Source organism: Plectropomus leopardus, chromosome 20, assembly GCF_008729295.1.
Source record: "Plectropomus leopardus isolate mb chromosome 20, YSFRI_Pleo_2.0, whole genome shotgun sequence".
In the NCBI taxonomy this organism is placed as follows: domain Eukaryota; kingdom Metazoa; phylum Chordata; class Actinopteri; order Perciformes; family Serranidae; genus Plectropomus; species Plectropomus leopardus.
This window is the reverse complement of record NC_056482.1, coordinates 2,734,651-2,798,784: the sequence shown is the minus strand read 5'-3', so window position 1 is coordinate 2,798,784 and position 64,134 is coordinate 2,734,651. Positions and strand designations below refer to the sequence as shown.

General features: G+C 39.7%; 1 protein-coding gene across 2 annotated transcripts; it reads right to left on the bottom strand.

The window, feature by feature from the left end:
• Positions 1-9,704: 9,704 nt before the first annotated feature.
• mapkap1 (MAPK associated protein 1) lies at positions 9,705-59,618 on the bottom strand. 2 transcript variants are annotated; one of them, XR_006106919.1, is made up of 13 exons: positions 59,483-59,618; positions 51,590-52,076; positions 45,637-45,726; positions 44,250-44,398; positions 42,209-42,381; positions 41,927-42,103; positions 38,117-38,226; positions 34,084-34,191; positions 28,511-28,651; positions 23,429-23,566; positions 19,201-19,298; positions 16,771-16,937; positions 10,253-10,332 (listed from the first exon to the last, which is right to left on the bottom strand). XR_006106919.1 is itself a non-coding variant. In XM_042508834.1 (12 exons), exons 2-12 carry the CDS (start codon positions 51,870-51,872, stop codon positions 10,210-10,212), a joined length of 1,590 nt encoding a protein of 529 aa, XP_042364768.1. In that variant the 5' UTR covers positions 51,873-52,076; positions 59,483-59,618; the 3' UTR covers positions 9,705-10,209. The 2 variants fall into 2 exon arrangements, 1 of the variants encoding a protein (XP_042364768.1); XM_042508834.1 differs by lacking the exon at positions 16,771-16,937 and having other exon boundaries at positions 9,705-10,332.
• Between the last annotated feature and the right edge of the window lie 4,516 nt (positions 59,619-64,134).

The following is a 64,134-nucleotide window of genomic DNA, read 5'->3' as shown; positions in this document are numbered from 1 at the left end:
CTCTCCCCCCTCTCCCCCCCTCTCTTTCTCTTTCCTTTTTTGCCATGTTTGTATTTCACTTGCTATTTACGACATCTATTGCTCGTCTGTCCGTCCTGGAAGAGGGATCCCTCACTATCCTCTACCGCTCTTCCTGAGGTTTCTTCCTCTTTTTTTTCCCCGTTACAGGGGTTCTTTTTGGGGAGTTTTTCCTTGGGTGATGTGAGGGTCTAAGGGCAGAGGGATGTCGTACACTGTAAAGCCCTCTGAGGCAAACCATGTTTTGTGATAATGGGCTATATAAATAAAACTGACTTGACTTGACTTGAATTGTAAACAAATACTAGAAAATAGCACTGTGAGGCTAAACCCAACAGACGCGCGTCACGCTGCCAGTGTAGCGCGATAAGGCTTGTTTTAAGCATTTAAACGTGTCCAGTGCCTTGCGGCCAAACTACGCGGCCGTAGTCTGCCCTGGTCTGAGGTCCCAAAGCTGAAGCTGATTTCATTCCCGTAGTTTACTTTTAAAAGTTTTGAATTTCCCACTGTGAATCGGCGTCCGCTGACACATTGATTTGATGAGCCTCCTCATCACTCACATTGTTTTGGTTTTTTTTGGTTTTTTTTAATACAAATTATAACACAGTTATATACAGAAAACCACATTTTCTATCTATTAATCCATGTTCTCGTTTCTGGCATATAAATGTGTTTCTAACTGATTCTGGGCAAGTCACTCAAAATCCAGTTTTTGAGCTGAAAGACATGACATTGTTCAAAATACACATTTTGCAGGAGTGAAAATCTACTTATAATGCAAAATGTATCACAGTTAAATACAGAAAATCACATTTCCCATCATATTAATCCATTATCACATTTCTGGTAGAGAATTGTGTTTCTGAGTGTCTCCTTGCAAATCAGACAACTTTCGATAAAAACCCACTCAACATCCACTTTTTGTGCTGAAAGACACCTGGCTGATCAAAGTACACGTTTTGCACCAAAAGACAATGTAAGTTAAAGAATACAAAATTTGTCAGCATTATATTACTCAAAACCATGTTTTCCATCATATTAATCCATTTACACATGTTTTTTTGGCATACAAATGTGTTTCTAACTGATTCTGGGCAAATAGGACAGCTTTCAGTAAAAAGTCAGTTAAAATCCTGTTTTTGCACTGAAAGACACCATAGCTGCTTCAAAAACACCTTTTGCAGCAAAAGACTTGTAAAGTGAAAATCTGCTCATAATAAAAAATGTATTACAGTTATATACTTAAAACCAGGTTTTCCATTATATTTATGAATTTTTACATGTTCCTGGCAATACAAATGTGTTTCTAACTGATTCTGCAAAAATTGGACAGCTTTCAGTAAAAAGCCAGTTGAAATCCATTTTATGCACTGAAAGACACCTGACCCTGATCCAAGTGCACCTTTTGCAGCAAAAGACATGTAAAGTGAATATCTGCCCATAATAAAAAATGTGTCAGTGTTATATACTCAAAACCAGGTTTTTCATCATATTAATCCATTTCACATGTTTCTGGCATACAAATGTTTTTCTAACTGATTCTGGGCAAATAGGACAGCTTTTGTTAAAAAGCCACTCAAAATCCATTTTTTGTGCTGAAAGACACCTGACACTGATCCAAATACACGTTTTGCAGCAAAAGACATGTAAAGTGAATATCTGCCCATAATAAAAAATGTGTCAGTGTTATATACTCAAAACCAGGTTTTTCATCATATTAATCCATTTCACATGTTTCTGGCATACAAATGTTTTTCTAACTGATTCTGGGCAAATAGGACAGCTTTTGTTAAAAAGCCACTCAAAATCCATTTTTTGTGCTGAAAGACACCTGACACTGATCCAAATACACGTTTTGCAGCAAAAGACATCTACACGTTTTCATTAAAAAGTTACTTAAAATCAACTTTTTGCATTGAATGACAACCTTACAGATCCAAATACATCTTTTGCAATAATGATACTTTTAACAAAGTATCAACAACAAAAAGAAGTCACTTTTACTAAAAACTCACGTTTTTCGTCAAATGCAGCCTAAACCAGCTCTAAGTAAATAGCAACTCAAAATCCACTGTTTGCAGCAGATCCCAGTCAAACTGACCCAAATCCACATCTTACAGCAAATGGTACTGAAAGTGAAAGTCTACTCATTATGGTGAAGTTATCAAAGAAAACTGCATGTCATCATGCTTTCATGAAGCAAGAGCACTCAAACTCAGAATCTGTTTTTTGTATATTTTTTTTTTCAAGAGAAATCCATCCAAACATTGCTGTTTGGGGTGCCCCTTGGCCTACCTGGTGAAGCACAAAAATCACGGTTTGGTACGCAATGTGGTTTTGAAATAACAGTATGGTTCAGTTCTCAGTTAAGAGGGAAAATGCAAAAAACTGCTCATCATTAATTTGGAACATTAGTTTATTCAGTTAAACAATAACATTTAACAGTTGTCAGCTGTGACACAGAAGTGTTAACTGGATGAGGATGGTTTCCCGCAGGAATCTTCCCATCCAGCCATCCGGCTTCTGTTAACCCACTAATACAGAAAACCTAAATCATTCCCCATTCATTCTCTTTGTACTGTATTCATCTATAGCTTATTTTTTATTTAATTATTCTTATTATCCTGTTATCCTGTGGTGTGTCTTGTGTTTAAAGGAATTTACAAATTTCCTGCAATTCTGCACCAGCAATTCTGCACCATCCCCTGCACTATATCAATTACATTGAGGGTGTAGAAAACAGCATAACTTCTTCTACACCTGCCAACAGCCCACCATCATTCTCAGTTAAAAAATTTATGAAATCAAAACAAGGCATTTAGGCTGCAGTGACATCTACTGGAGATGTGAAAAAGAGGCTGGTGCACACGTTATTTTTTGGTGAAAAAAATGTGTTTTTACAGAATGAGGTTATTGCCTTCTTGAATGAAGTGTTTAACTTAAGGTTGATTAAATCTCCAGCTCTCTGCATCTTGAGTTTCTTACCAGATAATGTTGTTATGAGTAAATGAAAGAGACTGGGTCTGCCTGGCTGCAACATTAGGATATAGAACAGTATTAATGATGACAAAAAATGGCCACATTTGAATGTGTTACATACAGAATCATGAAGAGAGAAGAGATTTTATATCAAATTTGGAGATGTTTTTGGCCTTAATAGATTGCCTGACTAATGTGGTAATGACACCTTCTTTGATGCATTGGTAGATTCTGAAGAGAGTCATACTGTGCACTTTTTTTTTGGTTGCCTGTGTGTTGTATTCTTTTGTCTGGGTTTTTTTTTTTTTTTGTATATCTGTCTTTACTGGAGTTGTGATTTGTGTTTGGGACTGTAAACATTTGTGTTGATTATTTGCTACAATGGTTTGGTTTGATGTCCTTACCAAAAAATATCAATTTATAAAAAAGAAAAAAGAAAAAGAAAAAATAAGTATGTAAGTAAGTTAATACTTACTTATAGTATGTCATTAAATACAAAACAATTAAAAGTCTTTGTAAAGAGTCAAAAAATGAAAATGAAAAACATAGTACATAAGAACATAAACATAAGAATCTAAAAAAAAAGTGGCATGATTAGTCATAAAAATGCAAAGAAAAAGTTATAATTTAACATGTCAACATAAGTATGTCATTTTTTTCTTTTTGTGAGAAAAACATTTTTTTTTTGGTGAGATTTTTTTTTTCCATGTGTGGAACCCAGTGAAAAAAGAAAAAATCAGGAGGAAAATAGGGCTGATTTTTGTGTGTTTTCATTTTGTTATTAAAAATTATCATTTTGACCACAAGAAGCTGAAGCGCACCACCAGGGGTGTTCTCGTTTCTCTCTGCACTCTAAACACAACATGCATCTCTTATTATTTGAATGCTGATATATGAGCACTTTCATGTCACATAGAAGGTTATTGTCATAGGGGTGCATTTGTGTTTTCTCATGTTTTATCTTCAAAATGCAAAATGCAAAATCTAACATCAACACCAGCAGCCTCCAGTACTTTCAAAAGTTTTCATGCATGGGTAAATTAATGAATTTTATACTGTATAAGAAAGAAAATAATAAAACGGAATAAAATTCCGTTTACACCTCTAGGATGAATTGTTGGACACACAAGTCAAATGTGGACCTCCCTGTGAAATATGAAACAATCAAAAATGAGCTGACAGGCCAGAGTGGTGATTTAGATTGATTGAATTAGATTTCAACTGTTAATAACCACCCAAAGCATAGTAAAATAATGAGTTTGCACATTAATAACAGCAGGAACACCACAATGCTTCATCATTTCTTTGTATGTTTTTGTTTGCTTGTTTGTTTGTCCTGTTTTGTCCTGCTTTGTCTGGTCTTGTCTACATTTCTGTCTCCCCCATCTACCCCCATGTATGCATTGCCTATCAATATCCTGTTTTTGTCATTGTTTTTTTTTTCTCTCTTTTCCTTGTACTGCACTTCTGCATTCACTAATAAATAAATTAAAAAACAAACCAAAAAGAACAGAAAACGAAAATGTGTGGGTTTGTGAGTATCTTAGCAATAAAAAAAAATGTAAATGGAGCTGAAGTGTGCGGACCTGCCTCTGTTCAAAGTTGTTGTAAATTTAAGGTGTGTTGATGGATTTCCATTGTCAGCTCATTTATTGAGTAAAATTACAAATAAACATTTCCCTAAAAGTTGCTGGCAGTCAACTCAGTGAATTAATTTTTTTTCAGTATCCAGCTGCTGCTAGAGCCTGCCAGACATCCTTTAATTTTCTAGTATGAAAAACTTGTCACGCATGAACAGTGATTAAAGCAGCCACAGCTCAGCTCTGAGCACAGAGTGTTGATTCTCTACTGACCAATCAACAGACTGCAGTGTTTGTAGCTCCACCTTTTAGTACTGGATCTGTGTGGCAACCAAAGCAGAAGGGTGACCAGAAATGGGGATGGTTCAGAATGTACCATCCACAACTTTTCACAATGGAAAAAATACATTGTTGTGAAGTACTGAGCATATGACTGGATAAATGAGACTTGAATGATACTGCGCAAGTTGTGTGAGATTGTAAACCAATTTTCTGATATAGTTTTGCTGTTGTTAAACATGGTCCCCAATTAATCAGTAAATCAATATATTCACCAATGACACATTTTACTTCACAAATTCAAGGTAACACAGCATGACTTATTGATAAACAAATGGTCATTTTGTGGGTGAAGTATTCCTTCAAAAACATCTTAAATCAAATGATCACTTCACGGCAAGTATGGAGAGAGGCAATAACAGCACAACTGACAACACAAGCCATACAAGGGTTAGAAAAAAAGGGGTGGCTGTGGCTCAGAGGTAGAGTGGGTCGTCCTCTAATCAGAAGGTCAGCAGTTTGATTCCTGGCTTCTCTGGATACTGACCCCAAATTGCTCCTGATGCCGTGTCACCGGAATGTGCAAATGTATGAATGGTTACTACCTAGTAGGTGGCACCTTGTACAGTAACTTCTCCTACCACTATGTGAATGTGTGTGTGAATGGGTGAATGTTACATGTCTTGGGAAAGCACTTTAAGTCCATTTACCAATTAACCCTTGAGGGTATATTTGTTATAAGTTATATCAACATTTAGCTTCTCACCAATGTGCATTGTATGAATGCTGTTGACATAAACAGACTCAAACAATGAAGATGTGACGAGATGTCATTCACTGAACTAAACCGTGGAAAATTAGATGGCTCAGAGGTCCCTAGTGATATGTTGTGGGGAAGTTGAGAGGTTCAGTCCATTCACCCCATTCTCTATATTGTTACTTAAATGAGCCCCTGGGGCGTGACTAAAAAAAGTCAAATAAACTACTCTGTGGTGTGCCAGTATGGTGGCAATATAAGAAAATAACTGGCCAATCTGAGCTGAATATATAAAAAAATTTGGTTCACACTTGCAAGCTCTTTATATATTAATGTTACTGTAACAAACATGTTAGAGAATTTACTCCTCTAAAAACATTCACAAAGCTGATTTATTGAGTATTTCCTTTACATGTTGAACTGACAAGAAGAGTTTTTCAATTGCCTTTTGCAGAAACACTGCTTCAATTTTGGTGTGATACTGCCACCAACTGTTGATGAGTGGAGTAGCCTGAAACCAGCCAGTATGTGCCAGCTGCCTTCTAACAGCTGCTCAGCACTATTAGTTGCAAAAACCTCCATAGGGTACCTTTAAGGCTTCATGAGACTTATGTCTGTGGGCATGTTGGCTTTACCGGCATGTTTCTCTGCTGTTTGGATTTTGCTAAACCAACCTTAGGTTTACCACAATGCCCAAATGTGTATTTTTTTTAGCTTCAGAATGGTGGTATGGTGTGAACTCTAACTCAGAGCTTCACAGTAACAATTTCTTCTTGCTGTTTCTGTCTGCTTGAAGCTTTCATATGAAGCGCAATTTTGTTTAAAATCCTAAAAATATGCTTTGGTCATACCCTTAAAAATCACAGTGAACACTGTTTATACACTCAATTGCCAGTTTATTAGGTCCACCAAGCTAAAACTAATGCAGTCTGATAAAGCAGTCCTTTCTCATGAAGGTTCTAATATTCAGTTGTTGTTTACTGTGAGGTATTGACTCATTTGAAGAGGCCTCTCTATTATTTTGTCCATTGCATTCATGTGAGCATTAAGGGTGTTTTCAATACAGTGGAAATACCAGAGAAATATCCTTGCTTTTTTTTCAATATTATTTTAATTCATTTATTTATTAACACTGACATCAGAAAGTATGATGTTTTTTGATTTCGAATGGTGGCTATACCTGAGTGACCCATTTCTTAGCCTATATAAAACCAAAACAGCTTCTTAAAAAATATAAATTGTAGTATTTTAGTCATAAACAAATATTGTCAAAAAAATGTCATCTCTTCTTAAAAAGGCCTGTAGGGTCCATGTACTTGGCAGCGACCAGATTTTTGTTTTGAAATTAGAAAACCAAAATCAGGAAACAAGCTGTTTTACCATTGACTACCATTTAGAAACAGGGAAACAATAAAAATAAGTCTGTGGAAATTAGTTTCTCAATTTTACATTGCTTTTCTTGTTGTGACCTGGTTCTACAGTGTTCATTAATACTCATTCATCCACATCATACAAGACAGTCAACTTTAATTGTTTTGCGATGAGGAAAATAGTACGTACGAGTGCAGTAAAGTGAACCTATCGGGGGCACAGATAACATTAGCAGGCTTTTTTATTTAGCATTAGGCTTTATGTATGGCTTAAATATACCTCAATGTGCTCACATTTTAGATGCATTCAGGTTGTATCATATGAAGCATTTACTCATGAGAATGTCACAAAAATAGCACTGAGATTTGTAAGCACCTAGCTGGCATCACTGTCCATTGACCCCATGGCTTAATGGTAATGCGGCTGTACTTAGAAGACTCTATGGATACATTTTAATGTTGACCTTTTCGAATGCGGAAGGGGGACTTTGTTCACGTCATGTCGCCAGACACCTAATGACATTTTCAGTATAAAGACGGCTGATATGTTCATGTATTATTGTCGAGAGGAATAAGGTAGTAAGGCAAACTCTGACCACCAGTTATCCTTACACACCGGCTCCAGATCAACCGCCTATCAGCACTCCTGACTTCCGGGTATAGCGGCATAACGATTTCTGGGTCATAACAAGAAAAGCAATTTAAAATTGAGAAACAAATATCCACACCCTTATTTTAATTACCAGTTTCTATTTATATATATGTCAAAGACATCAGATAACGGATTATTTTTGTCGTTTTCTGTTTTCAATGACCAAAACAAAAAACGGGGCTCAAACACATCAAACATGTTTGTACCTGTATTTTCCACCTTCCTCTACCAGTCGCCACAGTGATTTCTTTGCCCTTTCTGAATCAGTTAGGAATGGTTGCCTAAATGTTGTGGGGTATAATGTTAGCATGTTTGTGGTGCCCCTTGCATTCATCTAGTCCCACCGATTGACACACTTGGGTGAAGTTGGTGTAAATGAGTCAGCATGCTTGAGTTATTCCCACTGATGTAACCTACTGTTGTGTAGCAAAAGGGACATACTTTTGGTTTTTATTCACCGCTCTCTGGCCACAATCCTCATAATTCAAAGTGAAACTAAAGAGACTCCCAACAGAAGACCTAGGTTCTGGAGGATCTTCTATTTGGGTCTGAAAATGGTGTAACTAACCAACTTTCAGGAAGCTAGCTTAGCATTGTGTGCCTCTCAGCATCAGAGTGTTTTGGTTTTGCGTGGGAGGGGCAGTTAACAATTTATCTGTTGTATTTGCTGCCTTCAAGCTGCCTTGTTGAGAATAGTGGCTTTGAGAACAATATATTTTGCACAATTTAAGCTATATATATTATTTTCCAGAGATAATAGCATTAGTTCTAAGAATTGTTGGTTTGTAATATGTACCAAATTAAAAGCCTTATACTGAATGGTTTAATACAAATACGTATATTGTTAAACCCCAATACAGAAGGAAGGTGTAAAAACAAACACCTGAATGTATAACATTACACAATTTGACAAAAGGCTGAATCAGCACCTCTCTGACACACTAAAACATAATGAGAGGAAGAACTACTGCAGGGCTGTTGCATTAGTTTTAGCTAGGTCAGTCCAAGGGCTTGAGAACTGACAGTCACCGGTTCACGTCCTGCTTGCAGACCAAGTGTGGATCCACTACTGAAGACCTGCCAATTTACCTCCTGGGTACTGCTGAGGTGCCCTTGGGCAAGGCACCAAACCCTGAAATTGCTCCAGGGGTGCTGTTCATTGGCTCATCCTTCATTGCAGGTGTCTGATGTGTAAAAAGAAGGACACGTGGAAGCTACATTTTACCTGCCAATTTATCGGAAAACTGTGTGGATTGACAAAACAGAATAAAATTATAAAAAAAATTGTCATGTTTTATGTTACTTCTTTTAAAAATGAAGGTCAGAAGCAGACATTTAGCATGTAGCTTTGCTTTTTTTTTTTTTTAACCCACTCACTGAGGTTATACAAATCTATTTGGGTCTGAAAATGGTGTAACTAACCAACTTTCAGGAAGCTAGCTTAGCATTGTGTGCCTCTCAGCATCAGAGTGTTTTGGTTTTGCGTGGGAGGGGCAGTTAACAATTTATCTGTTGTATTTGCTGCCTTCAAGCTGCCTTGTTGAGAATAGTGGCTTTGAGAACAATATATTTTGCACAATTTAAGCTATATATATTATTTTCCAGAGATAATAGCATTAGTTCTAAGAATTGTTGGTTTGTAATATGTACCAAATTAAAAGCCTTATACTGAATGGTTTAATACAAATACGTATATTGTTAAACCCCAATACAGAAGGAAGGTGTAAAAACAAACACCTGAATGTATAACATTACACAATTTGACAAAAGGCTGAATCAGCACCTCTCTGACACACTAAAACATAATGAGAGGAAGAACTACTGCAGGGCTGTTGCATTAGTTTTAGCTAGGTCAGTCCAAGGGCTTGAGAACTGACAGTCACCGGTTCACGTCCTGCTTGCAGACCAAGTGTGGATCCACTACTGAAGACCTGCCAATTTACCTCCTGGGTACTGCTGAGGTGCCCTTGGGCAAGGCACCAAACCCTGAAATTGCTCCAGGGGTGCTGTTCATTGGCTCATCCTTCATTGCAGGTGTCTGATGTGTAAAAAGAAGGACACGTGGAAGCTACATTTTACCTGCCAATTTATCGGAAAACTGTGTGGATTGACAAAACAGAATAAAATTATAAAAAAAATTGTCATGTTTTATGTTACTTCTTTTAAAAATGAAGGTCAGAAGCAGACATTTAGCATGTAGCTTTGCTTTTTTTTTTTTTTAACCCACTCACTGAGGTTATACAAATCCATCCTAAAGAATGAAGCTATACTTCGAGGCAGTGAACAAACAAGAACTCACGGTGACATGGCAGTCAAAACTCTGTCCCACAATTCTTAAAAGACATTTTCTTTTGTAGAAAAAGGATGTTTAGGGTTTCTTTTTGCTCCTGGCCTTACATTGCCCATACAGTTTCAGAAACTTGTTCAGCAAGAGCAGACACACATCTTTGCTGTCTGTTTTCTGCCTGTCTCCTCAGACTTGACTCTCCTGTCTCCTCGTTGGTTCAGAGTAATGCTTTCTTTATATGAGTATGTTGATGGGTCAGTCTGTGCACATACAGGCAGATGGCCTGTCTACTGGCCCGTCTTCTTTTCCTTCTGAAAACTGAAGCTTGTCCGGCGACTCAGTTTCCGCTGCTTCTGGGCAAAGTAATCAGCCCGAGAGGTGCTGGCCCGGGACTCCAGGATATAGTTCACCTGAAAATTAACAGTGGCAGAAAACCTCTTTCAGTCATGATAGGTTTTAAAATTGCTGTGGAAACACACAAGTTTATCTGACATTCACTGCAGGTTAGTATGTATTTTAGGATTATGCATCCTTCACAGTTAGTTCAAGACTCTATGTCTACCTCAAGTAAAGAGCTACCCATATATAGTGAAGACTTAGTGCCTGTAAGTTGACCATAGATACCTGAGATGGACCAGTGCCAACAAATGTAGTAACAAACACATTCCTCACTTCTCAGAAGAACCTTAGTTCCTGACATGTTAGAATTTGATCCCAACCATCTGCACCATGACAACTGCATAAATACCACTGTCTTTTCTCTGTTATTGAACGGCCACACGGCTTCAATCTGTCTCAGTCAATCAGTCTCTGCTCCTAAATTCCACCACAGTATCACAATATCATCCTATCACTGCCCTTAACGGGCCTTATTCACCAGAAATTTCTTCTTAAATTACATTTGTGCATTTTTTAAGAAGATTCTGATATTCACCAATGTTTTCTTTTTGGGGATTTAAGAACAGAATCTACACATACTGAAGAGTACTCTTACACACATTTTATGCTGACATATCTGTGCAGAATAAAGGGTTTTTGGGTTTTCTTCAACTCTACAGTTGCATATTATAAGATTTATATTACAAGATTTTTTTTTTACAATATTTACATTTTTTAGAATTAGATTCATTATGTTGGGTTTATTTAAAAGACTAACACCTTGATTCTCACCAGTTAGTTTATAAGGAACTATGCCATCTAAAAATATGTGATTGATTGCTCTCAAAATCAAAATCACTTTTGACAAGTGGGTCAAAAAGTGACAAAGCAGCGTAAATGTGATTGCCGTTATTGCTGCAGTTATTGACTGCACTGAAACTAGGAATATTAAATATCCACCTGAAATTTGAATTTTTTTATTAATTTAAAAAACATACATTTGGATTAAAAAAAACTCAAACTAAAAAAACAAAATATGTCTTCATATTTTGAATTTACACTGGAAAATACACACTGTGCATTTATATATGAATTTATTACTGCTCCTTCAAGGCCGACCTCACCACAGCGCAGAACTTTCCATGTCATTGGTGATGTGACAGCATATGAGGTCTTTTAAACTGATCTTACACCTAACCAAATTGGCAATTGGCAATTCTCAATGGAAAAAGACCAGCCAAGATGATCCCCCCTGTGGAGTTGGATGTGTTTGCACACACACCATGGTGAAGAAAGCTAGTGTAAAACTTTCCACCCCTCTGTCTCGTCCCTCACCTGCTGGAGAGAGTGAGTCCAGAGCAGTTATTGGTCATTCTGATAGCCCCAGGTCACTGCTCTGCACTGTGGGATGCAGAAATGACTAAAATAGTGACATCTGAACCATCCCCCAGTTCTTGGAGGCTCTTTCTCAGGATGCTGGTACAATAGGCGCATTGCCCACTCTGGGTCAGTCTCTACAGGCTTGGCTCCTGAGAGGGATGGGCTAAGGGGGGCTTGATTGTCTGTGCAGGTTGTGCAGACCATCCAGGCAGCCATCCAGGCAGCCACCACTGCCTGTTGCAAGGCGAAGTAGCTGGAGTTTAAACGCTGGTGCAAGGAAAAGGTTACTATACTGACGGTGGTGCATAGCTGCAGCAGCCAGTAGCTCCTGAAATCTATGCTACTTTTTTTTATGTTTTTCCATGGCCCCTTCTGCTGAAGCACAAGCACAATTTTTCTACGATAAAGAAGCACATATTAACATCAGGAATGCAGCAGACCGTGAGAGGATCTCCACCAATTGCATACACTGAGTGACCAGTCAGACCAGAGGGGAGAAACAAAACCGAAAGCGCCAGAAGAGAGAGGGAGGAGCGCCTGCATCAGGACGAGGCCAACCCAACTTGGACCGAGAACTGCCCCTCTACCAAGCCGTCTTCTGGCAAATGTCTGCTCCACAGACTATAGAAATAATAATAGACTTAGCTACCATGAAGTCACCATTAAGTGGCTCATGGACTGCTATTTTGAAGCTTCGAGTTTGGCATTTTTGTTGCCATCTTGGTTTTTCAGAGCCAGGGGGTACCATTTTTAGGCAAGGGTGGAACTGTGGAGGAGTGAGGGGCGGATCTGAGTCACCCCTAATTTCCACCAGATCTGTGTGCAGTCCAGCTCTGCTCCATCACGGCAGGCGGAGCAAATAGATTACACTCTAGTCTATGTGTTCATTTCCACTGGCTCCGCTGCGTTGTGTATCGACTCCATCTCAGCTCTGGAAGTCCAGAGGCTTGCAGATCAGATATGCAAGCATCCTATTTTTGCAGTACCCCTGGATCACTTTGCATAATTTCAGCCGAATTTAACACAGAGCAGACAGGGAATCAGACAGCGATACAACATTAAAACATACGGTTTCTTTTCAGAATAAAACACTCATGTTTACGTCTGATAGTATTTCACTTAACATCAACAAAATGTCAAAATGAGCGCATCAAGGCCTGTATTAAACAGGTCAGAGGTTTTCAGAGATCACTACCGGCAACATGGACAAAAAGAAGCTAATGTGGGAGGTGGAAAACCACAAAATTATTTTTGACACCACACATCCTTTTATGAGGACAACCATAGAAAGTAAATGGCCTGGAGCAACTTATTGGGAGTTATGGGAGTGAATCGATATCACTACAATTAATCCATGGAGTGAATGGAGTTATTACTTCTTCCTCTGTACCAATATAATGCGCGATTCTGTAATTACTGCGGGAACTCCTCTGTCTTGCCACTCCAGCTGATCTGGCAATGCTGTGCCATGCCGGACTCAGACGCAACTGGTGGGGATTGACGGATGAGGGAGCACTAAGCAAAACTGCAGCAGAGCCGTAACACAATGCACATGCAAGTGGTGGAAATCCAGGGTTACACACTATAGCGACGCCTTGCAGACAGCCTGTCACTTAAGCAGCCCCTCCTATAAATATGTGTAACTTTGGGCCTTCATAAAAAGTAAACAGTGACTGATAAAAATATTTACCCCTAATACAGTTTGCATGAAACGAAATCATTATTGCACCAAGCTCTACAAGATTTTTTTCTGCTGTAAATTTGGGCATTTTAACATGGAGGTCTATGGGGATTTAGTTTTGGAGCCGGCTTCAAGTGGCCAGTTGATGAACGGCAGTTTTTGGCACGTCTATATTGGCTGCATTTTTCAGCCTCAGAGGTTGCTACTTGCTCTGCTCTCTAAGTTGAGTTCTACTTAAGTGAATCATGTGAATCAACCTGACCAAGGGAGGCACTGGACCCCTAATGATTGGTCACTTTCAACACCATCACACCCAAACTTGTACCTTAATTTATAGCTGTAGTAAGTAAAAGTAAGCATTAGCACCAAATATAGTTTAAGTACACAAAGTAGTAGTAGTTTTATGATTATATAGCCCATTTGAAAATAATGTTCAACCCCAATTCCAAAAAAATGGGACATTGTGTAAAGTGTGAATATAAACAGAATGCAAAGATTTGCATTAATGGAATACATTACAAATACAAAATATAAAATGTTGAAACTGAACCGTTAAACCTACTGCACACATTTAAACATTATAGTGAAGAACTACATTTAGTTCCGATACTGTCCCACAATGAACAATATTTGGCAAATGCTTGAGTTTTTGGATAAATCAAGGTGAAAGTAGCTTTGTTGATTGAATATTATCTGTGATAAATACCAACAGACGAGGTAATAATAACAGATAATAATAATAATAATTATTGTTGTTATTGTTATTGTTATTATTATTATTATTATTATTATTTCATGACATCTATTGCATGTCTTTCCGTCCTAGTCGCTCTTCCTGAGGTTTCTACCATTTTTCCCTGTTATAGGGTTTTTTGTGAGAGTTTTTCCTAAGTCGATGTGAGGGTCTAAGAACAGTGGGATGTCTTCTGCTGTAAAGCCTTTTGAGGAAAATTGTGATTTGTGATAATCGGCTTTATAAATAAAATTGACTTGACTAATCTATTAGCTGTAATAGTGGTGTAAACTTCAGCAAAGGAAAACTTTGCATATACATAATCCGGAAGGTAACATCATAGTGATTTGAAGGATTTATACCACATTTCATATGCAAATAAATGTCATCCTGACTTTTTGGAGGGGTCTTTAAGAGTAAGTGTTTGAACCCCAGTGAGTAAAGTAAGTGAGTGAACCCCAATGTGTCATTCAGTGGTTCAGTGAGAGCAAAGTTAAAAAAAACCAACAACATACAATTAGTGCTTCTTTAGCTGCACAGCTTTGTTCGGTGGCATTTCTGTGACGATACTGCTCAACATATTGGATAAATGCATCTATAATCTGTATCACTCATATACTGACACAGATTGTAGAGTGACACTACTTAATGGACCTGTGAAAGCAGTGGCATGTCCAGACTTTTTTCACTTGGGCGGTTCAAGTGGGTCACTGACTTATGCAGGGGTGGCATGAAGTATGAGCGCTGCTGAGGACGTAGCTTTAGGTTTTTAGGTTGGCATAGCTTTAATTTACCATTTGTGTCTCCACTACCCGTTCCTACTTTAATTACTGACATTGCAGTGTCTTACATTCCTACAAACAAACATTTGTTTGACATTTTTTTAACATGTTTTTAACCGATTTCAAGCCGAAACTTTGAGCATCTTGTCCAGACCAGGTTAGGTCTGCAACACAAGTTATTATGGTGATCTAGCCAGGTTAAAAGAGGGCCACCTTTTTAGGATGGAAAACACTGGCTTTAGACTGGGTGGCTGTCGCTCTGGAGGTAGAGTGGGTTGTTCATTAATTGGGTGATTGGCAGTTTTTTCCCTGGCTCCTCTAGTTAACATGTCAAAGTGATCCTTAGGTAAAATTCTGAACCTCAAATTGCTCCTGATTGCTGTTCCATTGGTGTGTGAGTGCATGTGATTGTTTCAAAACTGAACTTGAATAATAAATACATATGAGCACAGCTGCTCTCATTGTTGTCTAAGCTGTTTTTTTTTTCCAGCCTAGATATAATTGGCATAGACCTCAGGGTATTATATGCTGGGAGGGAGCACTATAGGCCCATATATATTTGCTAACTTATTTTCTTTCAGATCATTTAACATCCACTAAACCAAGAGTCAACTTTTTTTTTAAAAAAAACAGGGAGTCCAGTGGCTCAGTGGATAAAGCAGGCACCCCATGCATGAAGGCAGTGTTCTTGCTGCAGTGGCCGCAGGTTTGATTCCAGCTCTTGGCCCTTGGCCCATCGCCTTTCTCTCTCCCCCCTTCATGCAATCAATCTTCTGTCCTCTCTAGTAAAGGCAAAAATGCCAAAAAATCATCTTTAAAAAAATATCTAATTAAATAGAATTATTTTATCAAGCAAATGTTGGAAAATTTGTTTCTCAATTTAATATTTACACTCGTGTTTCATCAAGAGCCCCATTTATGCCATTTTACCCTGATCCACCAGCTTATATAGGCCTTGTATGATGGATTAGTCAGACAGTATACGTTTTAGCTAAGGCTAGCTCTAATATTAGCTTTGGCTATCCCACTAAGCTATTTAAATGAGGTGGAATGCAGTCATGATTATTAAGGAAGCCCAAAGAAGCCAATCAGTTATTTAAACTACAAGTGTGTCCTAAGGACATAAAGCCTGGATGAGCTGCAATATTCTGATGTTAAATTCAGACAAAACTGAAGTTATTGCACTTGGCCCAAAACACATCAGAAACTATTTTTCTAAGAATATAGACTCTCTAGATGGCATTGCTTTGGCCCTCAGCGTTACAGTAAGGGTCCCTTGAGTTATATTTGATCAAGATTTGTCTTTTTAATGTAAAACAAACTTCAAGGACTGCATTCTTTTACTTGCGTAATATTGCACAAATTAGGCATATCCTGTTTCAAACAGACACAGAAAAATTAGCCCACATGTTTGTTACTCCTTGGCCAGATTAGTGTACTTCCTTATTATCAGATTGCTCCAACACGTCGTTAAAGACTCCAACTGGTCCAGAATGCTGCGGCACATGTTAACAGGAACCAAGAGAAGAAATCATATTTCTCCTGTTTTAGCTTCTTTGCACTGACACCCTGTAAAATTCAGAATTCAATTTTAAATCTTTCTCCTTTCTTACAAAGCTCTGAATGGTCAGGCTCCGTCATATCTCTCAGAGCTCACAGTTTCCTATAATCCTACCAAGACACTGCTCTCTGAAAACGCAGGGTTATCTGTGGTTCCTAAAGTCTCCAAAAGTATGGGAGTATGGGAGGAGCCAGAGCCTTCAATTTCCATGCTCCTCTCAGTTTCATAGGTTTAGTCTACCAGGGGACCTCCTATGATACACTGAGCTCCTCTCTCCTCAACTCTCTCTCATCAGCTGCAAACACTCATGTCCTATTACTGCATAACACTTACTCTGCTTCTTCTCCTGAGCATTTGTGCTCCCTCATCTTGGTGATTCCTCAGATCACGGTTGCGCCTGGATCACGGTGATGGTTGTGCTGTGGTCCTGCCCGTGGTTGGACCTGGATCGTACACTGTGGTTGCACTGATGACATGATCCTTCTTGACGCCAACAACTACTGCCATTGTCATTAGTAATGCCTCCATTATTAATATACACATATGACTGTTACCGCCACATGCATGGACTGCAGTGGTTGCATTTAATGCTACATGCTATCATGGATTGCATTTGTTGGTTTTTGTGTCTATTACTATGGTTGTGTGTTCTGTGTTGTGTTAATGTTACTATCAGGTTTCAATAAGGTTTTCCCCCCTTTTGCAGGTTTTTTTTTTTCCTTGTCGATGTAAGGGTCTAAGGACAGTGGGCTGTCGTATGCCGTAAAGGCCCCTGAGGCAAATTGTGATTTGTGACAATTGACTTGACTTGACCTGATTAATGTTAATAAATACGCCTTTTTTCTGTTATAACAAGACAAAATGTCTTACATATGAAAAGGGTCAACGATAAAGACAGAAATGTCTTCTTCTGTGGTACTACCTCTAGGTTTCCATGAACGACAGCTGTCAGTCAAGGTAAAAGGACGTCGGTTTGGGTGTGATCCCATGGAAAGTAACCAATCTACCGCAATACCGCAGTTATGTGATGCCTACTGTGGGATTGAGCTCATTGCCGTCATCATCGCATTTTTAAAAAATAGTTTCTTCTTGCTGATGAAAGTTACAGGAATGCACATGGTGTGTGATATGAAATATAATCATAGTAATCTTGTGTGGTTATCATAATTAACTTTCTTCCATATGTTCAAGGGCATCTGAAAAAACAAAACTTTCCCACTGCTTTTTCCCTCTGCTTCCCCATGTGCAAGGGGCAGGGACAGTCCATCAGGCTAATGGGGGATTTCTTTCCCTTTTTCTTATGTGGTATCTATAAACAAAGAGAGAAACTCCCGCACACTTTCCCATTTACTGCTGGCATATTTATTGAATAAAGAAAAACAACATTTTGGTCTAACAGACCTTCATCAGGTAGGCTATATCTGATATACCTAATGACTGTTACTATCAGCAGTGAGCGGGACAGTGCACGGGAGTTTCTCTCTTTGTTTATAGATACCACATAAGACAAACAATCATACAAATAAAATGAAATGCACCCTCTGCAGACGCACCTGTCACACATTCAGGTGAGCAGAGATTCACATCATCTCATATGCGGTATACAAAATCACAAGACTCGATTGAGAAAAACTTCACCAAACGGCAGAGTTACTGCTTTTTTTACTGCTGCATCGATCAGCTGTGGTGGCTAGGGTTAGGGTTAACCCTAACCCTAACCCTAGGGTAAAACATGTTTTGCTGTGGCCCTGTCCACAGCAGGACGTTGCTTAGCTTTTGTGCCGGTGTTGTGGGACTGTACTTAATTTTTCAGAGGATGGGCTAGCTGGGATGTGACTTTTCTATTAAAATAAACATAAAATACTACCTTTTCATGTTGTATGTCCCTCACCTAAGACAAAATTAAAAATATAATTCCCTCCTCAGCGGTTAATGTTTTTAAAAATGCCTTATCTGTTTTTCAGCACCTCGTCTGCCCTCACAAATAACAGTCCCTATCTCTAACCACTGAGGGAGGCTGGCGTGGCAACACTCACTCGTTGATTCATCGATGAAGACCGGAACAACCAACATTTGATTTCAACACAGCAGGACGTACTAGAATCAGTGTGAGTTGCGGAGTTTACAGATGCACCATATTTCATTTCGGATATTGCTTTGAGTTTGACCTTGTTTCTTTTTCATTTCCACATATCCTGCATACGCAAGACTGGAAGATGGCTGTAAAATAACTGTTTCTTGTAGTCCCATGTGGGATGTGCCAAATGATTTACATGACACTAAAATTAAAATATAAATGACAATGAATGATGACAGCAATTTTTCATGAGACCTCCCTGCCTGGTGAACTGTCCTGTTTTTCAAACTCCACACCTCCAGTCTTAAACTTAGCATTTCTGTTAGAAATTTAAAGTCTCCAACCCTGATAACATTACCATGACATCTTCAAGGGGATTTTATCAGACCGAAGAGTACTGCAATGATATAAAACTATATACTCTATATACTCCAGGTAACAGTACATTTAAACTGTACTTAAGTACTATACTTAAGTGAATGTACTTTGCTTCTGCTTACTGCCACTCATCCTTTGTTATGTTAGACAGATGTCATTATGACATTTCTATTAGAAAAGAACTGACCCAAAGCTATTGAAACATCTCATAAAAAGCTAAAATATGAGTTTTGTATACCCTGACTAAACCTAAACTGTTAACAACAAATACAAACATGGCACAACAATGAAATCCAGCCAGAGCTCACCTTTAGAACTATTTCATTGACAGTAGCAGCATCAGACTCAAAGTAGAGAGGCTTGTAGTCATGATTGCTGAGATAGGTGAGTTTAAAAATTGCATGACCTGTAAAACACAGAGGAAAAACATATTAAATGAGAACAATAATGAATAAGAGAAATGATGCCCAGATCCACATGAATAAACATCTTCCTGTCTACACATGTTCAGCCATGGCTTTGCATTATCTGAGAACACGGGCACTGTCAGATGTCGTCAGAGTTGAGCAAGACGACTGGCTGTAGGATGCAAACAGGACAAAAAAAGCAAATTGCAAATGATCAAAAAATAAAACCATATGATTCTTCATGGGACAAATTTGTGATTCAGATAGTGGGACCAAGCTTACACTTTGCGCAAAGTGGCATCAGCCCAGCTCAACTGTCAATGCTACTTTCGAAAACCTGGTTTGAATTCAGTGTCACAGTATTTGCTGCCTTATATTCAGATAGTAAGATGCAACTACATAGGTGTGTTAACAATACATGTACACTCAATTTGTTACAGACACAAGGGCACACTGATGGATTACAGGTTTGAGAAATAATATAACCTAAATATGTCCATGGCAGACAACTCTGTTTCCTCTGTCAAATTTGCAATTAGTTTTTAGTTTTGCTGTTTAAATGTCCCACAATATTTGCTGCAGTGTTAAGCGCTGTTTATGAAGTTTGCATCTGTAGCTGCTAGCTGCTGACTCTGCCACCTCCATGTTGAGAACTGTTTCCAGACCACTCATGCAATCTGAATTTTGTCTCTGTAACATGACTAAATCTTTACATGACAAAAAAGTTATACTTCATATTCAAAGTCCCCTCCCTGAGCTACCACCATATCGTGGTGGAGGGGTTTGCGTGTCCCAGTGATCCTAGGACCTCAGTTGTCGGGGGCTTTATGCCCCTGGTAGGGTGGCAAACAGGTCCTAGGGGAGGGACCAGACAAAGTGTAGCTTACTGGACCCTTATGATGAAAAAGAAGAATGGTTCAGAGTTTCCCTCACCCGGATGCGGGTCACCGTGCCCCGCCCCGGAGCCAGGCCTGGGGGTGGGGCTTGATGGCGAGCGCCTGGTGGCCGGGCCTTTACCCATGGGGCCAGGCCTGGCACAGCCCGAAGAGGCAACGTGGAACCTCCTGCCCATGGGCTCACCACCCGTAGGAGTGGCCGTGTGAGTTGGGCGGTAGCCGAAGGCAGGGACCTTGGCGGTCTGATCCTCGGCTGCAGAAGTTAGCTCTGGGGACGTGGAATGTCACCTCTCAGGTGGGGAAGAGCCTGAGCTGGTGCGTGAGGTTGAGAAGTTCCGAATAGATATAGTCGGCCTCACCTCGCTGCACAGCATAGGCTCCGGAACCAGCCTTCTCGAGAGGGGATGGACTCTCTTCCACTCTAGAGTTGCCACTAGTGAGAGGCGCTGGGCAGGGGTGGCAATACTTATTGCCCCCCGGCTTGGTGCCGGTACGTTGGAGTTTACCCTGGTGAATGAGAGGGTAGCCTCCCTCCGCCTTCGGGTGGGGGGACGGATCCTGACTGTTGTTTGTGCCTATGGCCCAAACAGCAGTTCAGAGTATCCACCCTTTTTGGAGTCCTTAGAGGGGGTGCTGGATGTGTGATCGGGAGGAATGGCCCCCCGATCTGAACCTGAGTGGTGTTTTGTTATTGGACTTCTGTGCTCGCCACAGATTGTCCATAACGAACACCATGTTCAAGCATAAGGGTGTCCATATGCGCACTTGGCATCAGGACACCCTAGGCTGCAGTTTGATGATCGACTTTGAAGTCATATCGTCGGACTTGCGGCCGTATGTCTTGGACACTCGGGTGAAGAGAGGGGCAGAGCTGTCAACCGATCACCACCTGGTGGTGAGTTGGCTCCGATGGTGGGGGAGACCCAAATGCATTGTGAGGGTCTGCTGAGAACGTCTGGCAGAGTCTCCAGTCAGAAGGAGCTTCAACTCCCACCTCCGGGCGAGCTTCGACCATGTCCCGGGGGAGGCAGGGGACATTGAGTCCGAGTGGGCCATGTTCCGTGCCTCCATTGCTGAGGCGGCCGACCGGTGCTGTGGGCATACTGTGGTTGGTGCCTGTCGGGGCGGCAACACCCAAACCCACTGGTGGACACCAGCGATAAGGGATGCCGTCAAGCTGAAGAACGAGTCTTATCGGGCCTTCTTGGCCTGTGGGACTCCAGAGGCAGCAGACAGGTACTGTCAGGCCAAGCGAAGTGCGGCTACGGCGGTCGCCGTGGGAGGAGTTTGGTGAGGCCATGGAGAACGACTTCCGGACGGCTTCGAAGAGGTTCTGGACGACCATCCGGCGTCTCAGAAGGGGAAAGCAGTGCTCAACACTGTGTATCAACACTGTGTATGGTGGGGACGAGGCGCTGCTGACCTTGACTCGGGACGTTGTGGATTGGTGGATGGAATACTTCAAAGACCTCCTCAATCCCACCGACACACCAGTCGATCTTCATTCCTACCCTCACCTATGGTCATGAGCTTTGGGTAGTGACCAAAAGAACGAGATCGCGGGTACAAGCGGCCGAAATTAGCTTTCTCTGTAGGATGGCTGGGCTCTCCCTTAGAGATAGGGTGAGAAGCTCGGTCATCCGGGAGGGGCTCGGAGCAGAGCCGCTGCTCCTCCGCGTTTAGAAGAGCCAGATGAGGTGGCTTGGGCATCTAATTAGGATACTTAACACCTGTTGAGGTGTTCAGGGCACGTCCCACCATTTGGAGACCCTGGGGAAGACCGGGGACACGCTGGAGAGACTATGTCTCTCAGCTGGCCTGGGAACGCCTCGGGATCCCCTGGGAAGAGCTGGACGAAGTGGCCAGGGAGAGGGAAGTCTGGGCTTCCCTGCTTAGGCTGCTGCCCCCGCGACCCAACTCCGGATAAGCGGAAGAAAATGGATGGATGGATGGATGGACAATATTCAAAGTATGCGACTGTATTCATTCCTTCAGTGTCATGACACTGAACATGATCAAATATAATCTAATTACCTAAGTCAGAGCCTTCTGAACATGAATTCTTGACATGCAAAAAAAAATGTTAATGCAAATATTTAAGACAAGTTATTTTTGCTGTTAACAGTTCTTTCACTACTCAAAATGACAAATATCAGTGGCAGCAGATTATTTCAGGTGTAAATAATTTACATGAATTCTGGGAGCAGCTTGTTTGCGTGTCTTTACTCTCCAATTTTGTGAGGAAAGAAGCTCCACTTAACACGACAGGAATGCACATATTTTGTTGTTCCAACAGCTCCAACAGAGCAAAGCTGATTAAATTTAGGTGAATGCAAGTATCAAATCAAACTCAGTATCAACAGATACCTAGTATGGATATAGCTTGGGATAAGGCCAAAAATCTTGATTGGAACATCCCTTTTGTGTAATATGACTGACCTTAAAGTCTGTGTAAAGTCATAATTAAAATGTGTTCTGAGTTTGTCACATTACAGTCAGACATGTTACTAAACACCTGACAAATTTGAATGACCAAAAAAATTGCCAGTTATGTAAAAGAAGATGTCAAAATCATGAAAAAATGCATAGTATTCTCGGAACTGAAATGCTGGGGGCGTATTTGCTGGAGGAGCAGCGGCCATGGCCAATCGCTGGACTATGCTAGTGTTGCTTGTCATTTTTATACTGCCACATTGTCAGAGGCAGGGTAATGCTGGGTATAGCTCCATTGAGCTATGGTTTTTAAATCTTAAAACAAGAAAATGGTGAAAAAACAACTATCTAACTCCACAACTCAGCACATTATAGTAAAGGGTCTTTGTAACATGTTTTCAACAATCAGTTTCCAACATTTATAATAGGTTTTAAAACAAATCTCTGAATTCACTTTACACAGACTTTAACGGACTTGATGGTCTGTGAGGTAAGTTGAGGTAACATTTTTAAGTTCATTAGAACACAAAGTGTTAACTGTATTCATCTTAAAGCAGAATACTTTTTTGTGGTATGGGTGAAGGCTGGGGGTTGTGTTTTCATTTTATCTTTATTGTAGCATTTGTTCTTACCTGAAAAGCTATGTAAAACCAATCACATTTACACTTTTCTGAGCATATGTGTGGATGTGTGCAAATGTGTTGAGGAAGAAAATGTACAGTGTAGAGGACATGGCTTCTATTGTAAATATCATGTATACAACACTGGAAAATAAGACACTGTCTCCATGGTTCACTCACTGGGGCTTCTCTCCTCTACAAGGTCACAGGCACAAAGATGGTCCGAGTCGATAGAAATAGGTTTCTGCCGAATCCAAAACTTGGTACTAGCCTTCTGATTGGTGACAGGATCAATTTCCACTTTCTCTCCTGAAATGCCTGAAGAAAAAGTTGAATTAGTTCATGAACAGAAAAAACATTCAGATAGCCACTCACTGTTAGGACAACAGGTAAAAGCGCACCGGACTGTATAGTACTTAATTTAGAACTTTATAAATCTTACAAAAACAAATACAATCATCTCCTCTGAGCAGCCAAGAAAGGGTTCTACAGTGACCAGTACTAATGTAGAAAATAACATTTAGGCCACATGGAAAACTATTAATCAATTACATCAAAAACGACCTTCTTAAAATTTCCTTCAGTTTTCACAGATGGAAGTTCTTACTGATCCATTTGATATAGCGTAATGATTTCTTTTCAAGTGTTGGTGCATCTCTTACCAAAAAGATAGTCGATAGAAAATGTTAATGAACTGGATTATATGAAGGGCTCTATCCCTTTTTTCAATGATAATATTTTGGAACTCAAAAATTCAGTTTTGGGTAATGATAGTATTTCTTGTTCCAAAATGAGGGAAGTCAGGTCTGTTATCATTAAACCTTTGACATTCATTTTGAAAACTGAAATTATACCTTCTGACTTAAAAAATTAGTAGTTATTCCAGTATTTAAAACAGGTGGTCCAGGATCCTTTACAAAGTACCGGCCAATCTCAATGTTGCCATATTCTTTGAAGATTTTAGAAAAACGTGTGCATAAAATTATTATTGAAAACTTAAAAACATATAATATTCTGTACACTCATCAGTGTCATGGCTTCTTTTGAACCTCCAAACATAATATCTACAGACTTTGACAATAATAAGTTTGCAGTAAATATGTTCTTAGACCTTTAGTTGCAATATAATGAAATGTGGTGTACCCTAAAGATCTATATTAGGACCGTTGTTATTTCTAATCTATATTTATGTATCTAACTCCATATTCCCTCTGCTCTTTGCAGATGACACCAGCCTTTTTGTCTCTAACAGAGATTTGACAAGTCTCATTAAAAAAAAAACTACATCATAATCTTGTCAATTACTCTACATGGCCTCAAACAAATAGTTGTCACTGACAGTCAGAAAGTCCAACTTGAAACATGACAATTAGCACATTAAGCTCTATTTTCATAATCAAGAAAAGTTTTCTTAACATGTTTTCCAGGTATTACAATTGATGTCTAACTCTCCTAAGTGCCGATCTTGTTTGCAATAAGGTCATTAAATCTCTTGGGGCTCTTAGAAAAAGAGGTATGTATACAATACCTGTTTATAAGTTATATATTTTTGATTTATTCATATTTAAAGTGCAACTAAACCCCCAGACCACTTTTTTTCCAGTTGAAAAGCAATATATATGAGTATTAATTAGTGTTGTTGATTGAGTCAGGTCAATTAAAATTATAATTAAGCACAGAAAAGACTCTACTTCCAACTGAAACTTAGGAAGGCTAAATTCCAAAGCAAGATCCTGGTTAACTTCTATAGAGGTGCAATAGAGAGCATACTAACAGGAAACCTCAACAACTGGCATAGTTCGTGCATGGCCCAGGACAGGAAGGCTCTACAGCCAGTGATTAAAACTGCCCAGAATGTCAGTGACCTTGGTAAAGTGAGGTGTCTGCACAGAGCCTTAAAGATACTGAAAGCCAGCAGCCACCCCAGCCACAGCTGGTTCATCCTCCTGCCATCTGGAAAAGGATACAGAAGTATCCGCTGCCGAACCACCAGACTACAGAGCAGCTTCTTTCCCCAGGCTGTGAGATTCCTCAACTCCTGCTTCCACACCAAACAATGTAGCAAATTTAGGGTCAACTTTAATTTCATTTCTTCTTAAACCACATTGAAGAAAAATGACAATACTGCACTTGAATAATGCTATTTGCTGATTGGTTCCCAGTGAGCCTGTTTTCATTACCCCTGTCGCCCTCCTTTTTCAAACCGACAGCCCGCTGCCCTCATAATCTTTATCTTTCTTTGTATAGAACATCCCATAGTATATTTTCTAACAAATTTTGTGGAGTTGTTTAATGGAACAAAAATGTTCATTTACTGGATTCTTCTGTGTCATTGTCTTTGTAAAAAAGAAAAAAAAGACAAAATGCTCTGCTGTCAAAAATCAAACTGATCGGACCCGCGTGAGTCAATGCCCGTGCCCTGCCTGTCTGACATCATCGCAAAAAAATACTGATCCTGAGCATGACCGAGTCCAGAGTACTAGTCAGCTACAGCCAGACTGTGTGGCGGCGCGAAGCAAACCAGGTCGGTGGATCACCAACTGTCCGCACTGTACTGCCTTGACAGAGAACCTCCCTGCTTCAGCCAGAAGGAAGAACCGAGAGCACGGCACTGAGACTGGCTGCTTGCCCTCTCTCTCTCTCTCTCCCACCTTCAATGAGGAGAGGGAGCTGCTGTCTGGTGCAGAAGCAGGAGATTTGTCTGTCTGCCTGTCTGTCCGTCCTACCTGACCCCTAAATACTGTCTTGCACATTTATTGCTATGAATTACTTAATGTTCTTAAATGTCTTAAAAGTTACTTAAAGCTATGGCCGGCTGGCCCATGGGCTGTCATTTGACAATACTGCTTGTAGACTCTTGTTGACTATTTTACACAGCTTTTTTTAAATTTTATTGACTTATTTTTTTTATTTAGACACCAAACCTAAGCCTACAGTATGGCTTTTGTTCCATTTACTTGAATTTTTACATGTGCCACAAGTTTTTAAGTTCAGATGAGACCAAAGTTTAACTTTCTGAACAAAACCTTGTACATTTTGACTTCTGAGGGTAACTTTCTTCAGGACTGCTTGAATTAGGCAGACTATATACATTTTATAGAAGCACTTCTCTGATTGATTGTGCTCTGTCTCCTGTTAAATCTCACTGTGTGCCATTCTTGTGGTACCACAATATTTCTGCAAGTTAGTAAAAACTTTGGAAGGCTGCTTCATCACTTTCTGTCCCAACTGACCATAGTGTGGCTCAGAGGTAGAGTGGGTCATCCTGTAATCAGAAGGTCAGTGGTTCGATTGCCAGCTCCTCCAAGCAACACATCAAAGTATCCTTGGGCAAGATACTGAACCCCAAATTACTCCTGATGCTGCGTAATCGGAGTATGAGTGCGTCTGATTATTTAATGAGTAGTAGGTGGCAACATGTACGGTAGCCTCGGCCATCTGTGTGTGAATGTGTGTGTGAATGGGTGAATGTGACATGTAGTATGAAAGCGCTTTGAGTGGTCAAAAAGAACTATAGAAGCACAGTCCATTTACCATTTACCGTCACTGCGAGTGATATTTTCTGGCGTGATCAATCACTAAATATTAGACTGCATGGTTCCCATTAACATAACAGATTTGAACTTAGGTGTTACTGTTGTTTTAGTATTAAAAGAAAGGAATACATTTTGTAAAACAATTATTAAAAAGTATTATATATTATAAAACACCATTGTAGTATAAACTGTTTAATATAATACAACTGCAGAGTTTAAGAAAATACAATAACCCATTATGTCACACAGTTTATTCCTGCATCGACATATCCAAGTTCAGACTCCATCATGCAAAGCCAAAGTCATAAATCAACAACACCCAGAAACTGTGCCCACTTCCCTAGGCTCAACCTCATCTGAGATGGACTGACACAAAGTGGAGAAAGTGTAACATCGTGTCTTCTGGCCTACAGAGGAAAAGAAGCCTTCAGACTGACACCTGGGCAAAGTTTAAAGCCAGCATCTATGATGGTATGGGGGATGTGTTAGTGCCAATTGCATCATGGTAGTCTGTGAAGGCACCATTAATACTGAAAGGCACATACAGGTTTTGAAGCAACACATGCTGCCATCCAGATGACGTCTTTTTCAGGGACATCCCTCCTTATTCTAGCAAGACAAAGAGACACATTTTGCATGTGTTCCAACAGTGTAGCTTCGTAGTAAAACAATGACCTGCCTGCAGTCCAGACCTGTCTCCCATTGAAAATGTGTGGTGTCTTATGAAGAACAAATTTGACCACAGAGAACCCTAACTGTTGAGCAACTACAGTCGCATATCAAGCAAGAACAGAAACAAATTCCATTTCAAAACTTCAACAATTAGTGTCCTTAGGTCTGGAATGCTTACTGAGTGTTGTTAAAAGAAAACACACAGGTAAACCCTGTTCCAACTATTTTGGAATGTTTTTCAGCCATCAAATTCATAATAAGTATAAGTTTATTTAAAAAAATAAACAAAAATAAAGGACTTTTTTTGGGAGGAACAGAGCTAATGGAGGAAAGGGACACCTCTGCAGTAATGGTGTCAGTGTGACCACCAAAACCAAATGTAAACACAGGAATATGGATCATCCATACACCTCCTTCAATTTTTACCAGCAGAAGACAGGGCGTCTTACCCTAAAGGGGTAACCCTTGGCAATAGTGTAGAGTTTCCTGACCCTGTACCATGAAGCCAGTTCAACATACCCAGCACATATTTTCATTATCTGGCTTCACTAACCCTAACATTGGCTCCCTTGATAACTCATATCATGACACTGGTTATTAAGTAGCTCAGTCAACTCTGTTTTTCAATGAGCAACATCTAAGAACCATGAGAGAAGTAGCCTACATCATATGACATGAGATAACGGTAAAAGTTATGTCTGAAGATTGTCTTTTAATGGAAAACAAAAACATCTATTCATCACAGTTTTTCATCAGAGAAATTTAAGAGATATCCTGTAATCTTACAATAGAATATAAAAATAAACAAACAAATATTAAATATTGGCCAAAGCCTAATAACAATTTAGATATTATTATATATGAAATAAATAGTAGTAAGTATTTTTACCTTTTCTTTGGAAAATGACGAAACAACTCTGATGATGTCACATAAAAACACTTAAAATTAATGAGAGACTGTTTCTGCTTTCAATGTGAAGTATTTCCTACAAACATTTTTTAGAGCTGGAAAAAAATGATAACATGTCTGAATTCTATAGCCTGCAGTATGTACCTAGCTGGACATCTGTGGTGAAGCGTAGCTTGTGGATCATACTGATCTTGAAGGACTTATAGTGGTGACTGCTCAGCATATCTTGGACTGTGGTGATGTCAATAGGAGGATCTTCCTCTGAGCTCTCTTCGCCCCTGGAGCCTGGAGGAAGAGAGAAAATCGATCAGAAAATCGCAATGTAAAATTAAGTCTTGATTTTAACCCTTGATCTATCACGCAGGAGTAGGGCTGCAAAATTCTGCTATTTATAAGAGAGGGGCAGGTGATTAATGTAAATAAATCTATTACAGCACAGTAAAATGTGGCAAAATAAAACACTTCTTAAGAACAACAAAATATGTCAGAGTTGCAGAGATTCCGTGATGCTTAGCAAGACCAACTATACAGTATTAATGCCCTCAGTTCCACAGAAACACTGCTTGTGGAGCTTGATCAAACTATGATGACACTCAAAAGCAAAGATGGTACTTTGCAACCAAAACTAAAACCGCTACATCAACCGAAAACTATTTACTATCAATGATGACTTGGCTGAGGATTCTTGGAGATCACACAGAGCTGAAGCAGGCTGGGATTTGAAGGTAGAAATATTGTTTTACCAACACTGGATCAAACACTGCGAAAGAAAACTCCTTACATAACTGGACTGCCCAGTGATTTGGGACACAGGCTTCATCTGACTATGGTGAGCTGTGTATTAGTTACTATTTTCATTATCCTTCATAAACACTCACTTGCTCCTCCTACCAAGTAGACTCATTCTTATTTTGACAATGCAAAAGAGAGTGAAAAGATACGGAGGACCACAAAAAAGTTTACAATATTGTAACCCTATTGGACTCTTTGGGTACTACTCCTTTTAGCACGAGCACGCATTCGCACACTAAGAAAAGAAAAAATATAGCCGGCAACATTTGATTCTACATCTTCTACAGCTAGCGGCATAGGAGCAGCAGGTCGCCTAGGTAGAGTGCTCCTCCGGTGCTAACAGAACCAAAGTTACAACATTGTAACCTTCATTGGATTTCAGAGGCTCCACTCTCCATTGGACTCTTTAGATACAGTGAGTGAAGCCTGATAAATCAACACCCTTGTGACCTAACATCAAACCAGTTAAACTGATCCTGACCTGCTAAAGTTTAGTTGCTGTATCCTGCCTTCTTCTTTTTCAGAGATGTAGGGGGCTCCAGCCAAACAAGGTGGTGAGAAACCTCCTTGGGTGACCACGATGCTATGCACATACTGTATGTCCTCGACACTCAACCCACTGAACAAGGCAGCTGAGACTGTGTGAGTGGTCCACAGTGAGTGGGGCCCCACCTGCTTGTAGGTTTGGGAGAAGCACTCACAAAGCCATCTTGCAAGGTGTTTCTTGCATCAACAAAACACACAAACAGTTAAGTGCGTCCGATGAGGGCCATGCTTTAAACATGCCATTGCACAAACTGAGCAGAGCAGATGAAATTTTCCCTCCCTGTCCCCTTCATGGGGTAGAAGACAAAAAGCATCAAATTTTGATACTCAATTACTCTTTTTTATTGACCTGAACAAACACCTTACATTTTGTGGAACAAAATATGGATTTGGTCTCAGAGAGGCCCCATGGCAGTAACCACAAAGCAGCTAGCAACTGCAGAACACCAGTGGGGCAGTTAGTTCACATACTCTTTAAGCTGATGTCATCACCAGCAGGAAAGATGTCTAGAATGACAAGCTTTCAGAGGCCCAAAGGGATCTTCACCAAGGCTTGGAGTACCAATGATAGGTCCGGTGAGGAGGCATGCATAACTGGGCGTCTCCTGACCCCCTTCAAGAACCATCCCATGAAAGTATATATATATATATATATATATATATATATATATATATATATATATAATATAAATATATATATATATATATATATATATATATATATATATATATATATATATATATATATATATATATATATATATATATATATAATATAGGTCTGTCACCAAAACCCTCAGGGCAGGAAGAGATGGCTGCTATATAGACTTAATACTCTGTCCATCAAACATTGCAAAATGGAAAAATTAAATCCAACTGCACATGATAGAGGATTTGACCTTTTTTTTCATTGCACAAGCACTGGAACCCCAATCACTTTGCCTTGTAACAGGGCAATGAACCCTAGCACCTGCATGATGGTCAAAGCTGTCAGCATTCCACCAAGCTACAGTTTACAAAATGCTTGCTGCCAGGCTATCAGTCTGTGCTCTGACAGAGTGACCTGCAAGCTGATACACTGAGCACCACCCTCAGATACTCCACCCACTTTTGTGGTAGGGGGCTGCTCTTCTAGTTTATTTTGAACCCCAAATTGGTTAGGTAAAAGATCAACTTGGTGTTACGGAAAATATCCTGTTCCTTGAACGTGGCCATGCAGATGAGGTAAAAGAGATAAAGACAAAAAAGACCCTCATGCCACAGTCATGCAGTGGCTAAAGCGCCACATCCATACATTTGCTGAGGGTGTGAGGTACCAGGGAATAGCTGAACAGTAGTCCACTGTACACATGGTCTATCCCCTAGGAGATGAAACACAAAAATTCCCTGTGTTTCACAGGCACCTAAACATGAAAGTATGCTTCCATTAATGGTGGTAAGCAGCTTTATTGGTAAGCAGCAGCTGATATTGTGACATTTGCATTTAATCTCTCCCGTGTCTTTAGATATCAGTGAGGGAGACATTAGACTCATGTGTACACAACATAGAGAGGCTGTGGCAGACATATCTTGTTCACCACTACTCCTGTGTCTCTCTGTCAGCCCTTAGCTGTAGTTAGAGATTCCCTGCTCTCTGACCAACCAGCAGGCTGCAGAAGCAGGTGGGCCGCCAGCCGTCAGGGGAGGACATGCCAGGTTAAATTTCTCTGTGCAACCCTGCACCGAAATAATCCACCATATCCAAAGCCAGGGCTCTTGTGGAAGAAGGGGCGTGACAAAACCTGCATAAGTGGGGCAAACCGGATTGAAAGAGACATGCTGAAGAGCCCAATATGGCGGGTTAGGGTACTCCAGTGGGAATGACCTGAGGCGTTGGCGGAGTGTGGCAGTTGAAGCGGGTGTCTCAGCGTCATTAATTTCAAGCTCCTGCTCACTCTTGTGGTTGCGACGCATCACGTCAAAGTGTCAGAAGTGATCCCACTGGCATCTGAACTTAGGCAATGCCAGGCAGGCCTTGAAGGCTGGTGGCTGCTTAACACTGCTCCCTGCTTGGTCAGTGCTCAGGTACTGATGAGTTTCTTGAAGTAGTGAATCTAGCCATGGAGAAAGCTGCTCAGTGAGCAATTTGCCTTTGCTGAAGAGAAAAAGGATGTCTGATGGTGGGAGTCCGCCTCACTATATACTGTGGGGTCCGCATGTATTCGGGTAGGCACATCCTGGTTTTCCTGCTTCGTTTATACTTCCTCAGTGTGTGAATGCGTGCTAGTGGCTAGAGGAGTGTCCAGAAGAGGGTGGATGGTGTGTGAGATAGAACAGCCTCTCACCATTGGATGACACTCGGCCCTCTAAACTCACGCACCTGCTAAGCTCCAGTGAGGATGAGCCTGCTGCCCTTTCCACTTCAGGAGCCCAATCTATGAGCAGTTCCCTCTCTTTCTCCCAGCTCCACAACATCAACAAGAGGTACTCTCTCAATCGAGCCCTGGCCAACGTTTTCCTCTTCCCCCTTTTCTCCACCCCGGGCTCCAAGATGGCAGGATCTCACACCCAGTTTATAGAGAGGTTTATGCAGAAGTGTGTCAATTGCCTAGAACAGGGCAGTCATGGAGGCATCCTACAGATCATGCCCTTCACAGTGGCTTCTAAACTGGTAAAGCTGCCTGCTCTGGCCAAACCTAGAGTTGCCCTGGCTATTGCTTACCTGACTTCTGGGGAGGAGAGTAACTGTCAAAGCACTCTCTGCCTTGTAAACTATGGCTTTAAATTTACCTCAGTACAAAATCACCAGCAAAACCACCTCCAGATCAACATGGGGAAAACAAAGGATCTGGTGGTGGATTTCCGCAGGCACAGACAGTTTCCCTTTATACCAGGGAATGGACATTGAAATAGTAGATTCTTACAAGTACCTGAACAACAAACTGGACTGGAGAAATAACACCACATCACTTTACAAAAAAAGGTCAGAGCAGACTCTACCTGCTCAGGCGACTCAGGTCTTTTGGGGTACAGGGGGCACTCCTGAGGACCCTTTTTTACACTGCTGTGGCATCAGTTATGTTCTATGGAGTGGTCTGCCGGGCATCATGACTGCAGACAGGAGGAGACTCAACAAACTGATAAGAAAGACCAGCTCTGCCTAGGATGTCCTCTCGATTCAGTGCAGGTGGTGGGATAAAGGAAGATGATCACTAAACTGTCATCCATGCTGGAGAATGACTCTCACCCCATCCGTGATTGCACTGGAAAGCTCCTTCAGCAACAGACTGCTTCACCCAAAGTGTGTGAAGGAGCAATTCTACAGGTCCTTCCTTCCTGCTGCTGTCAGACTGTACAACCAGCGCTGCTCCCAGTAGACAACACACACTGAATGGACTATTTATCACAATGTGCACTTACTTTCCATGTGCAGTTGGTGTAACTATATATATATATATATATATATATATTTACAGTTGAGTTTTGCATCTTGTTTTTTACTATTTATATTGTTCTTTAGCTTTATGTATCTTGGACATGCTTTGCTGCTGTAATAATGCAAATTTCCCTGCTATGGGACAAATAAAGGATTATTTTATCTTAATCTTAATTTGCCCAGTGTCTCAGTGGGTGAAGTACAGCTGCAGATTACAAACCCAAACTTAATGTTTTAAATTATATTGCATGTAGCTCTGAAGTTGGCTGGATCATCCATTAAAAGTACTCTTTTGATAAAAAAATTTTAAAAAAGTGTAGATGAGTTTTCAGCGATCGCTGTGGCTCAGTAGGTTGTCCACTAATCGGAGGATGGGCAGATTGCCAGGCTCCTCTAGTCCACACGTCTAAGTATAGCTGGGCAAGATAGTGAACCACAAGTTGATACTGATGGCTGTGCCATTGATGTGTGAGTGCCTGCGAATTTCAAAATAGAGTAGCAGGTGGCACCTTGTATGGTAACTTCAGCCATAAGTGTGTGAATATGTGTGTGAATGGGTGATTGTGAATTTATATTGTTAAAGCACTTCAAGTGAGTGGAAGACTAGAAAGACTATATGCAAGTCCAAGTCCATTTACAATCCAGTCCATAAAAGCTGTTAAGCAGTGTGTCTTTTTCTTATAGCTGATGATCATTTTTACTTTCTGCACGAAGATGCAGATGCAATAAATATATTTTGCATTAAGAAAGTGTCCCAAAGACTTGTGTGATTTCACATTTGAGTGAAAAAAAATATGAATCTCATTTTGTGCAGCCACACTTCGTAGTGATGTAGCCTAAAATACTGCAATAAAATTTTTAAAAGTAAAGCTGGTGGAGTGTAGCCAGCTGTGGAGTCATTCACTGAGAAGATAAGGCAGTTGTGGTTATGGTTCAGGTCAACAGCCTTACTAGGATTACTTACTGTTTTCTCTGACCAGGCAAAACTCCAGGGTGCTCTGGCTCTCAAGTGTTGAATCCAAGTCTACTGCCACATTTGGCTCAGTTTGCTTCTCCAGACGGTACATGGGCCCTGTTGAAATATTGGCGTGAGAAGACAACAACACACTTAGACTTTTCCAAAGTTCTAGAGTTGGGTGGGAACATCTCTCCTACTTGTTGATGCTGCAAAGTTCCATCCTAGAGATAATTCTGATTTATAAATTGGGTCATATCATCAGTTCAGTTTTTGGCCATCAGTCCCCCTGGTAATACTAAGGCCATATTCATAAACAGGGTTAACTATAAGTTAATTGTCTAATTGTCCGATTGCTTGTGGTTGTTGAATCACTTTTTTTAAGCATACTGACCCTTAAATGTTGTTCATTATATTTTTTGTTTTCTTTTTTAATTTAATTGATATATGATGCCCTGTTCTACTGAAATAGCAATGAATGGCCTTACTGTTTAACTCTGTTTATAGGGAGACCAATTATCCTGGCAGTGGTGTTTATGTGTGTGAAAAGCCCTGTTGGTGACCAATAACATGTTAAACTTGGGAGGCAACATAAAGGTCATTTAAGTATTTCTGTATGCAAAATTGCTTAAATGAGTACTTATTTAATATCTACAACATTCCCTGCATTATTTGTATATTTTATATAATGTATCCTGCATTTGCAGTATCATGACTTGCAGATCCATCGTGACAAACATACAAACTAATAACACATTTGTCTCCAATTGTACTTCTATACTCCCCTCAATGTCATTTGAAGATTTGGTAACTTGTCAAAGGTGCTGCTTCCTTGCTCAGACTGATCCGACAGATTCACCTTGATGCTTAAAGGTGCATCGTGTTTTATACACTGTTTCATATATTGCTTCAGAAGAGATATGTCTTTTACTGTCACCGAGCCTCCATAAAAATCATTACCTCACCTCACACAATGATTCCAGCCAACATCCACATCACCACACAATCATGGGCCAATAAATTGGAATTTGATGGTATTTCTAACAATTAAAGGATTTGTTGCCTCTAGAGCAAAGATAAATAAGCCAACACATTCTTTTCATGTAACGTGCTGGCTTACCAAGAGGCAGACAAAAGGTTATTCATTGTGGTATTGTCAATATACCATCTGACCTAAAGTTAATCACAATGTTAGTTATAATTGAGATTTCTGAACACTGCTGAATAATATTGCAATATTTCAGGGTATATTTGGGATAATGACAATATTGATTATATGACAAAATATCTATCCCCAAAGTAAAAAAAAAACAAAAAAACAAAACAAAAAAAATAATTGTAGTTTTTATGAGGGGCAGAGGTCAACATGTGTCTGGTCAGTATGTTGCTTTGTAGAGTGAAGTCACTGCAGGGCCTGCACCTTCTCAACTTTGATGCCAGCAAAATCCGATTTAATCCTGCAGTGCAAAAACAAATCTATTGGATGAGCAAATAGAAAAGGAGCCTCCTGGTTGAATGTTGCTGTCCAGGATTTAGCAGAGTTTTGGTGAAACATAGGATATTACAGTTCAGGGCTGCCAACTTTTCAGAAAAGTTTGGAGTGAGATCTGGAAGGGGGTTTTTTGTGGTGGTGCTGCTGCATGCGCAAATGTGTCGTGCAGCATTTTATTTCCTTACACAAAGCATGGCATAGCCTGGCTTATTTTATGTAAAAGAAGTTTTGATAAAAAAAAAGTCTTTATCCTCTCTAGCGTTACAACAACAAATAAAAATGTATGAGTCATAATAGATGTGCATTAAAAAACATTAGAGTGAATGTCAAACCGTACTTATTGAACTAAAAGTGAATTATGCCTTAACCGAAGTGCAATAACTGCAGGCCTACTTTATGTTACACCGGGGCAGCTAGGTGTGTTGTGTGTGTGTGCATAACCTATTCTACAGCCCACCACCACTCCCAGTTAGAGAATGAGTGAATTCAAAGCTAGGCAGATTTACTGGGGCACCAGGCCGCCAAATCACTAAATCCGCCCCTGATAAAAAAAGGAAGCAACAAAGCGCAGCTGGATGAGAGATGGAGCGATGCGTCCATATGTTAATAAGGAATTCCATCTAAAGTCTGACTGAAAGTGACACTAAAACAAAGTCTTCTGTAGAAATCTGAAGAAGTCACTTTCCGGGCTAAACACTTAACTGTTCAGACACTGTGAGGAAAAACTCTGCTGTCTGTCTCTGTTACTGCGCTGGGCTCTCAGTCTGCTGCAATCTATTGATCAGCTGTGTGATCAGCAAAATGTGTGAGGCATATTGTTTTCATTAGTGCCTTCTGTTTTTTGTCAGTGGTTGAACATAGTAAAATTTATTTCTTGGGCTCAGTTACTTTGGTTCAGATAGGAATGTGTGACATGAGTCACTCTTGTATCCAAATGCAATGGATACAAGATGATCACGGCATAGCTGTGATCATAGACTATATGGCTGTCACACGCTAGCCATGCATGCTGCCTCTCAAGCTCACTGTGGTGTTAATGTGTGAAGTAACAGGTCCTGCTGACAGATGAGAAAAGGTCCAGGAAGGTAGCCAAATGAGCCACAGCCTTGAAGATATATATAGCCTTTGTTTGCATTAATTAATTTTTATGTCACGTTTGGGAACAGATACCTGGTGTTAAGTAGGCTACTCAGTTCTAATTTTGGACCGAGTCTCAGATCCCCACCCTACTAAGTCAGGCAGATTTGTACTTGAAAAATTCTGAAGTAAGTCCAGACAATATTGCTGGTGACTTGACCGGCCCTCTTCACAAGTTCCTACAAGTTTTTTTCTTGTTTTGGATTTGATGGAGTGAGAAATAGGGGGTGTGGTGTGAGAGCATGTGAAAGGGGGTGTGAACGTGTGTGTCTAACTCTCATTTCGTGAGAGTTGGCAGCTCTGACAGTTCCTGATATTCTGTTGGAAACTGATGCAACATAGAGATTGTCCAGCTTATTTTCCAATGCTTGTATAATGGCAAGCAGGATACTAGTTCAGCTAGTGCCCATCCTCTATCCCTCTTATCCTTATGTTTACATTTAAAAAATCTCTGCCTGGCTAGCCAGAAACTGGCAAGCTGGATTTAAGCTGATGGAGAGTTTACAGATTGGTGAGTTTATTTCCACATCCTGATGAATTACGTGTGTTAGAGGTACACGCCACTACCATCAAAAGCCAGCCATCAAAGGCAACATCAAGATTTGCAAAACAGGCAAAGGAGCACAAATTTCCCACACATTTAGCAGAGCTGATGGTGACAACTGGAAAAGTCTGTACCAAACATACTACACTAGAACTAAAATGTGATCATATTCTGATCACATGACTAAAGGAGACAAAGGCTCTCTTCTGTTTGTGTATGAGGATGTACACACATCTGTGTGTGTGTGTTACATTACTGCAAATGGACTGCACCTGTATAACACTTTTCTAGTGTTCAGACCACTCAAAGCGCTTGCATACTACATGTCACATTCACACACTGGTGGCTGAGGCCACCATACATGGCACTACCGGCTACTCAGTAATCATTCATATGCATTTACACTCCGATGGTACAAACATGAAGCAATTGGGGTTTAGTATCTTTGACATGTTGACTCTGAGCTACAGCCGTGTGTGTGTCTGTGCTTGTGTGGCTTTGATTAATAACTGATTACTTTGCCGCAGACCAAAGGAAACAGCCTCATCATCCTCTTAAACAGACTGATCCTCCATAAGAAATAGGAAAAGTATAATAAACATCAGGTAGACTCCCCTTCGGACAATGGTATGTACACACATTCTTTTGGAGGCAAATTCAACTTAAGTTTTATGTCTCAGTCTCAGGAGACGTAAATATAAACTCCAATGAACTTAAAGTTTTACCTGTTATCCATTATGTACAAAGGTGGGCCTAAATACATTGGACCAATGTGCTGGATGAGAGACACTCAATGTGCTATACAAGGATCTAGTATATTCAATTTTTCAATAACTGCCATGGTTACCAAAAAAGGAAGGTGTCATTACCTGAGCCTTTCTGTGAGCCTTTCCTCTTCTTGAGTGCCTTCTGGAGAATTTCTTTCATGGTTACCTTCAGACTGTCCACAGGAATTAAAGAGAAACCATGAGCAGCATTTCTACAAAAGGAAAAAAAGCAGAAAGGGGTAAATATGCTTCTGTGGATTTATTTTAAACATGCAGACTGACAAAAATTTTTGATTCTTCTTCTTCTACAGTGCCCTCATTACCCTGTCTCACAGTTACGGAGAACGCTTTTTCTAATTTAATTCCCTCTCAAATTAATTGTCTCATTGATAGTGCTACTGGCTCAATGAGATCAGCTCTTGACTTTGTTGCACCTTTCAAGAAGAAAATAATGATTCAAAGAAAATTAGCTCCATGGTTTAACCCCCAGATCCGCAAATTGAAACAAATATCGCGAAAATTTGAAAAAAATTGGCATTCAAACAACCTAGAAGAGTCCCGTTTAGTCAGGCAGGACAATCTTAAAACATATAGAAAGGCCCTCTGCCATGTCAGAGCAAACTATTACTCATCATTAATTGAAGAAAATAAAAGCAATCCCAGGTCCCCAATCCCTTTTCAACATTGTAGCCAGGCTGACTCAGAGTCACAGCTCTATAGAGCCTTGTATTCATTTGGCCCTCAGTAGTGATGACTTTATGAGTTTCTTTAATGATAAAATTATAACAATTAGAAATAAAATCCATCACCTCTTGCCCTTAACTGACCTGATCTCGGACACAGGTAGCTTGGATATGGCAACATGGCCTGTAATTTATTTGGACTGTTTTTTCCCCATTGACCTTTACCGACCCTCCACTTTGATTTCTGCATCCAAGTCATCGACATGCCTAATAGACTTCATTCCAACTAAGCTACTTAAGGAAGTTATACCCTTAACTGACAATTCTTTATTAGATATAATCAATGTGTCTTCATTAACTGGCTATGTTCCACAGTCCTTTAAAGTAGCTCCGATTCAGTCCCTTCTAAAGAAGCCCACTCTGGATCCAGAGGTTTTAGCTAACTGTAGACCGATATCTAATCTCCCCTCTTTTTTCTAAAATCCTTGAGAAAGTGGTTGCTTATCAACTTTATGACTTTCTCCAAGAAAGTTTATTCAAGGACTTTCACTCAGGTGTCAGAGTCCATCATAATACAGAGATGGACCTTTTTACTTTAGATATGCGTCCCCTAGGCAACATAATTAGAGATCACTCTGGAAATTTCCATTGTTATGCTGATGATACGCAACTGTATCTATCTATGAAACCAAATAAAACTGATCAGTAATCTAGACTTCAAACATGTCTTAAGGACATAAAAGCCTGGATGAGCTGTAATTTCTTGATGTTAAACTCAGACAAAACTAAAGTTATTGTTCTTGGCCCCAAACACCAGAGAAGCTCTTTTTCTAAGGATATAGTTTCTCTAGATGGCATTACCTTGGCCTCTATCACAACTGTAAGGAACCTCAGAGTTTTATTCAATCAAGATCTATCTTTTACTATTTTTACTTGTGTAACATTGCAAAAATTAGACATATCTTCTTCTAGGCTGGATTACTGTAACTCCTTATTATCCCATTGCGCCAACAAATCTCTTAGGTTTCTCCAACTGGTGCAAAACGCTGCTGCATGTGTTCTAACGGGAACCAAGAAAAGGGATCATATTTCTCCCGTTTTAGCTTATTTGCACTGTCTCCATGTAAAATCCAGAATTGAATTTAAAATTCTCCTCCATACTTACAAAGCTCTAAATGGTCAGACTCCATCCTATCTGTCACAGCTTACGGTTCCCTTCCAACCCTCAAGATCACTGCGCTCTGAAAATGCAGGGTTACTTGAGGTTCCCAAAGTCTCAAAAAGTAGGATGGGAGCCAGATCCTTTAGTTACCATGCTCCTCTTTCATGGAACCATCTTCCAGTTTCGGTCAGGGAGGCAGACACCCTTTCCACTTTTAAGGGTAGACTTAAGACCTTTCTCTTTGATAAAGCTTACAATAAGGGCTGGCTCAGGTTGCCTGGACCAGCCCCTTGTTAAGCTGACATAGGTTTAACCTGCCAGGTGACTTTCTATGATACACTGAGCTCCTTTTTCCTTCTCTTGCTCCCTCCATCTGCAAATGCTCATGTCTGTTTATTGCATTACGCTAACTCCATTGCCTCTCCGGAGCATTCCTGCTCCCTTCTTTTCGAGTTTTCTCGAATCCTGGCTGCAATCTTAGCTGTGCCTGATCGTGGTGATAACTATGCTGGTGCTGTGACCCTGCCTTTGGACATGCTCCTGCTGTGGCTGCACTGATACTGTAACCCTGGCTCAGCCTGATCAGGGTCTTGGTTTTGCTGTTGCTGTGGTCCTGTCTGAAGCTACGCCAGTGTTGTGGGTCCTGGTTGCGCTGATGCCGTGATTGTGCTTGATGCAAACTTCTACTGCCATTATTATGAGTCACGCCTCCACTATCAATTTACGCATGGGACTTTTATCAACACCCACAATATTTGCACATAACATCACATGCTATCATAGAGTGCATTTAGTAATTTTGCACCTGTCATTATTGTAAAATGAAATGCAGTTGTTACCATTATTGCTGTGCATCTCTCCCCCTCTCTCTTTCTCTTTCCTTTTTGTCATTATTGTAATTCAATTGTTATTTACAACACCTATTCACCTATTGCACGTTTGTCCGTCATTTCAGGGGTTCTTTTTCGGGAGTTTTTCCTTTCCTGTCCGATCAACTTACAGTGTATCCAGAAACTACTAATATTACCAACAGTAACACCAGGTGTTTTAGCAATTTTAGTGTAGAATGATGTTTATTGAAGCTTCAGTAAAGTCTGCTGCCTTACTATATGTTCAACACAACACAACACAACACAACACAACACAACACAACACAACACAACACAACACAACACAGTGCCCTCTCCTCTCCTCGCCTGGCCTCGCCTGGCCTTGCCTTTGGTATCAGGTACTTTTCCGTGCAACGCTGCCATGACATCAGTTTCAACGCGACGCACACATACGCACAGGGTGGGAATTACACAGTAGCTGTGACTACATAAATGTAGCAATTTGACCACAGCACTGCTTCACGCACAGATGGCCGCAGCAGGGACAGGTAGAAGGGGCAGATGTTCAAAAATGGAATACAATGAGCGAATAAACACAACATTGACATATTACCTCTATTTTTCCTCTATTATCAGAACCTTTATGTGCAGAATATATATAATCTATAACACAAAAGTAAGCAATTTTTTAGAGCTCCCCTGAACGCCTCCCTTGAGACGTTCAGGGGATCTGAGCTCCCCTTAGCACCCCGTAATTCGAACTATGTATACAAACACACACTCACACTCGCTGGATACGCTCGTCGGCCAGCAAGGTGAGGAACGTTTGCACCTCCTCAAGTGAAATAGGTGTGATATTTCTGGTTACCAGGTACTTTTTCCTAATGGATAACCAGAAAAGGCGAGTAGAGTAGCTAGAGCCAGTACCATGTAGTGGAAATGTGCCATTAGACTTAACTTAGAACTAAAACAAATACAACATTTGTAAAATGAAACATGAATAATTTTACTTTCTGATGGCAAACATTCAAATATTTGTTTGGGAAGACCTCAGAATATGAGTGTTGATTTTTGCACCCCGAGTACATGTCTGACAAACACAAAATACACAACAGTGCAGATGGTGTGCAGCATGCTGTATGTTACTACAGGCCCTTAAAATTGAGGACCACAAAATTCACATATTCACTGTCACTGATGGTAACGCACATTGATATGCTGCTTATTTTTCACTTACATTCTGACAAATAGTGACTGTCTGGAAGCAAGGCCAGGTGAAGAGTATTTCTCCACCAGGGCAAGAGTGCTGAAACCAAACTTATGGATTGGCTCATTGGAGTCAAGTGGCGGGAAGTCCGTGTCTACCTCGCCATCATCCTCGGCAATGTGGAGGCAATAAGCGTTCACATTCTCGCTGTGGAGAGATGTAACAGATAAGTGCAGAGGGAGACAAAGGATGAATATGTTCTACATATATAAACTTTGTATATAACTGGTACTGAAATATTATTGTACTCACTTAAGTTTAGGTTCTCGTCCCTCACTTGTGTACTGCCAACAGATGAGGCCGATGAGGTCATGGACGCGGGCATTGGCAATGGTCACCACTGTCATTGGATGCACTTTCTCCTGACCCATCTGCATTGAGAGGTAGACGTCTATTTTTTTTGTAGCTGTTGTGCCAATGTGGCCCTAAAAGGTGAAGAGACAGTGGGTACACCGTGCAGAGAAAAATATTAATTATTGATTAAAGAGATTAAAGGGATATAAAGTGACATCATATGATACACATATGATTGTTTAATAAGGGGAGCGTCCTTACAGGGTAGAACAACATTTAATCATTCTGTTTGGTTCTATGTTATATTGATAATGCGAGTTAAAACTGAACAGACCAATCAATGAGGAGAAGAAAGCATGAGTGAATATGAGCACTGCATTACAAAGTTTCTTAAACAGGCTGAAAATAGGGTGTTAAGTGTGAGTTGGAGCGAATATGGTCATAAAATTCATTTATAGACTGGTGCATAAGTGTGGGGTTTTTGGGGTTAAACTTTTATGTAACTTTTCCTTATTATTTTACTCCAATTCCATGACTTTATTCAAGTAATTTAAAATGCCCTATGATAGGCACTGCAGACATTGCAAAATATAGCATGGAATATGGAATGAAATGACTTTGATTCTACACATACATTAGACACAAAATGGTGATGTTATCTGGCCTTGCTGTGCAACATGTGCAAACAATGGTAGTCTGTTACACAGACTTTTGGTTGTCTGAATAGTTTTTCCTTATAGCATGGCTGATCAGAGCTGATTCCCCATGCTGCCATCATAAAACGTTTTGGTGCAGAGCTTACATCCCGTGCAGCCAGGGTCTGCCTCTCTTGAGGCATGTATTATATTTGTTGGTTAAAAGTCATACATTATTGAACATGCAACCTGGGCATTTGCGGACAAGTAAACTGCTGGCACATGCTTATTTGACTCTCTCGTTAAAATTCCCACCACCAACTAGCTGCATAATGCCAATGGTTGACTGTGGTTTATACTATTATTTGTTGTCAGACCATGACAGACGCCTGCAAAACAGCAGAGCATTTTACAAAACTAGTTAGATTCAAAATAATTGTAACATATAGCACTGCTTGTAAAAACAACTGATCACTGTTAACAAGTAGAACACAGATTAGGGTTTTCAGCAGTAACTGGTTAACTGTTGATACCATTTTTGACCAGTCACACTTGTTGGACTATAGGTTTTGCTACTCTTCAATTTACTGCTGAGCGCCCCATGCAGGTTTGGTAGGAGCTAGTGTGCTAGCGAGCAGCACATTACCACGAATAATGCGATGCAGATCCAAAAATGTTGGGTCTGCCACCTGGGACAGTTCAAGTAACTTGAAGAAAGAAAAGAAGAAAAAAATCAAGCCCTTCGTTTACAATTTTTACATCCATTTCTCTTCTTGTGCGCTGATCTGAGTGGCCAATCAGGTTGTTTCATTCACCAATGGGCTCCATGGCCGCTGCCCTGATTCAACATGCTGAATCGGCAGAAAAAGGCCAACCATCGCCTTGGTGTGTCACTGCTCAGAGACTAGCCACTGCTAATGGTGGCCTAAGGTTTGGCAAAATAGAGGAAGAGGTACCAGACTGTGGACATATGATGCACATTTTAGTTGACAAAATGTTATTACATTTTTCATTCACTGTATCGGCCAATCATTTTTACAGCTGGAGTATAAGAATCACTTTAGGCCTACAACAATGACTAATTAAAATTAAAATGGTAAAAAAAAACCCAAAAAAACAAAACATTATTCAATTCTATATATTTTTTTGTCCAAGCCAAAGGGAGCTCCTGGAGAGGGACTAAGGAACTAGATGTGGCTTTGGAGCCACAAGTTACATACCACTGGGATAGGGGAATGATTAAAGGGGAGAAAAATGTGTGCAACTGATGACTGTGTTCTTAATGTTTTTGAAAATAGACATAATATACCAAAGAATACACTGGAAGACACAAATTAACAGCAACAAAATGCTGAATAACTCACCTTGCCATCAAACTTGGAGTATTCATTGAAGGGGTTGTTAAGCTGCTGGGGACACTGCTCAAGCCGCAGTGAAAGGGTGGATTTGGTACCTGTTGTCCGCGGCCTGTCTTTGAAGTCCCGTTTCTCAAACAGGGACCCCAGATCCTCCACTGGACAGAAAGTGTTAGAACAGTAAACACCATACAGCAAACACTTGGGTTTTTTTTCAGTAGATTGATAACACTAGTTGCTCTCTTTATTGCAGGAACATATCCTGAATATATCCTAAATATCTATTTATTTCCAAACTGTTATATTCTTGTGATCAAAACTGGTAAGAAGACTTGTATAGAGGTGGAGAAAAACTGCAGAGTATTTTATTGCAGTCTTAAAATGTATGCACCTCAGCAATATCTCCCTCATATCGTGTGTGTGTTTACCTGTTATCATCAGTCCAAACAAGGACTTCCATCCTTGTGTTGTCCTCCTTATGTTTTACTTAAATATCTAGAGTTAGACAATAATTCACAAGAAAAAAAAACTAAACAGGGTTCTACATTAACCATGGCCCCATTTCCACTAAGTTTTATCAGGTCTCTCTTGAGAATGAGACTGTGTCTAAATGAGATTACCTGTCTGAGTAAAAGTTAAATAAAAACATCCCCACACTGCGAGTCTTTCCCAGTGCAACATATCAGTTCCACAAGCATCCTAATTCCTTTGCACCTTTTAGTTTAACATTCTACAAAAACAGTGAACAGAGTTTAATGGTGTCCTCTCACCCTGGGAATGGCAGAAAATGTCTTGAAATGAACAGGGATCCCAGTACAGCTACTGGACGAAGGGGATTTTTGTATGCATTTTTATCTCTTGACAGTGACAAACTCTACATAATCCAAAAACATAAGCACTACATCTCAAATCTGTGATATCATATGGGTAACTAGAATTACTGCCAGGCAGTTGTATGCATATATGCACCAGTTGCACTTACAGTTAACATCCATGTCTGTGAAAACATGGATGCCTGGCACACATCTTCCCCCAGGCAAAACAGAAGATCTTTACAATCAGCTCAGTTTCGAGGTGGACACCCAAGGTAAGTGTCACCAGTTCAGTAACTGACCAAAGAGATAATTGCCAAAATGTTTAGTTAGTTTATTATTACAGTGCCGCCCTAAGGTCTTTGATTGTCACATTTTGTGCCTGAGTAGTAGGTTGTTTTTACAACCAACCTGCCAATTTTGGTGAGCTTTTGTCATGTGATGTTTGCTGCACAAACAGTTTTAGTGGAGAGAAAGAAAGAAATAAAGAAAAAAAAAAAAACAAAGCCAATTGGGATTCAGCAACATGTGTTGCTGCTTGAACCTCTACATACATGTATTTTAAAAACATTAGGAAATACTACCTGACTGGGAGGCTGTCCTCTCTTTCCATTGAATATTTTTACATTTGATTTGGTTCTGGCGTTCTTTCCTTAACCTTTCAAGTCTTTGGGCTGAAAAGAAAGAACAACGTTTAAATTTCTGTCAGAGGCAGAATGACAAAAGCTGTTAAATACCTGGTGAAACAGAAACATTAAACATTATGTAGACCACAAAACTAATTGAAATGTATATCCTTCATCGGGCCTGTGAGAGCAATATGAGAAGAAAAGGACATTTGTTCTCTGAAGATACACTCATTCTCTGTCATGTGATATTTTGACTGACAGTCACACACATAAATACCACTCACACCAAATATGATTGTTTGTAGTTTATTAAAAAAAAAAATTAAATCATCCCTCTCATCTTACCAGCAGCCCCAGGTTTCTCGCGGCTGTCTTGTTGGAGTCCTGATGAGACAGCCACCACATGTCAGTGCTCGATCTCAAGTCTGAAAGTCTCAAAGGACTGCAGCTTCTCCCCACAACCCTGAAGCATAACTAGCACTAGGGCTGCACAATTATTGAATATTAATCACGATCACGATTTTGGCTTTCCACAATTTACCCTTTGAAACCTCAGTAAACTGGCTTAATTCCTTTCAAAAATGTTGGAAGAAGGCTGACAGCTGAAAGATGACTTACTTACTGCAAAAAGTACACAGAAATTATCCAAACATTAGCACACAAAAAGAGGATAAGGATAAGGGAAGAAATAGTTTTATAAAATGATTAAAAACACATTTGGAACAAAATATTCTATATATAAATAGGATGATTAGAAAAATAGTTTCCTAGACATTATCCCTATCTTATTTTTATTCAAATTTTAATCTACTAATTTATTGCAATTTGCAGGCCATTTTTTGCCAAGTTGATTATTGATTGACTGTGATATTGACCTTAAAAATGCTTGCTATACTTTTGAAAAGCTGTCTATCACTCGCTCACCCTGTAGCACCAGCCTGTGAGAAAACTTTACTGATTGTTGCAACTGCAGAGGGGCAAAATGAAAGTAATACAACAACCATCCATTGTTTGAGAGTATTTTGGATTTAGAAGGGGAACAAATCATATGAGAGTACACTAGACTGGTTAACTTGTTAAATCTCCTGAAGATACACCACAATCTGCAGTACAATGAATGAATGAAGGCCAAGAACAACGTTGTAGCTAACATCTCCCCACTGAATACCCGTCCTTGTCCAGCGTCAGCTCAGACACACCAACGTAAATAAGATGAATCAAAGGCTCCACTATAGGCGATTTTGAAACAGAAAATGCACCCTCCAGTTTCAAATTGGAAGTGTGGTGGCATTTGAGCTTCCTTAAGTCAGAAAATAATAAATGCGAGAAGCAATGCAAGAGGGTGTTGAACTACATAAATAGTACAAATAACATGATGCAGCATGTTGAGGAGCTCCGGTCAGTCCCGCCTTCACACGATCCTCCTTAACGACAACTGCAGGGCCAAACCACACTGACAGGCTGCAACCCTGCTCGCCCAAACAAGTACAAAAGCCAAAGAGAGAGCCCAGGTTGTCTATTTCCCATGAGTGGGAAATAGACAACCTAGTTCTTCAAACTCACCCTCTCTGCTTTCCCCTCTAGCAGAAGCAAACCTTTCCACACCAGCCACCTCTGTCCCAAGTGTAAGAGTTGTTTTTTTTTTGCTGTTGTTTTTTTTTTTGTTTTTTCAAAAAGCAGGGGACATTTTGAATGTCCAAAAATGTATTCATTGCATGGTTTGTGTTTTAAATTACATACTACCTCAGAAATAAAAAGGGATTCTTTAATTTGATATAGAAAAGATAAGAAAATACAGTATTTTGTATAATTTTTGTTTGAAGTAATTAATAGATTATTTTTCAGTTATAATTTTTCTGCAAAAGTGAAAAATCTAATTGTGAAACCTAGTATCATGAAAACCAGTATCGTGAATCGTATTGAATCATGAGTTGAGTGAATCGTAACATCCCTAAATGTAGCACACATAACATGGAGATAAAAGCAGGGCTTTGTTTAAATGTGAAAATGCAAAAAAAAACCATTTTTTATCCTTAAAAACTATAAATAACTGTGATAAATAATCGTAACCTTAATATTGATCAAAATAATTGTAGTTATTAATTTACCCATAATCGTGCAGCCCTAACCAGCACTCCACCAAACTTAGTACAAAACTCAAGAGAGCCAAAAAGAGACATGCTGTCTACCTTTGGACTCCCTCTCTCACCAAAACCACATTACCTCACAAATAAAGCACATGAATGAAGCTTAAAGTAGAGGAAAAAAAACTGTAGCCAAATCAAAGGTTGGAGGGTAGAGCAACTGAAATGTAAAGTGCAGATCAAATAAAAACAGCAGACACACAGTGACTGTGATTCACTTTTCAAAATGCTTTCTAGTTTCTGGGAAAAAATAGTAAAAACTTTGTGGATGAAAAAATCCTAGCAGGATCACTGATAATTCACCTTGTTTGTAGTTAGCATTCTGTCAACAGTAGGCCTGCAAAAACTAATCTGGCAAAAAAAACTGGCAAATGTATTTTTCTATCAGTGTGGGGTGAGGAAAAAAACTGAAACAAAAGTTTGAGTGACTACTAATACAAAAAAAAAACAAATTTCTCTGTTGTTAATCCCAATAAATCATTGTTGTGTGAAGACAAACAGTAAACAGGACAGTACTGTCTGCTGCTCTCTTGACAAAGCTCTCTAGGATTATTCGCTTGATGTATCTGTGAAGTCATTTTAGCCCCAGCCATGGGCTGCTGCTCAATCTCTGGTGGAATCCATGCTCCAACTAGATGCAGCTTACAATAATGCAACATGCTCAATGGATGTTTTGCAGATCAATATAATTCCACAATCGATGACATTAATGAATCACCCCAGCCTTAGCACAATAAAGCTTCACTCGTTCCATTTTACCCTTCACAATAAAGGCTCCAGACACACCCAATGCACCACTTTCAATGCTTGCAATTTGAGGCACATTTAAAGGGAAGAACATGTATCAAATGCTTTTTTGCATGAAATCCGTCAGTAGATGGTGCTCTCTCATCCATGCCAAGTGGAATCCAACCAGGGATCTTTGTATATCTTCCTTTGCTCGCTCCTTACCTTTGCTGTCTCTCTCTTCTGTCAAACTATCAAATACAGGCAAAAATACCCGAAAGTCCAAACGCCAAAAATTCAAAAGATAAGAAGCAACAACCTCAATAGCACAGTCTCCTTCTGTTTTAAATCTGGAGTGTGAAAAATCAACAAAGCCCTAATCAGATGACCTCAGATGCAGACCGGGCTGCAGGAGCTCTTTATTGTAGGCAGGTGTCTGACCATGCAAAGCTCTGAACATGATCACAGGAATCTTGAAATGGATTCTGCATTTGATGGGATGCCATGGTAAAGAAATCAAAATGGGTGTTACATGAGACTTTTTGGAGGGCCTGGTCAAAAGCTTGACAGCAACATTTTGGACTATTTGGTAAGCAGTCCATGTATGTCTTGCTATGGTAGATGTAAAGGGAATTGCAGTATTCAAGGCAGGAGGAGCTCATCTCAGCGAGAGATACAATTAGGCATAACCAAATAATTTACATAGTAAACAAGACTCAAAGCCTTGTCCTCAGAAAGCCAAGATTATAGAGTGCCCCAGGAAAGATGTTTTTCTGTAGGCAGACACAGACATTAATGTCCCTCTGGTTCCTTTATCAAAGAACCTATTGGATTTTTCAATTTGATTTTGGCTTAATGTAGAAACAAATGTTTACGGAACTTGCACGTTTTGTTTAGTAAGATAATATTCAGAAATGAATGCCACTTTTTGGGTACTTGAAGCCTAAATGCAATCGCCAGAAGTAAAAAAGCTAAGGTAAGCCATAAACCAACTAAACCACAGTTGTATGATTTGATGTCTCTCACCGCATTAAGGCTGCCCCTCACTCATGACACAGTGCTGCAGCATGATGATGTTTTGTAATCTCATTTGGCCACTTGTGAGCAACTGCCTTTTAAACATACATAAGAGTTCGCAGTGGGGTATTTATTGATTTATTTTTTGTTGTAGAACAAAACGTGAATGTCTCTTCAGCTTGAACCCGAGGTGCTAAAATGCTAATTAATTTCCAGCTTTTAGGACTCATTACTGGGGTTCTCTCTGATGAGAGATTTAACAAAAATAAGAGAGGCAGGACTTTCTATTACCTTCAGGACAATGCCATCTAGGGCAGAAAAGAGACCCTCTGTTTTGTCAGCATTAAGCTTGTAGAAAGTACATGGTATCCAATGTTTTAGTGTTGAGTCAATTTTATAGAACAGACAGCTTAGGAAAATTTTGAGGCTTAAACAAAATGTATAATAGCATATTGTCTGTATAACAGTGGTGAGATGGGGTGGGAGAGTTTCTGTCAGTGCATTGTAAGGCCTAAGTTGTCTCCCTAAACTGCAGGTAGCAGTTTCCGGTCAGACAGGTCAGAGTCTTATGATGGAGCTTTATTGAAATTTATGTTATTTATTTTTTCTCATTTAGAATATATCACTTTCTAAGTGTCTTAACTAAATGGCCAATGAGCCCCTTTTGAATGTTTACATGTTTCAAAACGTAAAATGAAAAAAAAACTTGCTAAATACAGAACTGTAGATTGACAAAGAAAGAAAAGAAAGACAACAGGCCCCAGCCCATGCAAGCCAACATGAAAAGATACTTGCCAAAGATACTTGTTTAAATTGCTGGGGGAAACCCTGAACACTTTTAAAATAATGTATTATATGTCCGAGAGGAGGCAAAAAAAACAGCATCGGACCCAGGGTAGAACCTTGGGATACACCATGAGACAGTTCAGTTGATGAGGGATACTGGGAAACAGGGAACAGTAACTGAGAAAGTCCTGTCTAAAAATTAAAATGAGAAAAATTCAAAAGCTGATCTAAAGATACCTATCCACTGCATGAGCCTTTAAACCAAGATATGGTGATCCACAAGATCAAAGGCAGCAATGTGACCTAAATGTACCAATACAGAGGATCCCCATGTATCACCACAATTAAGAGTTTGTTTTTTTCTGTTGAGTGAAACTGACAAAAAAACAGACTGAAACTGCTAACATACAGCCGCAAAATGTTAATTTTTCTAAGGCCTTGGCTATAGTAACTTAGAAATGGGACTGCAGTTCTACAGCAATGTGGGGTCAAGATTTGCTTTATTGAGAAATGGTTAAACAAAGAGTCAGAGAGGTATTGATTAGAGAGTGCACAAAGACCAATATAACCAATGACATTTTTGTACACACAAGGAAGTGGGTGCAAGGTCAAGTGGACTAGAGGAAGTTTTCATACTGACAAGATTTTTGAGCACTTGTAGAGAGATTGGAGAAAGACTTTACAAAATTTAAAAAATTCATTGATCATACCAATAAAGGAAATTAAGTTGCTGCACTCCTCTTCTGAAAAAAGTTGGAAGAGCAGGTGATGCAGGGTTGAATTACTGATGGTGTTGAACAAGATTTTGGGATTACATCTACCAGGCTACTTGATACAAGGTTAGAAAGTATGTAGCTCTTGTATCCTTTACTGTTATTAAAATCTATCAAAAAATACTCTAATTATGTTTTAAAGAAAAAGAATTTGGCAGACTGCTTGATTTACAAAAAGGGAAATTTGCAATGGGATTTTTGCTCCTCACCTCATAGCAATTAAAAAGACTCACACAGTGAACCACAATTTAACCCCATGCTTTCCACTCCTACTGCCGCAACCTTGAATAGCACACAATTTGACATAAACCTCACTTAACCACTGGCCCAGATTAGACACAAACCCACTTCAAACAATAGCAGAACAGGCTTTCTGGCTGTCCCTGTCATAATGACAGGAAGGAGTTGTGCCTGACAGAAAACCTACCCTGCTAACCAGCTAGAGCATGGAGAAGAGCCTACCTGTGTTGGAGCGTCGACGTATGCCAAAGTCCCAGCTGGAGGTGATGTCCATCGACTGGGAAAGGTCACAAGCATGATTGTCTGTCAGGTTGTTACCCCCCTCACTCAGAGAGCCTGACCCTGTTGATCCACAGCTGCTGCCAGGCACCAAAGCCAACTGGCACTTCTCGAGATCCACATCCTGGTCTATTAGTACCATCTCACACATTCCTGTATCATCACTGGTCACATGAGACTGTCTGATGTGGGCCAGAATAATGGCTGGGTTGTCCAAGAAAGCCATCTTCTCTCTTCTATAAAGCTTAGATTTGCGGTTTTTTTTCTCCTTGTATCAACCTCTCACTGTATTTCTGAAGATCCCTTCCACTTTTTATCAGTCTTTCTCCAAGAGTCTTAAAGTACTGGCTGATGACAAGTGGAAAGCAATCATTGTTTTCATCTCCTCTTGATTATTCTTTTTGCTCCAAGGCAGGAAAGGTGCCAGTACCTGTTAAGAGTGAAATGACAGTTTTTACATAGTACAGGCTGAAAATTGTAAATTAAGGTTGAAAGTTTGAGCCAAAACTTTTTTTAAAAAATGTATTAACATTTACATAGCCATAGGTGTTGTAAATGTTAATACATATCAAGCTCAGTTTGATATGGTGCTGGTAAACTTCCATTTGGCATTTTGAAGTATGTAGTAGGGCCCTTTGATGCGAATTTGATGTTGATGCCATGATTGGCCAGCTATGCAAAGGCAAGAGAGCAGTCAGGGATTGAACTTCTTTCTTAAGCTCTCTTTTCTCATTTCTCATTTTCCACAACTGTTTTTGTCACTTGCAAATAATTTAGTGTGACACCATGAATTTCCTCAAGGCAGGGGAAACTAGACTGACGTTCTTGCCAGTACTATGACCCCAACCTTCATTGCTTCATATTGTTCTCCTCCTGCCCTAAGCCTTGCGAATCCCTGAAAACACCCATTCATTTTTGTAACTGCTAGTCACAAAGTCACATTCATGTGACGTCACCAAGAGTCATTAGGTTGCAACACTTACGTACCGACCGAGGAAAGTTTGGTACTAGATATAGCCTGCAGATTGAGTATTTACAAATAGTGGAATCATTTAAAACATTGGTTCCATCTAGCACAACCTTAAGGACACCACTACAGATGCCTAAAATCCCAGTAAGTGAAGGATTCCCGGCGCGTTGGAGGCGACTGTTGACTGACAGAGAAATGAAGTGACTGATGCTCTTTTCATGTTTTGTTGTTCTGTGAGTAATGGTTTATTTTAGGAGTTCTTTGAATAGGAACAGACTGCAATAATACAATGCCTTTCTTGTCTTAGCAACCACTAAAAGCCTTTTACAACAGGCCCAATTCATATACAGTATACACACATCCATACTCTGTTGACCATAAACATTCACAGCACACACAATGGCAATTTGTGGATCAGTATATTGCCAATTAACACTTAAGCCCCTTCTAAACTGCCTGTTCAAGGCAGGAATAGGAACACTGACACTCTAATTTTCTTTAAATCTCATTTTAAAGGCATCTTTTTAAACTTGCATATTAAGTTTTAACCCTATTCAGATTGATCTGGTAACACTAAACCTTTGTACATAGTGATTTTATATACTGTAAATTTGTCTTAATTTAACTGATCTGCTGTTACACTGTTGGTTTTTAACACTTCCTTGTAAGGTGACCTTGAGTGTTTTCAATGGTGCCTACAAATAAAATCTATTATCATTATCATTATTATTTTACCGTTATGTCACCTCACCGCACTTTACAAAAGGTACGATCGAAGCGTGGGGGGGACAAGTTGTCTCACCTTTAAGTCAGCAGCTGTGGTAATAACAGCACCAAAACCACTTTTGTTTGGTTCTATGTAAAAATGCAAAGGTGGCATTAAAAAGGACTTGGTAGTGGCCTTATAGTGCAATCTCTGTGTAAAAAGGGCTACAAGAGCTAAGAATGATCAGTAAACAGGGATTACGGTTACCGGTTATCGCGATAATTGCTTTAAAATTCCTCAATGCTGAGTAATATCATTCAAATTTTAATTATCATGCTTTGAAATGGTAAAAACTGTCAGTGGGATCCGAAATTAACACCCGCTCAAAAGGAACAGACTGCAATAATACGACCAGATGCGAGTGAATCTCTGAAGACTATTCGCCCAGGGCCGGCTCTTGGCATAGGTGGCGCCGCCACGCTGCCAGTCCCCCTTGGCCTTGAGGGAAAATAATAAAAAAATAATAATTTTCTATGCCCACTGGCACCCTCACTTAGTGTTTTCTGTCTAGAAAAAAATATATATATTAACATTACAAATAAGTAAACAGTGACATGTTCCTAAATTATGTGTGACAAGTGATGTGTCGTTATTTGCTGCGGAGGTGCGGGTTGGGGTTAGGGCGCCTAGGGCACCAAATTGGGTAGAGCCGGCCCTGTATTCGCCACACGGGCGGGTGAATGTTTGTGCGTTGTTAGGGGCAGAAGGCTCTGCTGCTCTGTGCAGCTGCTCCTGTGCCGTCTCTCTCACACACACACATGCAATGTGGTGAAACCTGATTGTCTCAGGTGCTACTAGTTCTGCGGCACTGTTTACTGTATGAGACATCAGGTGATCCTCTAAACTATCACCAGCCACTGGTCTACTGGTAGCTTAAGTTGCATGCGTAATTATGAAGGTTATAAGATATTAAGACAGAGGCCCAATAGTCTGCAAACTTGCCAACACTGCAAACTTGTTTGGCTCTCACATGGACAGCATCAGTGCAGTAGCTTCACCTCTTCTGTTCTTACCTTTCACAATAAAAACCCTAAATGGATACACTGCATCACAGCTTGCCAGAGGGAACTTATTTACAAACAGAGGCTGTGGTGATGATTGTTTATAATATTTCATACTTTTACTTCAGATTTTGCTCTGGCCTCTTCTCTAAGTTTGCATTCATTATTATATCAATTAAATTAAATAAAAAACGTTTGACACCAACGCTCCGAGGACTGGAGGAAATTTCTCTGAGGAAAATGAAAGTTTACTGGAGTATAGGAAGTGGTGAAGTTTATTTTTTTTCCTCTGCTTCCAGTCTGTGATGCGGACAGCACAGCGACATCGCCGCAATGGACAAATGCAGTCATTGCATTTAAAAGAAAAGAATTGATGAATATGTGGAATGTTTGTATTGTGTTAGTTTTTGCCGACATTGAACATTGGAAATCTGTGGTGGCAGCCGCCACCAAAATTAATATGCAGGAAAAACCCTGAATAAATTTGCCCCTGAGAAACACACCAGTTAAGTATAGAGGCCATCCCAGAAGCTAAAGTCCCCCTAATTTCCTTAACAAAAAGCCATTTTTCCATTATTATTCCATCATTATTCCGTTATGGGGCAAATTTACACTGTGTATCTAAGAGAAGACATGTTTGTCTCTGTCTGAACATTTACGAAGCTTGAGCCTTAAAGCAGCCCCAACAAACTGACACCACAAAGACTAGAATCTGTTGTTAAACACACTAATAACAGCTTTATTTGTATTGTTACCTGGAGACCCAGTACAGAGCCTGTTGATCCTGCCTGACTTGGTTAGAATTTATTTTACTTTTACATCCCCATCTTTATTATATTCATCACTTGTGAGGGTTATGTAGGGGCAGGGGCTTGAGGGTAAGCAATTTGTCAATACCCCAGAAAACCGCCCTCTTTTTCACAGTCTAATGTTTGCAGGTCTGAAAGAGTCAGAACTGCTGTTTTTATTATGTTAACAATGGTGCTGTCAGTCACATTTGGTCAGGTCAGGGCCATGGCAAAATGAGTCATTCATATTTTCTCACGACATCTAAGCCTTTCTATCCCACAGGAGTGCAGAAAATTACAAATTATATACATCTTTAAAAAAAAGGTTAAATTATTGGTTACCGTTTTAGTTACCAAACTGAGGAGTGGGCAGTTATCAGTATGGATAGAAAAAAATCCATATTGTTCATTCCTTATTATTCAACACATTTAACTGCCCTCCTACTTTGCAGCGGTAATGGTCACATTGATATTTTGTTGCCTTTGCAAAAGCCTCAATGATTGAGGCTTGACTGGCCACTATGGTGGGAGTTTTGGTCCAGCTGCTCTTTGCGGTGTTTCTATTTTTAGTTTCAACATGTTTATCACACAACCTGCAAAAGGTTTTGTTCACATTCTCTGGCTCTCCTTTTTTCATTTGGTTTCAAAGCAGACAATCTCCAAATAGGTGCATTTGCGTTCTTTTATAAATGGGAGCAAACATCTTTCCCATTGGAGTAAGGGCTTCATGGGCCTATGTCTGACATATAGCATCAGACAAGTATGCCAGCATGTTGTTACCTCTTTTTTTTTTTTTTTTTAAGTGCTACAGCAATGCAGTGAAGTACAGACAGTAAAAAAAGAGAAAGAAAGATTGAATACAGTTAGTGCTAAACAAGCACAGAGAGCAGGAGGAGAGCAGCTTATGAAAATGTCAACAGCACCCCGCCCCAAAAAAACCCAAGAAAACCTGGAGGGACTGAATACCATGTTGAACAATAATCTCGTCATATTGTCCAAACCTTGCCTGTTGATATCTTTGAGTCTCTGTATATGCAATTTGGAGCACAACCTATCTGTTAAAGGAGCACTCTACTCATTTTAATTTTCACAAGAAGTACTGCTCAGCCTGTGTGAACAGTTGCATAATGTCCTCTGTGACTCTGAAGTAGAGATGTAATGATATTACATTTTTTATGTCACGATTATCATAACCAAAATTATTGTGATAATACTGATTAGAGAAAAAGAGAGAAGTAAAGCTACTGCACTGACGCTGTCGATGTGAGAGCCCAAAAAGTTTGCAATGTTGGGTCAGACTATGGGACCTCTATGTTAGTATCACATAACCTTCCTAAGTATGCATGCAACGTTAGCTACCAGCAGACCAGCGGCTGGTGATACTCTAGTGGATCACCTGATGTCTCATACAGCAAACACTGCAGCAGAACTAATAGTGCCCGAGATGGTCAGGTTTTGCCACATCGCACGTGTGTGTGTGTGTATGTGAGAGAGACAGAGACGGCACAGGAGCAGCTGCACAGAACAGCAGAGCCTTGTGCCTCTAAAAATGCAGCGGAGACGCTCAGCCTTCATACATGACTATTTTGGCACAAACATTCATTCGCCAGTGTGGCGGATAATCTTCAGAGATTCACTCACATCTAGCGCTCAGCGGGTGTTAATTTCGGATCCCACTTACAGTTTTTACCATGATTTCAAAGCATGGTAATCACACACACTTATCATGATAATTAAAATTTGAATATTTCTAACCATCTGGAAATTTTACCGCAATTATCATGATAACTGTTACATCCCTACTCTTAAGCAGCTTTATCAAGTCTAAGAAAATAACTTATGATGTGGAGGTGCTGTCACAAGGGTTATCACAGAGTGGGCTTGCAGGCTACAGATGTTAACAGAAACCTGCATTACAAACTCTGCTGCTTATTTTTTTATTCTATCACTTTTAAGACATTTTAGATTACTTGATTTAATTTTAATAAATTTAGCTATGGAACACTGTGGTGGTCAATGGCATAGTTAACCCATTGCTTCCCCTGGGGACACTTTCATCATTTTGGATTTTGATTTTTCAATACTTTTCACCATGTTAATGCATATACATACATTTTGGCTGGATTGTGTGATTTTGGGTTAACTTTAGAATTTCAACCTCAGCTCTTATAAGTCTATGATACTGTGGTAAATCAAAAGTGTTCCTTTCGTCTTCCTAGAGGACTTTTTTTTCCTATTCACTCCCATTCACACTTCTTTTGTTTCCATCCTGTAGTCCTGACTTCAAAATTGAAGTGTTTTCATTTTTTCATAGGATGGGGCAATTTTACCATGTTTGGCATAAGTATCAGTAACATTCTGGCTAATGGTGTCGCAGGAGAATAAAGTGGATAAGATATGAATGAGGCTTACTCAGCAACAGAACATCAGAGACTGCTCTGCACACATCTTCACAGAGACATGGTTTGCCCCAAACATGCGGGATCAAGCTGTTGCACTGGATGGGCAGACCTTGTTGGCAGCCAAAAGGACTTAAGACTCTAATGCAAATTCAAAAAATGCTCTGCAGGAATTGAACAATGCCATCAGCAGCAACACGCCTGAGTAACCGGATTGAATCTTCATAGTAGCTGCTGATTTTAATCAACTCATCTTTCAACTCCAAAGATGTAGCAAGTTTAAGGACACATGTAATTTCATGTTTTAAACTGTTTAAAAAATGACAAATCTACCTTCTTTTGCAGATCCGTCAATGCAGCATATCAGGCAATCGAATATCCAATGTTTTTGCTGGGCCGTGAATGCAGTGCAGCAAGTAGAGTTCTTTTTCGCAGCTAAATGTCACTCGTCTGATGGGTATTTTCATATAAGTGAATTAATGAGTTGTATTTATGATTAAGACGGAAGGTGGTTGAAAGACTAAAACCAAACGACAAAAAACTGGAAAAGAATATTATTACATAGTATTTTTAAGGCAGTTTTAGGGAGAGGACATTTGTCGGCAGGATTGAGCTAATGTTATAAGGGTACCAGAGGGTTAAATTTGTCAAGCATCGTTTGTTCATTTGGGATTTTTATGTTAACACCAAGAATCGTGCAAAAAGACAGAGGTAATGCAGAGCCTGATGAAGACTTAGATTCGAGACAGTTTCTATTTGTCAAATGTGGGTAGCACAGCTTTATGAACAGGCAGCCTAGAATCTAAATATATAGTAAAGGGCACTGATGCATCACAGCGTTAATCTGCACTGCGATAATAACCTGGAAGCTGTAGACACACAGTTACTTTAACCAAAATCATCTGTCATTCAATATGTTGCGTCAAAATACCAAAAATGTCACTGGCGCGGGCCATACAGGTTATTTGACCTGGCTCGGAGCTCAGAAACACTCAACAATTCAAACCATGATGTGATGAAGTGTTGTCATTTAGACAGTAAGCCCTTATACTTGGTGGAAGTTATCATTGGACACTTACTGACCTGTACACAAAGGGCCTCTTACTGAACATAACGGCGATTTGTTCGAGTGTTTACACTGTGAACACAAAGCTGTTAGTAATTGCAACACAGAGAGAGGACTGAGAGCAGGCAGTTGCATTAGCCTCACTCAGATACCAAAGTTAGCATGTTGAACGCAGGAGTTGTGACACACTGCAGCGCTAAAACGTAATCGAACAATCGCCGACAAGCAAAACCGTAAAGGTTCCTAGTGCGTACGGGCCTTTATTGAGTTTTTAAGGGCCAGTTACCGCAAGAAGCTTCTCCGACTGATGCTAACTGCAGCTAACAGTGTTACTTAGCTGGAGTCGGATGTTACATTTGATGAAGTTTGCTTTGTTACTTGAGACAAGCCATTTATGTTACACGTTGACCGATCCCTGCTCAGTTCATCTACTAGTGCTCTATATTTTGTACCACTTCCAAGTGATACCCTATTAAAATTTTTCCCAACCGCCTAATTGACTGCTGTTTCTTCCCGGTAACGTTAGCTGGTTTGGCGTTAGCTTGTGTAATTAGCTTTTGTTTCCTGCCTATTTGGCACCTCGCTAACTGGCAACCTGAAATCTCTTCTACATTTAGCTAGTTGAGTCGGCGTGAAGCTACTTAAGACTGAAGTTAGAGCGTTAACATTACTCGATCTTCACGAATGTCACTGCAGATGACATTGGTTGTATCCAGTTCGCCCGTAAGCTTGTTGAGGCTAACATCACTGAAGCTTTCTTTGAGAGACCAACTGTGGTTGGCGTTAGCTGCTGTCATTGCCTTCCACAGTCATGTTAGTCAAAGTTAGTTCATTACAGTGTCTCACCTTAGAGGTCACAAGCGATGAGGGAGAGACTTGTTCACATTGGCCATTTTATCCATGTATGTACCCGGTGGTGACGGTTACTCTCTCCATTAGCAAGAGTGCACTGAAGTAACAATCACAACAAAAGTACAGCCCACTGCGGTTTGCTGGCTGAACTCAGCTTTCAGTTCCGGTCTATTTCTTCTTTGTATTTTTCTTCAGTGAGGTTTTTCCTTTTTTTGGCAGGTTGCAATACTAACTTTGCATACCGCCACCTACCGTACCGGAGTGTGCAGAACAAGCTCTAGTTTACATTGTTCACTGCAAATGAAAATACAACTAGAAAATGCAATTTCCGAAGGAACTGCGGGTGTGAATGCTCAGCTTACACTACGCTGCAATGCTCATGCTGAAATGCTTGCTTGAATGACTTGAACGTGAAGTAGTATGAATATCTAAAAAGAAAACTTGGACAGATTAAATTCTGATGAATGTCTTTAAAATTTTGAATGATACTAATTATGTTGAATATGTTTAAGCTTGCTGAAAAGCTGATGCTACACTGCCATGCTTGCTTGAATTTGTTAGAAGATGGTGAAGTAATATCAATACCTGAAAAAAGTATGAAGGAGTTTAATTAGCTTGAATGCTTTAAAATGTTTAATACAACTCATCGTGTGGAATATCTGAAAGCCTGTTAGAAAAGCTGACATTTGTTAGAAGATGGTGAAGAAATAGGAGTTGAAGTGTGTAAAGGGGTCTAATTAGTTTGAATGTGGTTGAAATATTGAATAATATCCAGAAAATACCTGGAACAGTGCCTTAAATATGTTGGTTTAGGTTCAAAACTGCTTACAGAGCAGCAGGTTGTTTGAATTGTCTGTAGAATGTGTCAGATCCTGTGTGTGCGTGTCTGTGTCTGTTTCAGAATGTTAGTGTGTCTAGCAGCCCTGACAAGTTGCCGTGGTGACAGCCATTGCTGGGTGAGGTGCTGAATCTGCCTGTTAACGTCAGAGATTCAAGGTGAACATCCACTGTCAAACAAGTGGCCCTAAGCCGATGACAATACCTCCACACTTCAGACATATACTGTTAGAGAGAAAACAGCCAGAGGAACATATAACTGTGTACATTTTGTGTCTGAAAAGTGTAACGTGAGACTGAGCACAGGTTAAAGAGAGGCATCAACTGCTGACCTGAAGAGATTTCTTGAATCATTTTTACATTGAGTTATGTGGGGAGGTTGGTGGATTTCTTTTTTCTTTCTGGCCCACAGTAGGAGCTGTGTAAATCCAATTGGTTCCAAAGTCACATTATCAGAAAGACCACAATTTTTACTATATTGTCACCAAATATGGTGTGTGACTAGCAACAGCTGGAGATGCCATGGCAAGAGAAAGAGAAATGTTTGGGAGGCTGTCAGCATTCTGCCAGTTGGTCTCTCTCACTCTAGCTGTGAGCATTCTCTGCCATAAGGAGCAATGTTAAATCTTGATTTTGGCACTTTGGCAAAATTTCAAACAAATCTGAATATTTAAAAAACGATGAAAGATATTTGAAATCTGAAAACAAGTTTGAATACTGACATGATGCGGAATATTTCAAAGGTGGAATGAGGTTTGTTGGTGAATGTATGAAAGAAGAGAAGGGTTTTGAAACTGCTTGAAGAAAGTTGAACTTTTGGCATGTTTGAACATTCTGCCTATTTAAATGAATGGGGTAAAAATGCTTAGTTGGGGGAAAAACGCTGAATATTTTTGGAAAGTATGAACGATATGAAGAAGTTGAATGACAGCAGTCAATTCCTAATTAAGCTGAATATTTTGAAGTTTGAATGCAGTTTGTATGTTGAAGTATGTTGAAATTATGAAGCGGTGAAAAAGTAGGCGGAAAAAAATAAAAATAAAGATTTTTGTGGTAGAAGAACATAGGTTGTAGCCAATATGCTTTGCATTCACACCCAATAAAAGTCGAAAAAAGCTCATGAATTCCATGAAACAATCCGGTGCTCATTTGGAAGTCGATTAACCCCTCTCTGAGTTTTGCACACCTCATCTCCATTTTTTCCTAGTACAAGCATCCACTCTAAATTCCATTCTTGTCCTGCCCCCTTGCCTTTTTGTAACCCTGTCTTCTTAGATTTGGCATTAACCCTCAGAGGACTGAGGGGTCTCTGCAGGGGAGTCATAGTGTGGGGAAAAGTGGGACTGACTACCCCGGGCCCCAGTAGGAAGGGGTCCCTTAATTGGGCCCTTAAAAATTAATTTCTTTTTTTTCTCTTTAAGTAATACTGCAATAAGTTAACTAAAACTGTCCCTATAAATGAACAAACATTCAGAATTCCTTTCTTGAAAAATGTGGAGTCTCTCTCAGAGGCCCCTCTCACCGCCTACTAAATGCTCAAAATGGTTTAGTCCACCCGGTCGGCTGGATTGATCTGTTAGGAGTCAAGTGCAAAAGTGAGTGATGTTGCAGGCTGCAGCACCATGTCTCCCCCCAAAAAACAAAGTGAGAGTATCAAGAAAGGGAAGAAAGAAAATAGAAACAAAGGAAGCAAGCTGAAGGAAAACAACTTTTAATGGCTTTCTCTCAAAAGAAAGGTGGGCACAACTTACACAGTTTAAGAATGGTTTAAACTAATACCAGCAATTTAGATTCAAGGCAGTCAGCAGTAGGAGTCTAGCTTGGATAATATTTGCGTTTTATATAAAAGTTTATTATATTCAGAAATTACTCAGCATTATAGGTACAATCTCACATGACATTATATTTATAAATATTACCTCAACATAAAGTCAGTCAACTTTGGAGCAATATTTAGCTTATTTCCCAATGAGCTAGCTTAACATATATGATATCAATGGATTCATTACAATCTCTAGATTCATATGATATAACTGCACTAGCTTTAAAAGCTAGCATGCTAATGCCCTACAAACACAGTGTATTTAATTTAAAGTAAGATTATTTCCATTAGTGTTAAAGTAACCTAAGAACTGAAGGGGAATAATTCCAATGTTATGGTCATAGCATCAAATGTGGCTGAATCTGACTGAAAGTAAACTAGCTTTTGGAGTTTTTTTTTTTCACTTTGAGGGGCTAGATAATACCAAATAAGCCCTTGTTATTCAACAAGTCACTTGGCTTCAAATAATCTTGTTTAAAGAGGTGGGCAGTCTGAAGGGCAATATTATGCATGGGAGGCAGGTAAAAAGCAAATGCTCATTATTGCTATGTAAAGGCAGTGAAATTTGGGGAACAGTTTTTTTTTTTTGGTATTTTGAGTTCAGGTAAACATAAAGGCCTCTAGTGGTTGTCAACTGTCTATTTCAAACTGACAGCAAGAATGTGATGTTAAAATGTGTCTCTGTGTTTGTAAAAATAAATATCAGATCTTGCTGAAGAAATGTTAGATTAACTCTTGTGATTATTTATCCACATTTTTTGCGGGTGTAAAACAAATTTATAGTTATTTATTGCTTTTAATGGGTCATTGGGTAATGCAGGTGTGGTTATAACAGTTGTGCAGGGTTGGTTTGGGCCGTGGTGATGGGGCCCAATGAGATAGGTTGCGATGCCCCTGGGTCTCTGGGTGCTGTGGCCATTTTGATACTCTACAATGCTGTAATATCTGATCATTTATAAGCAGTATTTTCAGAGTCACGCGAATCAGCAAAATTGGGCCTCATGCAAGAAACAATATATGAACAAATTTAACATTATACATTTTAGTTAGTAAATCACCAATGTTTTCTTATTTTTTGTTTTTCCCTAAAGTAAGAGAAAATTGTACGAGTGGTCGGGAGCACTCAGTCCACTCCTCAGTCACACTTTGGAGTGAAATACCTTACTTTTTACTCCACTTTTGTTATTACATAATTACTTTACGAATCAAGATTTTTGTACACAAAAATAGGAAAATAAGTGCAGCTGAAACAATTAGTCATTTAATTAGAAAATTAATTGGCAACTATTTCTTTTATCTTGTAAGTAATTTCTCATGCAAAAAAAAACATCTTATGGTTCCAGCTTCTCATATGTACTGTATGTCTGAGGACTTGCTGGTTTCTTTTAATTATTTTGATTTATTACATTTATTTAAACCTTTCTGCATGCACACTTCTACTTTTAATTTATTACATTTCATTGAAATCACATTTACTTTGTTTAAGTTTAATAAACAGTAGGTCTCAATTTCATTTGGCAGAAGTTTGTCTTCTTTCAGCCTTTTTTTTGTGCCATCTCTCTGATCTTGCTCATGTGTCAGAGTCTTTGCACATGGCAAAAAAACTGCCCTTATGCTATGTTTAGGTCGTGTTACCTGTGCTAACAGGTGACTTATGATCAAGAGAGTTTCATCACTGAGTGCACAATTTGGATGGTTACAAGTGTTTGTTGCATCTGGAGTTGATTTATATTTTCTCTTACCAGAAAATCAGTAGAAAATGTAAAAGAAATTTAAGAGAACATTGCTACATGAACCCCAATAATATCAATGTAGTATGTATTTTATGATTCTGCTTAAAAACAGGTAGATGAGTTTGAAACAAAAAAACCCAAGCAAACCACAACAACCATCCAACCAACCAACCAACTAAACAAACAAACAAACAAACAAACAAACAAACAAACAAACAAACAAATAAAACACATGACAAACATTCAACTAAATA

What these genes read in the sequence shown, in the direction of transcription:
- mapkap1 (XM_042508834.1), bottom strand. Translation starts at nt 51,872, where the DNA reads ATGGCTTTCTTGGACAACCCAGCCATTATTCTGGCCCACATCAGACAG. An exon ending in AGGCTCACAGAAAGGCTCAG is followed by an intron (nt 34,192 to 38,116) that starts GTAATGACACCT and finishes ATATTTCAACAG; the next exon opens with GGCCCATGTACCGTCTGGAG. An exon ending in TCAATGAAATAGTTCTAAAG is followed by an intron (nt 10,333 to 19,200) that starts GTGAGCTCTGGC and finishes GTTAATTTTCAG; the next exon opens with GTGAACTATATCCTGGAGTC.